The sequence below is a fragment of the Alnus glutinosa genome, chromosome 5, assembly GCF_958979055.1.
Source record: "Alnus glutinosa chromosome 5, dhAlnGlut1.1, whole genome shotgun sequence".
Taxonomy (NCBI): domain Eukaryota; kingdom Viridiplantae; phylum Streptophyta; class Magnoliopsida; order Fagales; family Betulaceae; genus Alnus; species Alnus glutinosa.
The window spans coordinates 13803407-13874583 of record NC_084890.1 but is presented as its reverse complement, the minus strand read 5'-3'; the positions used below and the strand labels follow the sequence as shown (position 1 = coordinate 13874583).

The following is a 71177-nucleotide window of genomic DNA, read 5'->3' as shown; positions in this document are numbered from 1 at the left end:
GAGTTAGTACATATTGATGTATGTTTTCCTATGATCAAATGTCTAGGCACGAGAAGGTTTTGAGTACTTAACCACTTTCACTGATTATTACTCTAAGCATGGTTTTTCTATACCTAATGCGCCAGAAGTCTGAAGCTATTGAAAAGTTCAAAGAGTTTCGGGCTGAATTCGAAGAGCAATTAGGCAAATACATAAAGATCATTTGATCTAATTGAGGCGGCGAATTCCTCTTCGGGGACTATAAGGATTACTTGTCAGAGGTTAAGATTGTTTCTTAATTGACCGCACCGAGGACTCCCTAGTAAAGTGGTGTCGCAAAAAAGAACGGATATGACTCTTTTAGAGATAGTAAGGACCATGTAAGTTATGCTTCTCTATCTACCTCCTTTTAGGGATATGCCCTATAGACTGCGGGATCCTTACCCAATTTGGTTCCTTCCAAATATGTTCTTGGTGTGCGCGTTATAGTGTGTATTTTATATGCTTAACTCATATTTTATTAGTATTATTTTAAATTTTTATTTAGTCAAATGAGATTTCAAAGAGTACAAAAATAATCAAAAGATTAATTTGGGCACTTAAAGATTAAGATGTAGAGAATTTAAGCTGATTATTACCCTTATTGGGCTATACCCAATTGCACAAGTATTCTCTCCTTAGTGGTCGTGTATTTGGGAGTAGTGGCTAGGATTTTTCAAGTCCAACTTTGACTTGGAAACCTAATACTACTTCTACTAGAAGACGTGAGCCTATTTAAAGCAAGATTGTGTAGGCATTAGAGTCCACAATTTTTGTTTCTTAATCAAAATTGGGGAGAAGGTTAGATGTTTAACAAACCCTAGCCTACACGTTTTTGAAAGAAGGGAGCAAGAGTATCAAGTCAACCTCCTTCCTTGAAGTAGTCGACTTTGAGGAATACTTCTCTTGTATATAATCTCTCTCTCTCTCTCTATATATATGATCTTAATTTTGAAAACTTCTCATGTTATTAAATTAATCATTTCCCTCGTCCTGTGTCGAACTAACTACCATGTTCAATCTGGGGGTGTCAAATGTCTCGCCCATTCAACCTAAAGGGTTGAGCACACCACCCCACTCAACTAGGGCTCAACTAATTAACCCCATATGCATTAGGATTTGTTGAGCGTAACACCCTGCTCAACCAAGCAATAGCTCCGATGATTAACCCCATGCGAATTGGGCTTGTGAGCATAACACCCCGTGCTTTTATATATATATGCATTAAAACATTTCAAATGCATGTAAAAACAGTTGCACAAATATTTTTAAGGCAACTTCTAGTAAAGTGATTTACTAACATGTTTCGCTTAAATCCTGGCTAACACGTTAAATCACGTATTTGTTTGTAACATATTATGCTCATTACTTATGATTCTTCTCCTTTGAAAACCTTAACACTCTCTTTCTAAAATTTAAACAACCTCTTTCTTTAAGAAAACTCTAATTTTTAGTTTATAGGTTGTCTCGTTCGAACGAGAATCACCCAGTTCAAATGAAAAATCCCCTCCCTCGAATTTTGCACATAAAAAAATTATTCTGATCCCTAATCTTATTCTCACTAGTCTCTTCCTCCATATCATATAATTATAATCCACCCAACATGCATTCTAAAAACTAAATCTACCATCAAAATTTAGTCATTTGAATCAAAACTCTAATTTTCTCTTTTTATTCATTTATCAATAACCCTAATGCAAATAGTCATCATAACTTCCAATGTGCTATCAAAACCAATATTTTATCAATATGTTTGGATGTGGCATGGCAACCATCTAAGTGGCGAGCTTCACCTTGGTTGTTTCTACGTGTGTCACGTGTCTCATTCAAAACAGATTCTTCTTAATCACTAAGAAAAAATTTCGAGTCTTTGACACACGTCTCGTTCAAGCGGGATACATTGCGTTCGAACGAAACTTTCTTATGCTTCATCTGACACATGTCAATCTTGCATCGTTCGAATGAGATGCACAAATCTTGGAAGTTTGAAGTCTTTAATTATTTTATCTTATGTTTATATCTTCCTTTAGCTTTTGTTCATCCTGGGTATTACATATATAACGTCTCTTTAACTTCGTTGGATAATTAAAGACACATGCAAATAATCAACATTGTTTGCCTCCAAACATTCAACATTATATACTGCGTCCTGTTGGCCTCCAAACATTCAACATTGTTGTTCGAAAAGCCTCCTTATTGATTTGTTTCTCCGCAATTATGCATTCCCCCACACTGTAAACTTCCCCCACATCTTAGTCAGTTCCTTCGACTTTCACTGCCTCCACCCTTCTCACCATAAAAACACCAGAGTCCACAGTCTACAGGTCAGGAGAAAGTCTTGCCCCATGGCAAAACAAACCTTCACCTCATAGTTGAATTCTTCATTACCAAACCATCCAAACAGCAGGAGGGGTTGTTTCTAATGGAAAAAGAGTCATGTTACACGCTCATCCTCAACCAATCTCCTGCCCACCCCATTTTCAAATCCACCATTGGATTGGTGGAACCTACATGACTATCTGCATTATGTAAAGAAATATGATTTTTTATTATTGAAACATCAGAAGCAATTCAATTTAATAGCTTACTGGCAAATGAAAAGTCAGTAACTGATGAGAATAAAGGAAGCAAAAAAAAAAAAAAAAAACTTGCAAATTGTAATTAAATTATCAACTCCGCATGAAAGATGGTTCATGAACATACACGTGCTGCTAAAATCAACATGGAATACAGATTCTGCCGGCCCAAAATAAGTCCACGAGAGTGACTCAATTTGAGTTCGTCAATGAAGCACAGTACTTGTCTGTCCCATCTGTAATTCATCTGCAAAGCAACACTATTTCCCAGAAGCTGAATTTTAAGATTAGAATCAGTAAAGTTACTTCAGAAGCCCTCTCCCTAGCAAATTTTGTGGTTCTATCTATGCCATTAAGCCTTTAATTCATGGGTACAGCAACTTGCAGAGCAAACTTACACATCAGATTAATTTTTATAGAAAGAATGAATTGAGTATTCAAACAGCTAAAGCTCATGTATCACATTCATACTCATATAAAAGGAATCACAAATTCCAGTCATATATCATACTCAAAAACATAGGTTGCACAGAAAGTTACGTTGACTAGTCTTGCAAATTTCCAATATACAAGTGCGACAAAATGTAGAAACCAATCTAGTGCTTCAGTCGATTATTCACATATTGAGTGGAAGAGCAATCCCTTGCCCAGTGCCCAGGCTTACCACATTTGTAACAAGTGCCTGATGAAGCAGAATCTCCCCCCAACTGAGCAGGAGAATTTAAGGATGGAGTGGGGCAATCCCTCCCCCAGTGCCCAGGCTTACCACATTTGTAACAAGTGCCTGATGAAGCAGAATCTCCCCCCAATTGAGCAGGAGAATTTGATGATGGGGTCGAGCAATCTTTTGCCCAATGCCCTTCCTTGCCACATTTAAAGCAAGATCTAGTTCTTACTCCATAGCTATCGCTGCTTGTGCCATTCATGTCATTAAAAACCTTGAAGGCACTGACTGCATGATCAGCGGCTACGTTATGCTCATTGCACCACCTAAAGAAACCACAAGTGCTTCCCTACACAAAAAGAAGCTATTAACCCAGTAAACAAATTTATTTGCACCATGCATGTCTCAGAAAATGTATTTAGTAGAAAGAAAAATTAACAAAAAGACATAACCATTAAAGCCAAATTTTTATAAGACACTGAAGAAAAGATTTTGGCTGATGTTATTCATACCACAAAAACTGGATTCATTCACAATGATATCATCTAGTAATAGCCATCATGGAATACAATTTGAAATAAAGTTACCCTTCGATACAAATTGGTTGAATAAAACATGCTTCTGGAGTAGCTATTTTCACCTAAAATTTTAGGCAAATCCTACCATTTTGCTGCCATCTAATTCTCTATTATTCAATGACAGTTTCACCAAATACAAGTACAATTGAGGCATATTAAGAATTTACAAAAGAATAAACACCATTATATCTTGACACTGTCACATAGTGAATGCGCTGCTATCCAACATAGTAAAAAAGACTATTTGTCAAATTCATCGAATCTTAATCTGAAATTAAATATGTGAAATGTGTTGGTCTTACAAATCACGTTGTCAATGTTGCCCCATTCAAACTTTTACCTTTCAGTTTTTGAGTGTAATTATTTCCATTCCTGCATGTGCTTATTTTGTCTTCTGAACTTTGTCCCTTGCCCACACCCGCTAAAAAAGAAAAGGAAAGGAAAGCAGAAAAGGAAAAATTGCAAGATCAAAAAGAAAAATGAAATGCACACTTTAATACCGAATTTTAAAAGATACCTTAAGGCTCTTAATTATAAGTTTTTGGCTCATAGAAACATCTTAAAGACACGTGAAACCCTACAAAAGCTACATATTTGCGTGCATATTACATAAAGACCAAAATCATTTCTCAACAGGTCTTTACAAGCAAGCCCAAGCTAAAATCCTGATGAACCATGATTTAAAATTTATATCTAATCCACTTGAAGGTATCATACCAATATCAGCTAGTGTTCTATATAATGTTGGTACATTAACTTTTAAAGTATATGACATAATGACATTAGCAATAACTCAACATAACAAAACGTCAGGCTAGAAAGCCTTTCGGGCTTTGATGCATTCCAAAGTTAAAATAAGGTAACATAAAAAATTGAAGTCGCTGAAACTCGGTAACTTCTCTAAAAACCTTTTTAAGTATTTTCATCTTATATTAGCTTTTCTACCTCCAATTTGGAAGACAGGTGCAAAAGTGATACAAATAAATGTAATTCAAGAAACTAAACATTAGTCTACGAGAACAAATGGTTCTGAAAGATGAAAATTTATATGCCAATAGTTCTAGCCATACAAGTATTAATAACTGTTTGCAACAGATGACTCCATGATGAAATTATTTACAGAAATTTTATTTTCCGTATTATGATTGACCAAATCATGATAGATACTGAATGAGTACAACTATAGAAGGGTAAATAGGTATAATGATTCTTTTGAAGCTCCATTTCATGTATCAAGAAAAGTAATGGGCAAAACATTGGAGATCTAATAGGAAATAAGGGACTTTGGAAGTAAGCAAGAACCAACTGAAGACCTAAAAATGATACGTAGCTTAAGATGATAACTGTGTCTTATGAAGACCAATGACTACAGTAAGGATGAAAATATCAAATTTGAGAATGAAAAAGAATGAAAAAGTAGAGCCTCAACTTTTACTGAATGGTTGGAAGGGTTTGTTGTAACAGAATTTGTGACTATGTTTGGATAAGTTTCCGAAAAGTGTTTTTTATTTTGTGTTTTTAATAGTGCTTTTAGCATTTAAAAACTAAAATATGTTACGTGTGGCCCATATCTGAAAACTTGTTTCGATTACAATGTTTGAAAAATGCTTTTGAAAGAAAATAAATAAGACGAAAAAAAATTTACTGAATCACTCCTTGAGTTTTGAGCATTCATCAAATCACTCCATGAGTTTTTAATTTTTATCTTTTAACTTATTGAGTTCCCATTATTAAATCAATCCTCCTATCCAATTTCATACAATTTCAATCAATTTTTGTTTACGGAGCCTGTAAAAATTATTGTACCCCTAGGAAGTTATTTATTTTGTTTTTCGAAAAGTGCTTTTGAAAATAAAAACTGAAAAGTATTTTCAGTGAGACCTATATTTGAAAACTGTTGGATTTTTTGTGGTTTTGTTGGTTTTGTGCTTGCAGCGGCTTTTAGTGGTTAGGCTTTCTTTTCTTTCTTAGTAACCTTTATTTCTTACCAGCCAGATCCTGCTTAACCATAGAAGCTTCCAATACCTAATAATGAGCTTTGTAACTTTCTACTTACTGAGCTTTGTAGCTCATATATATTGTTTATAATCTTCTTTCAGACTAGTTGTTCTGTAAACTGTGTTTTCTAACTGCCTCAAGTGGAGATGCTTGAGGATTTTTCTTTTTGCTAGAGCTCTTGTATTTAGTAATTAACATTTTACCAGACTTGGAATAATTTTTGTAATGAGATCCTAGCGTTGGTGGTCAGTAGAATCCAAGGAATTCGCTCTGTCGGTGGTTGGAGGCGCTACGGGTATCAGGATACGTGAGAAATGCAAAGGTTTGACAAGGTCCATTCTCCTCGACAAAGACGAGACTGCTTGGTTGATCAAGTCTTTTGGCGAGTTAGTTTCGGTCCAAGACTCCAGAGTTTTCTGGAATCAATCCGGTTGTGGCTTCCCTCGCATCCTTGCGCAGCAATGCTACAACAGGCACGGTTATTTTTTGACCGTTGAGGAATATGAGGGTAGAAGGAGCGGCACCATCAGGGTTTTGAAAGGAAGATTTGGTGAAGGATGGGAGAAATTCGGGTTGGCACTCCGATTAACTTTTAGGCTTCTCCAGGCTGATTCTACCAACTCCTTGAAGCAGTTGGGTGCTTCTGGAGTTCCTCTTGTGGAGTCCAATATCATGACGAGGAGTTATGCCGAGGTTTTGAGGTCCTCGCCGCCAAAGCCGGAAGAGTCACTTCCCCCCATTCAGGCGGGTCCTCTGGCTAAGGGACTCGATGATCAGTTGAAAGCAACAATTAAGTCGACTTCGACAAAGCAGTCCCTCCTGTGATGGCAGGTCCAGCGAAGGCTGTTCGGGCTTCGGCGTTTGTTCCGGTCGCAGGCCTAAGGAAAAGGGCGACTGGCTCTAGCCCCCTATTGTCGTCCCTTGATACACGCAAGCCTACGACATGCAAGCCTGCAACTTGCAAGTCACGTATTAGTGACAACCTCGATTTTTGCAGCTTTAGGAAGACGTTGGAGAGTCTTCTCGTAGATATTAGACATTGCCTATCGGTTCTAGACCAGTTGGGTTAGGGCCTGTTGGGTCATGGGCCCAAGCAACCCGTTTTCCGCCCCAAGCTCAAGAATCGGTCTACTCATCAGGGCTCCAGTTTCTTCCGGCCCAAAGCTAAGGGTCCTCCACCGGCCCAAGTCACTTCAGCGCTAGCCTTTGACCTTAAAGGTAAAGCCCCGTTGGTTCTCCCCAACCTCCGGCCCAAACTCGTTTTTAAGGCTAAGGTTGGTTTGGGCCCTGTTTCAAGCAACCCAGGGGCTTCTTCTTCCTCCCGGTATCGACTTCTCTGCCCCTTGCTGGTTGTGCGCCAAAGTCTCCCAGGCCCGTCACTTCTCTTTCAGGCTCAGACAGATCTTCCCTGGAGGTTCCTTCTCCTCCCACTGAACCAGACTCCGATCCGTCTCAAGCTAGCTATGTTCTCTCTCGGCCCAGAACGCCGGAGCTGGCGTTTCCCTGCTTATCACCGGTCTTCTCAGTGTTGCCGCCCCTTGCTTCTCCGGTGGTCTTCCCTTTGGAGCGCCTTCAGCACCTCTCCCCCCCCTTGGAGGCGCCGATGGCCGTGTCTATCAGGCTTCAGCCCAGGTCACCACCCTTGGTCAGGGATTCTCTCTCTCCTTTGATGGCTCTCCCTCCCCCCTTTGGGTCCCCTGGTTCTGCTTCTCCTGCACCTGACCCCGACCCTCTCTCTCTTGCCCCGATCCCTGTGGAGGCTGCACCCCCCTCTCTCTCAATGGCTGGTGGCTTAGAGTTGGATTTTCCCGCTGTGGTCAATCCCATCCCTATGGCTTGCTGCCCTCCTCCCAAGTCCAAGTGGAAGACTAGGAAGAGCTCTCCGGACTGGCTTATGTCGATGTTTGAGGATTCCTGGTACTCTGTGGGTCTCTCCTGCGATGACTCTATTCATAATCCTTTGCCCCTGTTTTCTGATATGCTGTCTAAGCATGAAGACCAAGGGAAGTGCTCCAGTCCGAAGGTGCGTAAAAAAGGTGTTAGAGAAGTTAATGGTCTCTTTTGCTCTGTCAACTATGATGCTCGCAGCGGCAGTGTCTCTCGTGGTAAGAATAAGAGGAGGGCTCTCAGTGGTTCCTCATGAATCCCAAATTGATCTCTTGGAACGTTAGAGGCTTAAATCAAAGAAGCAAGCGGTTGAAAATCAGGAACCTCAGGCAGTGGAAGGTTGACATAATTTGTTTGCAAGAAACCAAATTAGAACTTGTCTCTAACAGTATCGTGAAAAGCTTGTGGGGTTGTCTGTTTGCGGATTGGTGTTTTCTTCCTTCAAGCGGGGCTTCCGGTGGTTCATGTTGATGTGGGATAGGAGGGTTGTGGAAAAATTTGAGGTGCTGGTGGGGGATCACGTTGTGGCTTGTAGCTTTAGAAATTGTGCAGATAACTTCTCTTGGGCTTTTGCTGGGGTTTATGGCCCTAACCTTGATCCTCTCCGTAGGAATTTATGGGACGAATTGGCTGGTTTGCTTAGTTTGTGGGATCTCCCTTGGTGCATTGGTAGTGACTTCAATGTCATCCACTTCCCTTGTGAGCATTCAAGAGCCGCTCGCATTTCTCCCGCGATGGCGGATTTCTCCGACTTTATCTTAGAGCATGGCCTCATGGACCTTCCCCTTACAAGAGGATCATTCACATGGTCCAATCTCTCCTCTCGGTCTAGGATTGACATATTTCTAGTCTCTCAGGTTTGGGAAGCTAAATATCCTGGTCTCTTCCAGAAGAGGGTTCCCCGCTTGTGTTCTAACCACTTCACCATCCTCCTCGATTGTGGTGGTATTCACAGGGGGAAAAGACCTTTTAAGTTTGAGATTATGTGGCTTCAGGAAGATGGCTTCGTGGAGAGGGTGAGGCTTTGGTGGGAGTCTTACTCCTTCCAAGGCTCCCCTAGCTTTGTTCTTGCTCAAAAATTGAAGGCACTAAAGGTTGATCTCAAATCTTGGAACGAACAGGTGTTTGGAAACAAGGAATCCCTTAAATTGGCTCACTTTGAAGAATTGCGTGCGCTTGACAGAATTGAGGAAGAGAGAGGCTTAGATCCCGAAGAACTTTTGAGGAAAAACTCGATTGCTAGTGATCTAGAAAGAATTATTCTCCAAAAAGAAATCAGATGGAGGCAAAAATTATGGGTTCTTTGGCTAAAAGCGGGCAACAAATGCACTAAGTTCTTTCATCAGATCGCTAACTCGAACAGAAGATCCAACTCCATAGAATCCTTGTCTGTTAATGGCTCAGTCACTTCTGATCAACTGGCCATCAGAGACCACATTGTTCATTTCTACGAGTTTTTTTTTTTTTTTGAGCAATACAATTGGAGGCCCAAATTGGATGGCATTGCTTTCAACTCCTTATCCTTGGAGGAAGCCGCTTAGTTGGAGCTTCCTTTTGAGGAAAGGGAGGTCCTAGAGGTGGTGAAATCTATGAACTGAGACAAGACTCTTGGCCCTGATGGCTTTCCCTTGCCTTTTTTCCAAGACTACTGGGATGTGATCAAATCGGATATCATGGGGGTCTTCACAGATTTTCATGCTCATAACAAATTTGTGAAAAGCCTCAACGCCTCTTTCATTGCTTTAATCCCCTAGGGCAACTGATCTCGCAAACTTTCGGCCTATCAACTTGGTGAGTGGTATTTATAAGATCATTGCTAAAGTTCTCGCTAATAGAATGAGCCGTGTTTTGGAGAAGATTATTTTAGAGCCTCAAAATGCTTTTGTCAAAGGTAGACATATTTTGGACTCGGTCCTCATAGCCAGTGAATGCTTGGATAACCGTATCAAGTTTGGTATCCCAGGGGTTCTTTGCAAACTAGATATTATGAAGGCTTTTGACCACGTCAACTGGAAGTTCTTATTGTACATGCTAAAAAGATGCGGCTTTGGGGATAAATGGGTCTCTTGGATCTCTCATTGCATCTCATCGGCGCGCCACTCGGTTTTGGTTAATGGTTCTCCAGCTGGCTTCTTCAATAGTTCTAGAGGGCTGAAACAGGGTGATCCTCTTTCGCCCCTCCTATTCATTGTTGTCATGGAGGCTTTGAGCAAAATGCTCTCTGGTGCTGTTGATAGTGGTCGACTCTCATACTTTTCGGTGGGTTCTAGGCCTCCTGTGATCAACATCTCTCATTTGTTGTTTACAAATGACATATTGGTCTTCTGCGAGGCAAATCCTGACCATCTTCGTTTCCTGTGTGTACTACTAGTTTGCTTTGAAGCTGTCTTTGGTTTAAAGGTCAATTTGGCTAAATCTCTCTTGGTTCCTGTTGGCAATGTGGACAATGTTGCCGAGTTGGCTTCTATCTTGGGTTGCGGGACTTCCTTTCTGCCCTTGAAGTATCTTGGCATGCCCCTTGGGGCATGCCACAAGGCTACGTCTATCTGGTATGATATTGCGGTTAAGATGGAGCGTCGTGGCCAGTTGGCAAAAGTTGTATTTGTCCAAGGGTGCTAGGGTTACCCTCATCAAGAGTACACTCTCCAACCTCCCTACGTATTTCATGTCTATTTTTCCCATTCCTACTCATGTGGCTAACCGTATTGAGAAGCTTGAAAGAGACTTTATTTGGGGTGGGATAGGCGAAGAATTTAAATATCACTTGGTTAGATGGGACAAGGTTTGCTCTCTGATCTCTGAAAGAGGTTTGGGTTTCAGAAACTTGAAGACTTTCAATCGTGCTCTTCTAGGCAAATGGCTATGGCGTTATGGGTCTGAGTGAGATGCATGGTGGAGAGTCATGGTGAATTCTAAATATGGCAGCCTAAGGGGTGGTTGGTGCTCTCTTGAGTCGACAAGAGCCTTTGGGGTGGGGGTATGGAAAAACATCAGGAAAGGCTGGGATTTGTTCTCTCGTTACACTAGATTTGTCGTGGGGGATGGCTCCAAGATCAGTTTTTGGCATGATTTGTGGTGTCGTGACACAACCCTCAAAGTAGCCTTTCCAGCTTTATTTGACATTGCTTGCCTTAAGGACGCCGTTGTTGCGGATAATCTGGAGCGGTTGGGTGACTCATTCCAGTGGAATGTGAGCTTCATCAGGGAGGCTCACGATTGGGAGATGGATGTCTTTGCCTCTTTCTTCCAATTGCTACATTCAGTTAAAGTAAACAGAGACAATAAAGACAGTTTGTGGTGGGTCCCCTCCAAAAAAGGAGTTTTCAAAGTCAAGTCCTTCTTCTACTCCTTAACTAGCACTAGTGGCAGACGCTTTCCTTGAAAAAGTGTTTGGCATACTCAAGCTCCTCCTAGGGCTGCTTCCTTTGTGTGGACTACGGCCCTTGGTAAGATCCTCACTCAGGACACCCTTAGGAAACGGCATGTTATTGCGATCAACCATTGCTGCATGTGTAAGAAGACCAAGGAAACTATGGATCACAATTGGAAGATGGATGTCTTTGCCTCTTTCTTCCAATTGCTACATTCAGTTAAAGTAAACAAAGACAATAAAGATAGTTTGTGGTGGGTCCCCTCTAAAAAAGGAGTTTTCAAAGTCAAGTCCTTCTTCTACTCCTTAACTAGCACTAGTGGCAAACGCTTTCCTTGAAAAAGTGTTTGGCGTACTCAAGCTCCTCCTAGGGCTGCTTCTTTGTGTGGACTGCGGCTCTTGGTAAGATCCTCACTCAGGACACCCTTAGGAAACGGCATGTTATTGCGATCAACCATTGCTGCATGTGTAAGAATACTAAGGAAACTGTGGATCATCTCCTTATCCATTGCGACGTGGCTTTTGTTGTGTGGAATTCTCTCTTTAGCCGTTTCGGTGTGTCTTGGGTTATGCCTAGACGGGTTATTGACTTGCTTGCATGTTGGTGGTCATCTAGCAGACCAAGGAGTGCTGTTGTTTGGAAAATGACACCTATTTGTATCTTCTGGTGCCTTTGGTGGGAAAAAAACAATAGAAGTTTTGAAGACTTGGAAAGAACCTTGGAAGAGACTCTTTCTTTGTTCTATCATACTTTGTATTGTTGGACTCCGGCTTATGTCCATCCTTTGTTTATTTCTTTTTTTGACTTTCTCTCTCGCTTTTCTATTTCTAGTTACGTGTTTTCCTTGTATACTTCTAGTGTACCAAGGGGCACCTTACGCTTTTCTAATAAATTTGATCTCTTACCTATTAAAAAAAAAAAAAATATATATATATATATATATATATATTTGAAAACTTATTTGGATCAATATGTCTGAAAAGTTCTTTCAGCATTTAAACAACAAAAACACTTTAGAAAAAGTGTAAAGAAACATGGTCTACATTACCAGACTGATATAGTCATCTGCAAATCAAAATGGCACAGAGAGGGTTTCTAAGAGATGCATGAGCTCTCCCCCATAACTCTAGCATTGGAAATTCCTTAAGGCCACTTCAGTAAATTCTCCCAATATTTCTTCTTTATGTTTTTGTTTCTTTAATTGTCCCCTTGTACTTTGGAACTTTCCAAGTCCCTTCATGGAAGACACATGGAATGCATTTCATGTTTATGACCTTTGTGTATGACTTCACCAATTTAATCAGATTAGTTATTGAACTATTTGATATTTATGCTACCTCCTAGTCCATCCACTCGTCAACAGAACCACTTAATCCGTGCTACACCACTCCATCAGTATGTTAATTCTTTAATACCAGCTATAATTAGCCAACATCCTATTCGTTCTCTTCCTCTTGGCATGTGCATCTTAAAAAAGAAAATGTCATATATTTATACAACTAAGAGATTCTGGCAGTGATCTATCTCCATTAGAAATCAGGACAGTGATATGTACCACAAGACTGCTCCTAGTGTTGTCTAAACTCATGCTGGAGTCAACTCCATATGATCGAACATATTATTGGCACAACTAGAACAGAACTTAACATTATCTAATCACTGACATCCTTAAGAAAGCGAAGTGTTCCAATTATTTGGGTCAGCTACAAGACTGCTCTATGTTTAATCATTTGCGATGGCAACATTTTCATTACATCAACTGACATTTTACACCTTCTCATCCTTGCCATTTACCTCAAATCAAATTAAAAAAAGTCCATCTAATGATGCACAACATTGCAGCATAGAAGCACACAAAGGAGCAAATGGATCACATTCACATCAGTTTTTTTTTTTTTCATCAGTCCCCAGCAAAAGACATCTTTTGCATATGTTCTAGAATAACAAAAGTTTCAACATTGAAATTTACTAATCACAGAACTTGCCAGTATTTTTTCTTCAGCTTCATTTTTTTTTTTGTGCTTCCTGTCCTGTTTTAAACATGATGTCAACACATAAAGTGCTGACAACTCAGTGATGCTAAGGGTTTATCTGATTGCTTCCAATTGAGACAATGCAAAGGAAAATGGCAATGACATGCTGCAGATGCTGTATTATTGCATTCCCTGTTGGTATCTAGTTCTATGGCAAATCGTCATACCCAATGCCATTTTGATCCCAAAAGAACATCACCTCGTACTTCTGTTCATGATAAAGCCAATTTCTATTATAAGTTCATATGTGCATCACTCTATCCAACTACCAGAGTACATCTCCAGAAATGCACCACTATGTTTGAAAACCATATAATATCTCCATTAATGCATCACTCTATTTCAATATGATAAATGAGAATAGCGATGCCCCTGCTTCTATAATGCAGATCAACAGTCATCCTGAAGTTATTGACTATACATTTTGTTTCAAGGTCAAATGTTATATGATCACTAGTTAGATGTTCAAAGCCTTCATTTCCAACCATAAGCCAGGGTCCAAGGCTGTCAGCGCACAAACACTCAACACTAAACTTCTTGAAGCAGCAACTCATTGTTTGGGGACATGAATTCCTTATAAATAAAAAACCCACAAGTGCAGCAAACCATTTTCCTGCGGGTGTTTTATTCACAAGCAGGAGGCAAGGTTGAGACTTACAAACTTCCTTATGATAACATGGCCACCTTAGTAAATGCTGACACATTTTAACCACTCCTTGATGTTCAAATGGTTTGACATTATGCACAGATCAACGACAATCTATTATGAGTCTAAAAAATTATTGGTATCATCATCAAGCAATTGTTTTAAGAAGATTCAACTCAGGTGATGACTCAGGCCAGAGGAAAAAAGAAGCAAGCTAATTCTTACAAAGCGAAAAACAAACGACAACATTATAATAATAATAAAAAAAAAAAAAAAAAAAAAAAAAAAAAAAAAAAACGACTACAGGATTTGATAACCACCTCACATTTATCAAAACTCCAGTATGTATAATGTATTACCTGATTTGCAGGACAGCGATAGAATTGCTGGCCGATATTTTTCCCAGTTTTTGCTATTAGAATCAGGCAAGAACCAGCGCCACAGGGACAAGGAAGATCGGGAAACGAAGAATTAGACCCGCAATTTTCTTTCCCACCAACCATGCTATTGGTTCCAGAAGTATTGTCACACCACTCAAAGAAACCACAGCCCCCATTTTCCTATGAAAAAAAAAGAAAAAAAAAGATTTAAACCTTTCATTATTTGGAAAAACACACACACACACACTCAAAGCGCACACATGTATTTTTCCAATTGCAAGAAAAATTCACCAATACAAAATTTATATAGTCCAAATCGCTATCCACGAAAATACATAAACTAGACATACAACGCAAACAGAAAAGCCACAAGCTAGTGGAATCTGATATTAAACACCGTTAATGCTTTGAGCTTTGTTTGAGTTGCCCTTCCTGTGCTTTCTCGGCAGCCAAACAGAGCAACCATGGAAAATCGGTGTACAAACCTGTCTGAGAGGGCATTTGTAAAACTTTCTGCCCGGATTCTTTTGAGTATTTGCAGTGAGAACCAGACAAGGTCCCCTTCCGCAGGGGCATTTCTTCTCAGGCATCGACGGGTGGCTCCCGAAATTACCATTATGCCCTCCTTCTACTCCTACTCCTACTCCTATAGCATCGCAATCGCGTGCCCAGTGGCCAGATTTCCCGCATTTGAAGCACGAAGAAGAAGAGTAAACGCCGTCGTTTCTTGCAGGTGCGACCTTGACGCCGCGTCGAGAATTGTCTAGCGCAACGTTGCCTCTCAGAGCGGCGGTGTAGGCTTCCTCGGGGTCGATCTTTCGGCGCTTGGTGGAGGAGATAGAGAGCGCGTTAGCCTCAATAGCCGCCACCTGGGATAGGAAGTCCTCGTCTTCTTCCACTTGGACTTCGATCGTACACTCTCTTTTCCTCTCCATTTTCATCGCTAAAATCGCTCCTTCTGTTCGTTTGATATTTTATTTTGCCTCTTTCGCTTTTCATTCTATCTTCCCTCCAAAGCTTCTTTTCTTAACAAAATTTTTGGACATCGACATTGTTTTGATTGTAGAGGTAGGAGATTAACATAATTGGTTGTTTGGAGGGAGGCATCGACAATAAGGTGTTAATTTGAAAGGGGTTTATATACTTCAATAAAAAATTAAAAAAAAAAAAAAAAAAAAAAAAATTGAAAAAATCTTAACGTTATTCTCCCATACATCTTTTTAAAAAATTAGCAATTGAATCTATACGATCCACATCTATATAAGGGAAAACAAGAGAAGGACAAATAACAAATTTCAATTTTTTTTTTTGTTCACATTTGCAAACTTTTTTTTTTAAAAAAGAAAAAAAAAACGAATAATGCGATATACCATACTAATATATATATATATATATATATATATATATATATATATATATATATATTTGTGGCCATACAATATTATTATGGCATTGCCGAATGGAAGTAATATAAAGACTTAGAAAACAATCTTTTGAAATGGTCAAAAAGTTATTCTTTATAATTCACGCATGCATCTTTTTTCAGAGAAGCTCCGATCTTGATGGACATGCCTATTTATTGTTCGATCAGTTTTTCCTCACGGGACTATTGAGATTGAGGATCCAAAGAATGGTACTACTTTCAAGGTTAATGGACAAAGACTGGAACCATTCTTGGAGTTGTAGAGCCCGGAGGGTAAGACGACCATTTTGAAGGATCCAAGTTACTCGGAGTGATTTTATTCAGTTGTGGAGAGTCTGGCTGAAAACTGAAAACTTAGCGCTTGTGAGAGGCAAGCCTCATTATTTTCCTTATCATTTGATATATCTTGTTTGTTATGTTTTTGTTGTCATTTTCAGGGTAGTGTCTGTCGTCCAAGTTTGGGGGAGCGTTCTCCTACGTTGTGCCTGACTTGTATCACCCATTCGGTATTGTATTTTTGGTCACATTAGGGACAATGTGTCAATTCAGTTTTGGCGTGGGGTAGACATTTATGTCTGTTATTTTTGTTGTTATTTTTATTGTTTTTGTGTGTGTGTGTATATATATATATATATATATATATATATATATATATATATATAAATTATGTTGTTGATTAAGTATGATTACATATCATTGTGGTTTGCATCTCATTGGTTTGTTTAACATGCGAAAAATTGAATGTCGTTTAAAATTTGAAATCTTTTGACTTATCTGTTGGATTAGAGAGACTTCACGTGTTTGAATTGTTTATTACAAGCACATTAACAAAGGGCCTGTGAGGTATAAAATTTGATTTGAAAATGTATGTCTTGAGATTTGTAGGAAGTCGACTTGTTGATAAAACATTGGCATAATAAAAAAAAATTAAAATAATATCATTAATTTGAGTTCTCATTGAATAACCGAGCCTCTTGCCTCACTAAGCATTGAGTGTTCGCGTAAAAATATAAGAATTTCAAGTTGGTTGATTGTATAACTAGTTTCGCTTTGTAGTCTTTTTGACTTGAGTAATTAAGACCTTAAGAATGTTTCTACATCTAGTGCCCTAAAACCATCTAGTTTGGGAGTCATTGACCCGATACTCGTTACATAGGTCAATTAGAAAGCTTAAGAGAGTTAATCATTGCACAACCTACAATATATATATATATATATATAATTGCTTAACGTGAAAAATTTAGAAATGTAGATATATTTATAGTACACAAAAGTAAACCCTAACTATATATACGTATACATACTGTATATAGCACAAATCTAAGGCTATGGTATATAAATAGTATATGTAGAATATTATATATGTATATATGCAAATTAATTGGAAGTTATTTGACATATATTTTTTAAAGTATTTAAATAGTACACGAATGTAAACCCTAACCCTAAATGTATGTACCACATATAGCACTAGAATACGGTACATTAGAGTTCAATAAATAAAACACACTCAAAAAAGTATAAATGTTGGTATATATAAAGTAGTATTAATTTTCCAAAGTGCAAATAACATATATATGTTGGTATATGTTAGAACAGTTTTCAGTCCGGTGACGTGTAGATCTTTAATTCGCCGTGTTCTTCGTAATCTGCAAGGAAGAACAAACAATGCGTCAGAGGGGGGGTCTCCCGACGTCCCCTCTCCGATGCCTAAGTCAGTGGGCAATTTTGGAGAGTATCGAGAGTCGAGAGTTTAGTATATTTTTAGCGCATATTCAAAGTGTATTTTATACCTGGGGTAGCAGCTTATTTATAAGCACATAATTCTTAACCGCATTGTTCCACCTTCATGTCATGGGTGAGTGGGACCCTTAGTGGGATGAGATAGAGGTTAAGTAGGAGAGTGGGACACTTACTCCTCATGGGATAATGTATTTATCCCATGTGTTCCAAATATAACCTTCAAGATGTTATAGGACTCTGTTAGGCCCTAATGATTGAGCGGGTCAAGTTGGGCCAGCAATATCAACTGGGCCCTGGTTCGGGTATAGGCCCATTTGCCTAGGGGATGATAATTTCCCTAACAGATACCCCCCGATTCCCATTGGCTGATTTGTCCAACTGGTCAGGCAGTGGGAATCTTCTTTTGTACTTGCAGATGGGGCTATTTTTGTTCGTTGATAATGAGGATTCAATTTTGATGGTCAGACGCTTGTGGAGATCATGGTTGTCGAAGTGTCTAGTAAGCGCCATAGCTTTTACTCCCTTGTGCTTGTGACTTTTTGCATGTGGTAGTAATTTTGAATGCTCGAAACTGTTCGCAGTTGAAGCCTTTCACTTGCTGTTGAAAAATCGAAAGATTTCCTAGCTGCATCAATATGGCAATCTTTTTCATTGGACAATGTTCTATTTGAGACACACGGGCTATCTCGGCCTCGGGATATTTTTGTCTCGGAAAAATTTGTCTCAAAGACTTTTTCAAACTTGCAAAATTTTTCGTTTCAGAGACTTCTTTAGTCTCAGAAATTTTTGTCTCGGAGACTTTTTTAGTCTCGAAATTTTTTTTTGTCTCGGAGACATTTTCTTTTGGAAGGGTTGTCTCCCTGTTTGGTTTGTTGTGATGACTTTTGCCGAAACAGGATCCCTGAAATCTATTAGAACAGATGTATATATGTATCAAATAATAATTAGTTTGCATACCTGAGTTGATAAGCTGATTTCCAAGCAAATGTGGATGTTGGCGTTTGATGATGTTTAGAGCCTTGGCTGAGGCTTTGGATGCTCTGACTGGCGTCGAGGCTTTTTTGCGCTCAAATCGTGCCGAGTAATCTCGAGGCAGGATGAGGTTGTAGTGCTTGAATCCCCTCAACGTGATTCAAGCCTCGGCATTTGTCCGGTTTGAATCCCCTCAACGTGATTCAAATCTCGGAACTTGAACGACTTGAATCCCCTCAACGTGATTCAAGCCTCGGTATTGGTCCGGTTTGAATCCCCTCATCGTGATTCAAAACTCGGAGCTTGAACGACTTAAATCCCCTCAACGTGATTCAAGCCTCGGCATTGGTCCGGTTTGAATCCCCTCAACGTGATTCAAAACTCGGAGCTTGAACGACTTGAATCCCCTCAACGTGATTCAAGCCTCGGCATTGGTCCGGTTTGAATCCCCTCAACGTGATTCAAAACTCGGAGCTTGAACGACTTGAATCCCCTCAACGTGATTCAAGCCTCGGCATTGGTCCGGTTTGAATCCCCTCAACGTGATTCAAAACTCGGAGCTTGAACGACTTGAATCCCCTCAACGTGATTCAAGCCTCGGCATTGGTCCGGTTTGAATCCCCTCAACGTGATTCAAAACTCGGAGCTTGAACGACTTGAATCCCCTCAACGTGATTCAAGCCTCGGCATTTGTCCGGTTTGAATCCCCTCAACGTGATTCAAATCTCGGAACTTGAACGACTTGAATCCCCTCAACGTGATTCAAGCCTCGGTATTGGTCCGGTTTGAATCCCCTCAACGTGATTCAAAACTCGGAGCTTGAACGACTTGAATCCCCTCAACGTGATTCAAGCCTCGGCATTGGTCCGGTTTGAATCCCCTCAACGTGATTCAAAACTCGGAGCTTGAACGACTTGAATCCCCTCAACGTGATTCAAGCCTCGGCATTGGTCCGGTTTGAATCCCCTCAACGTGATTCAAAACTCGGAGCTTGAACGACTTGAATCCCCTCAACGTGATTCAAGCCTCGGCATTGGTCCGGTTTGAATCCCCTCAACGTGATTCAAATCTCGGAATTTCTGCGACTTGAATCCCCTCAACGTGATCCAAGTCTCAGAGTTTGTGATGGCTTTTTGCGTTTTAGTATGCAACACAGGGTCTTCTGGACGCCACCTGTCTTCCAAAGAATATTCTTTAGTTGGTTGTCATCAAAATTCTCTTGACAGGCCCTCTTGACGAGCTCTTGACTTTTGTAGCCAAGGAAGACCTACGTAGGAGAAGCTTGACAAAGCATGAGTATTTTTTCAGAATTTTCTGATCTCGCTAGATAGAGACCTCTGGTATGAAATATTAGCCTTGATTGTGTCTAAAAAGCACATTAGTATGCATATATGCAGCAGAATCTAGCAATTAACAATTTATTAATGCAAAGTATGCAAAATTGCACTGAGATTCAATCATGCGATTTGATATAGTCTTCTGTTTTAGTTTTCTCTATTTTTTCGAGTTGGTACCCCCCAACTTTTATACTTAGCTAATTGTTAGCTAAGTATGAAAGTTTAGGATATTTGTTTTGTACTATCGGAGGAAAAGTTTGTGAGTACCCCCCAATTTTTAGACTTGATGTGTAATCATTTTTATATGTTGTAGTGAGAAGTTCTTCTTAAACTTTACTGATCAATGCATGAGATATATTTGACTGTCTAAAAATTTATGAGTAGGCTAGCATAAATGAAAATGCAAAGAGTAAACTTATCTCATTTTTAGTTTTCTCTATTTTTTCGAGTTGGTACCCCCCAACTTTTATACTTAGCTAATTGTTAGCTAAGTATGAAAGTTTAGGATATTTGTTTTGTACTATCGGAGGAAAAGTTTGTGAGTACCCCCCAATTTTTAGACTTGATGTGTAATCATTTTTATATGTTGTAGTGAGAAGTTCTTCTTAAACTTTACTGATCAATGCATGAGATATATTTGACTGTCTAAAAATTTATGAGTAGGCTAGCATAAATGAAAATGCAAAGAGTAAACTTATCTCCATATTCGATGAAGTTGTGCATTGAGCCTCGATCGGATTGCTCCCTTGGCTTGGAATGTTTCCACAGCTCTGAATTTATCTTCGTCTCGGATTTTTATCCTCGAGAAAATTGGAGCCTCGGTCGGATTAAAGCCTTGGTCGAATTTTATCCTCGGTAAAATTGGATCTTCGGCTCGGATTTCACTTTCAGTGAAATTGGACCCTCGGTCGAATTAGAGCCTCGGTCGAATTTTATCCTCGGTAAGATTGGATCCTCGGCTCGGATTTCACTCTCGGTGAAAATTGGACCCTCGGTCGGATTTATCCTTAACTCGGATTTTTCCTTTGACTCAGATTTTTACCCTTGACTCGGATTTTTCCTTTGACTCGGATTTTACCCTTGGGTCGGATTGGATCCTTGGCTAGGATTTCACCCTCGGGAAAATTGGACCCTCGGTCGGATTGGTTTCTTCAGCTCGGAATTTCACCCTCGGTTCGGATTTTACTTTCGGGAAAATTGGACCCTCGATCAAATTTTATCCTCGGTAAGATTGGATCCTCGGCTCGGATTTTCACGGCTTCGGATTTCTTACCCTCAGCTCGGATTTTATTCTCGGGTCGGTTTTTTTTTTCAGCTCGGAATTTCACCCTCGGTCAGAATTTATCCTCGGCTCGGATTTTCACAGCTTCGGTTTTTACACCTTCTGCACGGATTTTCACGGCTTCGAATTTTTCACCCTCGGCTAGGATTTTTACCCTTGGTTGGGTTGTTTTCTGCAGAGGATATTAACAGAATACCTTTCCGGTATTTTGGTGAGCACATGCCTTGTAAATAATTATTCTTGTGCCAGAGAACCAGATATAGAGAATTGATGTGGATTTTTTTCTACTTCAATAATAATACCACTCGCAATAGAACGAATCGTTGTAGGATAATGTCTATATTGAGGGTGTCGATCCACAGGGAATGTATTGGTTGCATGCATCAAGCTTTAATAAAATCGGTCATAATTCATCCTTTAGAAAAATGTTGTTTTTGTGATTTTCAAGTTGTAAACTACTAACAGAAATTAAATTCTACAAAGTAAATTAAAGTTGTATGAAATGATATGGGAAACTAGGGAATTGATTTCACCACTATTCTTGTACCAATGGCCATCACATTAACATGGGACATTCTTTCTAGGCATGATATTACCCGTGTGCGGTTGTCAAGCGCCCAACAAGGTGACAAGAAAATACCATCGTTAAAAATAAGCATACCCCATCCTAAGATTAGTACGGATCATCTACCTAAACTAGGGTGTAGCGTCATCCGTCTATCCTAGGCATGAGGTATCAAATTTATTAACTTAGTTACATGCAAACAATGATTAAGTGTAGCCCATCTTAAGATTAGTACAAATCATCTACCTAAGCTAGGGTGTAGCATCATTTGTCTATCCTAGGCATGAACTATCAAAACCTCTTGTTGCATGTTCAAAATAATACCATTGCATAACCATTACACTTATCATTTTTTGGATGACAAATATAATTTGAGCACAATCAAAATGATAAGCTTTCTAGATAAACATTTCATCATGATTGCATTTAACTTTAAAACCAATTACGAAAATGTAATTCTCATAGTTATACAATCATCAATGCCCAAAATAAATATCCCAAAATAAAACACAATTAAGCCATTGATACTTGGATAGGGTTTATCAAAACCCTAGGAAGAGCTTAGCTATGCATGGAGAGCCTTTGAGAATTTGTTGTTGAAAACCCTTCCATCCCCTTGCTGTCCACCGAAAGTTTCTGCCCAAAAATTCTGCTGGAACTCCCCTCCTTCCTTCTTCTTCTTCTTCTTCCCTCTATACTTATAGAAAATCCAATCAAAGCAGGAAAAGACAAACTCCAAATTCGCACAGATTTGCGAACTTTTATTGCGGGGCAATTTGGGCATAGTAAAAGTCCGAAATAGAAAAAACCTATTTCAGACTTATTTGTTTAATTTTTCATGAGCTTTCCAACGCCACCAAAATCAACGCAATCTGATTTTCGAGTCAAAAGTTATGATGAAAGTAACATGCATAACTCAAGGATTTTTCCACTTTGTTGAAATATTGGTTTTGGACTTTTCCACTTTGTTGAATTTTCTTCAATCTTTGTTGTCAATAAGTGTAGAGTTGCTGCCCATTATGGAGATATGTGCTCCAGCTTTGTTCTTCACGTGCAGCTTGGGGAGACAAGGGATAGGACAAAATAAAATAAAATAAGAGAGATGGACAAACTTCCGGATTTTCGGGATGATCCAACGACTAAAATTAAAACAGCCATATCTTTCTCCACGCATCTCTAAACTAGCTGAAATTTGTTGCGTTGGAAATCTGACATCTTGAATTTCAATTTAGACCTAAGAAACTCTCAAAACGGATACCGTTTGGTCCTGTTATGATAGGTCTAAATCTAGTAGTCTGCTGCATCCGAATTTCCTTGTATTTTGCTTAAATTATATCATTTCTCTCTTATTGTCCTACAAAATATAAAAACACTAAAACTAACCAAAACATTAGAAAGTAACAAAGCTAAAGGTTTAACTAATGTAAATTAAGGGGTCCAAAAATACAATATTTGTGACACATCAAATACCCCCAAACTTACATTTTGCTAGTCCCTTAGCAAAACAAAATAAAAAATAAAATCAACACAAGAAACATAAATCCTCTTTCGTGGGAGAGACGATTGCATTTAGCATATGCAATAAGCCTTTTAAACCCCTAGGCATCCCTAGTGGACGAGTGAAGTCTCGTGAGGGTTTAACAGAAGTGACACCCGCAAACACTTTGCCAAGAATACAGTGTCGTAGAAATCATGGTTTTTATTCATGGGCAAATTTAAAATCACAAACTCCATCTTCGAAATTCTAGAGTAAGCTTGAATTAAATCACTCATAAATGAACAGTTGAAATACCACACATTCCCTTGGTGAAAAGTGAACTAACACGTGACTATGAGGTTTCAATGCAATTCCTATATACATGATTCAATGCTCAAAATCCATTGGAATCCCCATTGGATGACAACCGAGGCAATAGAAAATTAACTCACTAAATATATATATATATATATATATATATATATTTTTCTTCTTTTTTCTTTTTTTCTTCTTTTTGTTTTTTTTTTTTTTTTTTTTTTTTTTTTTGTTTTTTTTTTTTTTATTCATTCGTGCGGACTGTGCAATGTTCAGCTTCCTTAAGCTTTCTAATTGACTCATGTAACGAGCTTTAGACCAATGACTCCCAAACCAGATGGCTTTAGGGCATTAGGTGTAAAACACCCTTAAAGATTTACTAACTCGAGTCAAAAAGGCTACGAAGCTAAACTAGCCCTTAGCTCTCAATTAACAATTCCAAACTTCTTGTTTTTTGACGCGAACACTCACTGCTTAATGAGGCAAGAGGCCCGGTTACTCAACAAAAGGCTTAGAATATATTCTTTTTTTTTCTTTTTTTTTTTTGTAAATAAATAAATAAGATAAGCTATATACATATGCCAAGGTGTTCACCCAACACGTCAACCGATTGAAATCTAAGACATCAAACACATACATATTCGGTTTCACATTTCATGCCTCACAAGTATATGCTAGTGTGCTCTGTGCTAAGTGCAAGGTAAAACATGTGATATCATCACCATTCAAAAACAAGTAACCAATTCAGCTATCCTAGTCAATGATCATGTGTTCATAACTTTAAACTCACCAATGAATGCAAATCACAGTTAAAATGTCACACATTCTCAGATTTTTTTTTTTTTTTTGATTTTTTTTTTGATTTTTTTTTTTTTTTTAAACAAAGCGTATAAACAAAAGGACATTCCTTACCCCCAAACTTGAATGGCACATTGTCCCCAATGTGTGAATAGAGATACATTACTGGGAGAGAAGGAAAAGATGGGGCGAATTGAACTCCCCCAAACTTAGATGTAGGCGCATCTGTCCTGAAAAACAAAACACTGCTCCAACCGTATAATGGACTAGGCATCATGAAATGCACGGATGGAGTGTTAGTAAATAAAAACAACTAAAGAAAAAAATGAATTGAATATAAACAAATACCAACAACTATATACAAACAACAACAAAAAATTGTAAAGCAAAACAAAGGGTAAAATTTATCACAATTCTAGAAAAACTTAATAATGCATCCGTTAAACATTCCCCGGCAACGGCGCCAAAAATTGATGTGGGTTTTTTTTTTTTTCAATAATAATACCACTCGCAATAGAACGAATCGTTGTAGGATAATGTCTATATTGAGGGTGTCGGTCCACAGGGAATGTATTGGTTGCATGCATCAAGCTTTAATAAAATCGGTCATAATTCATCCTTTAGAAAAATGTTGTTTTTGTGATTTTCAAGTTGTAAACTACTAACAGAAATTAAATTCTACAAAGTAAATTAAAGTTGTATGAAATGATATGGGAAACTAGGGAATTGATTTCACCACTATCCTTGTACCAATGGCCATCACATTAACATGGGACATTCTTTCTAGGCATGATATTACCCGTGTGCGGTTGTCAAGCGCCCAACAAGGTGACAAGAAAATACCATCGTTAAAAATAAGCATACCCCATCCTAAGATTAGTACGGATCATCTACCTAAACTAGGGTGTAGCATCATCCGTCTATCCTAGGCATGAGGTATCAAATTTATTAACTTAGTTACATGCAAACAATGATTAAGTGTAGCCCATCTTAAGATTAGTACAAATCATCTACCTAAGCTAGGGTGTAGCATCATTTGTCTATCCTAGGCATGAACTATCAAAACCTCTTGTTGCATGTTCAAAATAATACCATTGCATAACCATTACACTTATCATTTTTTGGATGACAAATATAATTTGAGCACAATCAAAATGATAAGCTTTCTAGATAAACATTTCATCATGATTGCATTTAACTTTAAAACCAATTACGAAAATGTAATTCTCATAGTTATACAATCATCAATGCCCAAAATAAATATCCCAAAATAAAACACAATTAAGCCATTGATACTTGGATAGGGTTTATCAAAACTCTAGGAAGAGCTTAGCTATGCATGGAGAGCCTTTGAGAATTTGTTGTTGAAAACCCTTCCATCCCCTTGCTGTCCACCGAAAGTTTCTGCCCAAAAATTCTGCTGGAACTCCCCTCCTTCCTTCTTCTTCTTCTTCTTCCCTCTATACTTATAGAAAATCCAATCAAAGCAGGAAAAGAAAAACTCCAAATTCGCACAGATTTGCGAACTTTTATTGCGGGGCAATTTGGGCATAGTAAAAGTCCGAAATAGAAAAAACCTATTTCAGACTTATTTGTTGAATTTTTCATGAGCTTTCCAACGCCACCAAAATCAACGCAATCTGATTTTCGAGTCAAAAGTTATGATGAAAGTAACATGCATAACTCAAGGATTTTTCCACTTTGTTGAAATATTGGTTTTGGACTTTTCCACTTTGTTGAATTTTCTTCAATCTTTGTTGTCAATAAGTGTAGAGTTGCTGCCCATTATGGAGATATGTGCTCCAGCTTTGTTCTTCACGTGCAGCTTGGGGAGACAAGGGATAGGACAAAATAAAATAAAATAAGAGAGATGGACAAACTTCCGGATTTTCGGGATGATCCAACGACTAAAATTAAAACAGCCATATCTTTCTCCACGCATCTCTAAACTAGCTGAAATTTGTTGCGTTGGAAATCTGACATCTTGAATTTCAATTTAGACCTAAGAAACTCTCAAAACGGATACCGTTTGGTCCTGTTATGATAGGTCTAAATCTAGTAGTCTGCTGCATCCGAATTTCCTTGTATTTTGCTTAAATTATATCATTTCTCTCTTATTGTCCTACAAAATATAAAAACACTAAAACTAACCAAAACATTAGAAAGTAACAAAGCTAAAGGTTTAACTAATGTAAATTAAGGGGTCCAAAAATACAATATTTGTGACACATCAAGAATGGAAGTATATTTTTAATTCAATGAAAAGTATTAAGAGTCGGCAAATATTAGAGGAACACAATTTTAACTAAAACTCGAGGTATAGTTGAAAGTCTTCTTGTACAGAGTAGCATGTCTAAGGATTATCCTTTAGACTGAGATTGTTAGAAATCTAAAAATAGTCCCGGAGACCTTTTTTTTTTTTTTTTTTTTAGCTGTTGGCACTTCAGCGAACAAGATAAGAAAATCAAACACGTAGAGTGTCTGTTTTCTACCCATGCTTTCTCTTAAAGCTAGTGCCAGGATAAGTATATTCTAAATGTTGAGCTAAAAAATGAACATGATAAACTTATCTTGCACTTGGTTCCGTCCGATTCTTCGTGGAAGACGTGAGGCGGTTCATCGATGGCGACGACACCACACAAATCATCCACTGGTCTAGCTTCTTCACTTCTTGATCTTTAAAATCAAAAGAAAGATCAGTCTATGGTCCGGATGAGGATTGGACCTTGGAGCTCCCGGTTGAGTTCGGACCCGACGGTTGCACCTAGGTTGTTGACGTCTTGACTCGGTTCTTCTTCTCAGAGTGTTTCCGTGTTTGCATCGAAATCAAAGTATCAAATCAAGTTGCCACCTTCACTCCGACAAGCCCATTGCCGTGCCAGCGAGGATGCTCATACTTAGCACGTGGTTGGTTTTCTCCAATCCAATCGCTGGAGTCATGCTCATAATTGATTTCCAAGTGAAAGCTTCTATGGTTTGATGTGAGAGTCTTTGCTGCCCGCAGGGAGAGTTCCTTGGTTTCTCATGCATGATGACAATGACAGTAACTATGACTAGTCAAAAATGAACTTATATGCATAGATTTGAAGTCATATATCCATTGTGGGCCATTAATGCCTTAAAGAGCCTTCTTATTTTTGTTTTTTCTACATCTGTGTTTTTTTTGTCAACATTAAAAGATTTCTCACGTAAAAGCTAAGTAGATAACACCCATAAATTAAGACTTCATTGGCTTTCTTTGTGTTTTTGATATGTGACCTGCCTATTCAGTATCACCTTACTTCTCTTTAGAAAACAAGAACAGAAAAAAGCTTTTAACACCATGCCTATTTTTTGTTTTTTGTCTTAAAAGGAAATAGAAAAACACTTATCTGTGATTCTGGCAAAGGTGCAAGGTCATCAAGCCTCAAGCTCCAGTTTCACCCTTTTGATTGTGTAAACTCCGACCCTCTGGAGAAGAAACTTCTTTTGCCAAATCACGTGGGCTCCACCAGTAAGCTCGGCTATACGTGTCTTGGCTTATTTGTTTGCCTGCACTTACCTTTGATGTGGCATTTATCGTATTATTGGGAGTTTCGGCTTGGCAGCCGAGAGAAGTCAGGGTGCGATCTTGTGCTGCCACGAATACCTGAGCTTCGAAAAATTGAGTGGAAGGATCTCGCCGACCCACGTCAAAACACCATTCGAAAACATGTCTCGCCATGTCTAATGGACGTGATCGCTGGATGATGACCCTTGGCGAAAACCGAGGTGGTATAGCTGCTTCACATTGAAACAGTCGGGTCAATCTCGCTTCAGACGAGCTTTGAGAAGCCTACGAGCTCAAACCTCGTTTTATCCGAACCCCATTTATGTGGGTCTCTCGGCCTTTTCCCACGGCTTGCAAAGCTCGTAGATGGAACCACATAATGTGTGTGATAGCAGGCTGTTGATGATTATAGATCTGGAATTGTAGTCCGAAGCTACAAAAGCAAAGGATGGGAAGACTAGGATCTTCTCTTTGGATCAAAATCTGGATAGTTTGCTGTTTAGTGCCTGAAAGAAGTGTCTGTGTTCTGGCACCTATTTCCCGAGCCCAATCAGCAATTTTACGGCATGGTAAGGCGCGAACTCGACAAGTGGGTCTTCGGAAAGCTGCAGAGGTCGGCACCTTTGGAAACACTGCATGGGGGTCTATCTTGGGGGCAGAGGCCGGCACCTTTCCCTTTTTCTGAGGTTCCTCGGATCTTGACCAGCTTCATCTAAGCCTCGTGTCCTTGTCAGCAGCAGCCTAATCATCATGCACTGAGGTCCTGCTCTTGTTTCCTTTCGGAAAATATAAAAACAATGTTAATAGCAGAAGAAATCTTTCCAATCCTAGTGGTGCTGTCGCTGTTAGTCCTTCGATGAACGCTTGAGATTCATCCAAGCACAAGGTTCCTGTATTGACATTATACAAGAAGACAAGTATATATATACACATACAGAATCATGTACATGTGTCCATTGACGACAATTGGTGTAAAACCACCGTAATTTTCCAGTCGTTTTTCAGCGTCTCTGCAGAGAAGTGTTAACAAAGCACCTTGTCGGTACTATAAATGAGTACATGCAGTAATGTGCCCTTTTTTTTTGTTGCTTCTGTTTTGAAGCATTTGGTAGCCCTGTGACCCTGGTGTTGAGAGATGTGACCGAATAAGGGCCAGATAACGGCTCTTCTCGGCAGGTGGGTTCCGCCTTTGGTGGCGCCCGTGGAAGACGATTCAGAAGCGTTTTTTTTTTTTTTTTTTTTTTTTTTTTTTTTTTTTTTTTCAGAGAGTGTTCTTTACATGTCTCGAAATCGTTCGGCTCTAGGATCCAGGTTCGCAGCACCGGCCTTTAGTCCTCTGGAGTTTAGGTCTGTGCTTGAAACTGAGATCAGATGAGAGCCGGCTGTGATTTTGTTGGGTTGGAAAGTCAGATCCCCAAGACTCATGGCTCGAGTAACCCTCGGCACTTTGAGTGTGTCGCGAGAGTTAAGGGGCTCAGGAGGTGGAACCCGCATCTAGTGGCGCCCGCAGAAGACAACTCAAAAGCGGTGACTATGCTGAAACAGCGGGACCTGGTTTGATCTGCAATAGTAACGTGGCTCATCGTTGGGCTTCACTCTGCTACAACTTGTCATTTGCCCAATAAAGAGATGTTCTAGATTCATGGTTGGTCGACAGTATATCTGTTTGGTTGTAACTCTGGCCTCAGTAAATGCCCTTTAGACTAGTCTTTCGGATGGGGGTGCCACAGTATTTCTAGATCTGCATATTTTTAAGCCTCTGTGGCTCGGAAATCCCAACCTTGTGAATTGATCATTTTTGACGACATTGGGATAGAGAAGTCCTTAGCAATCAAACACCTAGCCTCTCTTTTGGATTTCTCCCACAGCTCGATTATATATGCTGTCGAAGATCCATTTTGTGTCGGCGTGGAAAGATCATTAACATCCTCTCCATTAATATCCTGGCCTGAGTCAAAAGCATTGAACATGAAGAAGCACAAATACGACTCTTTTTTTTATACTTCTGACAAGCTGGGGCTTAAAAGCAAGAGAGTTGGTGGGTTTTGTACGAATTCATTGTACGCCATTCTCAGAGAATGGCTTAGATAACTACAGATATAAGGCCAATTAAAATGCTATAATCTTCTAAACAGATCACAAGGTCAAATTATCATATAGAGACCGTAGGGTGTTCATAAATTACTTTTATCAATACCTTTTAATTATAGGTATCACACGTAAAAGTAAGATATCATTCAAATTTATCCATTGTTAAAGAGATAATTTTGTATGAATAATGGTGCTCCCAGAAAAGCTCCATTTTGACACATGCATAGAAAAATTACACAAAATTCAATAAAGCAATATTTGTGTTTCTCACAACTTTCACATTGAGACTTGGCCGCCTCTCAACCTCTTGCTTAAAGACAAAACTTGTAAACAGTAATGGATGATTCAAGCATGACTCTCTCAATAAGCAAATTAGACATTAATTGTAGACTCCTACAAGTCGTGCTAAACAACAGCAGCTCCAATATTCATGTAGCAATTACTCAGAGAAGATATCTCATAATATGAGAATGTAGAAAACTTATCTCATATTTAATGGAGCTTAGCACTGATTTAGTGCTAGTTGAGCGCAAATGTGTCAGTTGAACGCGATCCATGAAGCGTGAGTTTAGATTTGCAAATTTGTTCCAAATGGATGATGCGGATCTGCTGTGCGTAAATTTATGTAGATCTATTATGTTTTAACTCAGATTTGCTGCATGTAAGCCCAGATCTGTGTGAATTTGCTTCTTCTGTTGATGAAAGATGTGATTTGATTGCAAGTCACCGTTCTGAATTTATTTTTCACAAGAAACGATTCATCGCTTCCCACAGACGGCGCCAAACTGTTAGAACAGTTTTCAGTCCGGTGACGTGTAGATCTTTAATTCGCCGTGTTCTTCGTAATCTGCAAGGAAGAACAAACAATGCGTCAGAGGGGGGGTCTCCCGACGTCCCCTCTCCGATGCCTAAGTCAGTGGGCAATTTTGGAGAGTATCGAGAGTCGAGAGTTTAGTATATTTTTAGCGCATATTCAAAGTGTATTTTATACCTGGGGTAGCAGCTTATTTATAAGCACATAATTCTTAACCGCATTGTTCCACCTTCATGTCATGGGTGAGTGGGACCCTTAGTGGGATGAGATAGAGGTTAAGTGGGAGAGTGGGAGAGTGGGACACTTACTCCTCATGGGATAATGTATTTATCCCATGTGTTCCAAATATAACCTTCAAGATGTTATAGGACTCTGTTAGGCCCTAATGATTGAGCGGGTCAAGTTGGGCCAGCAATATCAACTGGGCCTTGGTTCGGGTATAGGCCCATTTGCCTAGGGGATGATAATTTCCCTAACAGTATATATATAGCACTAAACTAGGGTTAGGGTTCAATAAATAAAATATACCATTAACACATGTATTAAGATAAACTAGCTCGTAACCCGTGCTATGCGCGGGTTTCTTCCTTATAATTCAGTTTCGTAAAATAATAATAAAATAATAATAATAAAAAATAAATAAAAAAAATAAAAAAATAAAAAGGGAAGAAGAGAAGCATAGAAAATATAGATAAAAAATGAAAACTGAAAAACACTAATATAATATAATAGGGACAAAAATTTCTTATAAATTGGTTTATAGGAAATTTTCTACAACTCACATTTAAAAAAGACATGTATCCTTTAAACATGTGAGAAACACATGTTTTTTTATTAATGCTATTAAAAAAGCATTTACGAAGTACATGCTATTTAAATAACATATGCTTCTCACATTTCAAATAACACATGTCAATCTTATATGTGGATTATAAGAAATTTCCTAGAAACCGGTTTGTAGGAAATTTCTGTCCATATAATAGTGTTATCTTTTTTGTATTACACAAAGTAATAAAAAAAAACTACTCAATAAACATAATACGCTAAAAAATCATCATACCCCGTACAAAAAACAACCATAGGAAACTCTCTCTCACCATCATTTTCTTGAATTTAGTGTAAAATTTACAAAAGATAAAATAAGTAATTTGAATGAAAAATAATATATTAATTACATAAAAAAAATAAAGAAAAAAAGAAGAAGAAAGGAAATGAAATAAGAGAACCATAGAAAATATAGACAAAAAATGAAAAATAAAAAATACTTATAGAATAAATTAGAGTTTTCTTTTCCATATACTTTTCCGGTTCATATGAAATCTTGAAAATCAATATTGTCTATCAATTAAGCACGTTAACAATGTGCATTATACAGGGAAAAAAAATCAGTGAACAATGTAAATTAAAAAATCGTCATACCTCGTACTCAAAACAATAATTAATGTAAACTCTCTCTTTCCATGGTTTCCTTGAATTCAATGTAAAATTTAGAAAAGGAAAAAGAAAAAAGCAATTTGAACAAAAAAAATAATATAAATTAGGAAATAGGGACAAAAAAAAATGTAAAGAAAGAACAAAATCATAGAAAATAAAGTAAAAAAAAAAAAATGATAACCACTAATATAATAGAAAATAACTATTTTTTTATATACTTTTTCCAGTTCCAAAGAAATTTGTAGGTATAGGAAGAAACTACGGTCAGATAAATATTTTTTAATTCGACCATCATTCTTATATATAGCGTAAAAGAAACTACTTTTTCAACAAAAATAAAAAATAATATAAATTATCAGTGCAAAAATAAGGATATAAAATCAAATCAGAAAAACAGAAGCACATAAAATAAATACAAACATATTATTTACAATTCTATTGAACACAACCCCGACAAACTTGAAAGACAAACTAAAAAAAAAAGGCTATAGCAGTATTACAAACAAAAAGGTTCCAACAATAGCAAAAACTTCGCTCTCTTTGCTTTGAGCACCACTCTCCTGTAATGTAAACAACATTGCAGTTTTGCATAGCCACAAACCATTACTTCTCCATATATTTATTTGAGAAAGCGAGAGATATTGAAGTGACTTTTGACATTTCCCAAAGAAAAAAAAACTGGCATTTGACTCTTTGAGGTTTAGTTTATAACGGACATTTAGTGGGAGGGGAAGCAGTGTTAGAGTAAAAGATTTTACTTAAAGGAAGAGAGAGGTAGAAATTAGTGAGAATTTAATGACAACAAAATTAAATGTTTCTATTCATTTTCTATTCAATGGAAGAGATTTGATTAGGAATACGTTTCTATTCATTTTTTATTCAATATAAGATAATTAATTAGTCATATTAAATGCACCATTTATTTTACTTGAAATACACAGACCGGTTTAGTTTTACTTAAATTTCCAGTTTTTTACTTAAATGGCCGGTTCAAAATTTAAAAGTATGGATTCATGCCACGTGTCTTAATTCTAGGCCAATTCTAAGTTAGAACTCGGCTTTTATATATATATGAAATGACAAGAACTTATACGAGATTTGACTAAATGTGGAGAGTTGAAATAAACTATATAGTATTAATTTGTTATAGTATAAAATACCAAAATGTATATATAGTACGTATACAAGTTAATGTAAACCCTAACCCTACCTATGCTATATATAGCTTCAATCTAGGGTTATTTTTTAATAAATAGTATATGTATAATATTATGTATATAGTATTGCATGGAAGTTAATTGGCATATATTCTTAAAGGAATATATATTATACGGATGTAAACCCTAACCCTAAGTATATATACTATGTATAGCACTAAACTATGGTTAGAGTTCAATAAAAAAAATATACGAAAAAAAGCATATATGTTGAATTAAAGTAGTATTAATTTGTTAAAGTATGAGGTTTAAATATATATCTATATATAACACAACTCTAGGGTTAGGGTATATAAATTGTATATATACATTATGTACATAGTATCACTACAAAAAAAACGACTTTTTGAGCCATTTTTGTTGGAGTTGTTTTAACAAAATAAATATAATTTGAGCCATTTTTAACTAAACCGGTTCAAATTAGAGTCGTTTTTAAAAAAGTGGCTCTAATTAGAGCTTTTAACCAAAACGGCTCTAATTAGAGTTGCTTTTTTAAAACAGCTCAAAATTATTTATAGCCGTTTTTGTTAAAATGGCTTCAATTTGAGCTTCTTTTCTAAAACGGCTCTAATTAAAACTGCTCTAATTTGAGCTGTTTTACCAAAAATTGTTCGAAATGGAGCCATCTTGATCAAAACGATTGATCACATATGATCGTACCACGATCGATCACATAAATTGTACCATGATCTATCACACTTAGATAGTACCACCATCTATCACATAGATCATACCACGATCAATCACACATGATCGTACCACAATCGATCACATAGATCGTACTACGATCGATCACATAGATTATGCCACGACCTATGATCACATTGATCGTACCACGATCGATCACATTGATCGTACCACGACTGATCACATTGATCGTGCCAGGACTGATCACATAGATCGTACCACGACCTATCACATTGATCGTACCACAACCGATCATATAGATCGTACCACGACCTATCACAATGATCGTACCACGACTGATCATATAGATCATACCACGACCTATCACGTAGATCGTACCACGACCTATCACATTGATCGTACCATGGCCGATCACATAGATCATACTATGACTTATCACATTGATCATACCACAATCGATCACATTGATCGTACCACGTTCCATCACATAGACTGTACAATGATCGATCACATAAATCGTACCACGATCAATTACTTAGATCGTACAACGATCGATCACATAGATCGTACCATGATCCATCATGTGTCAAATGTTCCCCCTAAAACTACCAAAAAATGTCAATGTTCCCTCTAATGACAAAAATACATTTCATAAAATTATTAAAATAAAAAAAATAAGATAAAAAAAATTATAGAAATAAATAAATAAATAAATAAAAACTGGTTTTAATTTTTTTTTTCGTTTGTTTCTATAATTTTTTTTTTAAACAAAAATTTGTTTTTTCCTTTTTTCTTTAATTTTTTTAATTTTTTTTTTTAAAATATATTTGTTTTTTTAGTTTTTTTTTTTATTTTTTTTTGTAGATTATTTTCGTTGGAGCCCTTTTGGGCGAAAACAACTCCAAGTCGTTTTGGGGGGGGGGGGGGCAATATTCGTGTCCTGCGAGCCCTTCATCTTTTTGTTCAAAATTTTTTTGTTTCTTTTTCTCTAATAAAATGTACCCACTTGCCACTGCCCCACACAACTCCTTTTTCTCCTTTCTATTTCTTTTTCTTTCTTCTTTCTTGTATCTCCTCTTCTCACCTGAACCCAAAGAGATGAAAAGAGAGAGTTTGAGAGAGGGTGAGACTGAGAGATAGAGATTGAGAGAGAAGAGTCTAAGAGAGGGTGAGACAGAGAAGGAGAGACCGAGAGTGAGGGAGTTCGAGAGAGAGAGCTGGGAGCCAGGAGAAACGTCGATCGGAGTAGAGAGGAGATCCGGTGAACCCGTGACCCAAAGACCCGATCTTCCATGGATTGACAACCGGTGGAGCTAGAAGCTGATTTCTGGCGATTAGAAGCAATTTTTGGCAACTGGGCAAGGGGTCGAGTCGGAACCCATGATTTTCGGTTAGTTTCTACACAATGAATAACCCCTAGAACTGAAGAGCAAATTATTTCTAGAATTTGTTGGGAAGTGAGATCTAGAGTGATGGCCAAGTTCCCAACTAGAATGGACGTTCATCGCTTTTAATTTGTTGGCAGTGGCTGTTACTCTGTTTTGATTTTTCTTGAGTTGTGGAGGTGTGTGCTTCTTGCTTCTTTGGTTGTATTGTGTTGTGTGTTGTGGTGTTTGCTCTGCTGTTGAGTTGGGTGTGTCTTGGTTTGCTGTTTGGATGCAGGCATCCAGGTTTTGTTTCTTGTTGAACTTCGAATCCAGTTTTGACTGGAGTGTAGTTTTCTGTGTTTGGTTATAAAGCTTTTAGTTCATAAAAAAAAAAAAAAATGACTTCCATGATTTCCAGCGATTTCCGGAACCCTTGATTTCCGGTTAGTTTCTGCACAATTACTTCCATGATTTAATTTGTGTATTCTTATCCTTTTCTGGGTGAGTTTGAGTCGTTGTCTGTGGTAAAAGACAATGAACTGCTTAATACAATTTCGTCTGCTGGTACTGGCTTGAGAAAACAGCAAATTGCAAGACCCATATTTTATAAATTGGTATATCAGTATATGTTAAGCATTCATGTTGGCCTATTGGCTATATAATCGATGCAATGGGTTCTTTATAAGTTCAAATTAGGTTGAATTATATGTTGATATGAGATGATTTTAATCGTAAAACAATCCTTCCTAGATTTGAGTAATCAACTGCTGCGTCTAGGAATTGTTGCAAACCAGAATTTAGAACTTTATATAAGGTATTACCAATATATATATATATATATATTTATTTATTTATTTAGAGCCGTTTTCGGGTTTAGGGACCCTAAAACGGCTCTAAAAAAAATTATGGTTTTTTTATTTTTATTTTTATTTTTTAAAAAAGTTTAGAGCCGTTTTAGGGTCCTTAAAATGGCTGCAATTAGTTAGAGCCGTTTTGGTCCAAATTGACTCCAACTGATTTGAGCCGTTTTTTCTAAAACAGCTCAAACTGGGACTTTAACACTTGATATGTGTAGCCATTTTGAAAACGGCACCAAAAAAAGGTCTCAAACCATTTTGAGCCGTTTTAAGGCCTTAAAACGACTTCAAAAAAGGGGCTCAAAACATCTATTTTTTTTTTTGTAGTGTATTAACCCCCAAGTTGACATATATATTTTTTGAAGCATATATATTTTAAATTTGTACGTAGTACACAAATCTAAACCTTAACTATATGTATATATACTATATATAGCACTAAACTAGTGTTAGGGTTCAATATATAAAATATATCATTAACACATGTATTAAGATAATCAAGGACTTATACGAGATTTGACTAAATGTAGAAAGTTGAAATAAATTATATAGTATTAATTTGTTATAGTATAAAATACCAAAATGTGTATATAGTACGTACACTGGTTAATGTAAACCTTAACCCTACTTATGCTATATATAGCTTCACTCTAGGGTTATTTTTTAATAAATAGTATATGTACAATATTATGTATATAATATTGCATGGAAGTTAATTGGCATATATTCTTAAAGGAATATATATTATACGGATGTAAACCCTAACCTTAAGTATATATACTATATATAGCACTAAACTAGGGTGAGAGTTTAAGAAATAAAATATACGAAAAAAAAAATATATGTGTTAAATTAAAGTAGTATTAATTTGTTAAAGTATAAGGTTTAAATAAATATATATCTATATATAGCACAACTCTAGGGTTAGGGTATATAAATTGTATATATACGTTATGTACATAGGATTAACCCCCAAGTTGACATCTATATTTTTTGAAGCATATATTTTAAATGTGTACGTAGTACACAAATCTAAACCCTAACTATACGTATATATACTATATATAACACTAAACTAAGGTTAGGGTTCAATATATAAAATATACCAATAACACATGTATATACTATATAATGACTTATACGAGATTTGTGTACTATGTGGAGAGTTGAATGGAGTTCAACTTGCCCTCCTTCACGTACATGACCCTCCAGGATAGTCTGACATACCATCAATTGCTGAGGTGGTCAGTTCAGGCAGTGGGCATTGAAATATAAGTATAGGGCATCTGTTCGGACACAGTCTCCAAGGTTTGAAATGCTAGATTTGTTATTTAAGCGTGTGTCTGAAACTGGAGATGAAGGCCCTTATTAATTAGGGAGCTTTTGATTAACTTCTATAAGAGTTCAAGCCGGATTAGGAAACAGCGGCCCTGGTCGAATCATTATATTTAGAGATGGCGTCAGCGAGTCACAATTTAACCAAGTTTTGAACATTGAATCGAATCTATATAATGATAGAGGCATGCAAATTTCTATCTTTGTAGGGTATGCTGGAATGCTCGGGACCACAAGGCCAACACATTACCATGTTCTATTTGACGAGGTTGGCTTTTTGCAGATGATCCTCATGAACTTGTGCATTCATTTTCTTATGCGTACCAGGCAAGCACAATTGCAGTTTATGTATATAGTATTAATATATTGCAAATTGTTATATTTTTTAAAGTATATGTTTTATATGTGTAGTACACAACCCCAACCCTACATATATATACTATATATAGCATTAAACTAGGGTTAATGCTATATATACATTATTTATATATATACTAAAAAATATGTATATAGAATTAATTAAAACAAGTATATATTCTTAATATATATACTATATATATCTATATTGTATATATTACACAAATATAAACTCTAGACTAGCCATACGTATATATGCATGCTAAATAAATACTAAACTAGAGTTAATTAGAGTTCAAATCATAGAATATACCAAAATATGTACGTAGTATTAATTAAAAGTTGTATTTATTTTTTAAAACATTTATTTTTTCAAATGTCAATAAAATAAAATAAAAATTACAACAATTAGCCACGTGTACATATGACACGTGACCATTTAGCGACGTGGGATTAGCCCACATTGTAAAGACCAAGAAAATAAATAGCGAGTTTAGCATTTAATAAATTATATTTATTGAATTGATGGGATTAATAATAAATCCTAAGTAGATAAATTTATATGATTGGTGTTGGGGATAAATCCCACTCAACCCCATCCAAAGAGAAGATTCAAAAGTCAAATAGGTCCAAACAGATAAGAATAATGATAAGATAAGAATAATGATCATATCAGAGGTCTAAGAAGATATCAGATCAGAAGTCTAAGAAGATGTCAGATCAGAAGTCTAAGAAGATATCAGATTGGAAGTCTAAGAAGATATCCAATTAGAAGTCTAGTAAAGGATTGAAGTCCAATTAGAACTCGGACAGCAGTTCTAGATCAACAAGGAGCAGGAGTCCTAATCCAGGTTTGACTCCACCTCTATGCCTATAAATAGGCCCATACCCCAGGTATAAACTAAGACTCAATTTTATGCACAAAGCATTATTTCCTCACAGAAGCTAACTTAGGCATCGGAGCGGGACCCCCGGAAGGGTCCCTAGGTTTTGTTGTTTTGCAGAGTTATTGAGAAGAGTGAAGAACATCAAAGGAACGTGCAGATTCACACCATACCGGAAACTGTACCAACAGTTTGGCGCCGTCTGTGGGAAACGATTATTCGTTCCTCATAAAAGAAAAAAAAAGATCCATCATGGTGATGAACACACGTTCCGGAAGCCAGACCAATCGACAGCCCGTGGCCCCACAGGAACCGGCTATTCAGAATAATTTGCAGCCTCCACCGAACCCTCCCCCGGGGGGTGGAGATCAAGATCGCATAGCAGCGTTGGAAGCCCAGATTGACGACTTAAATGCAGAATTGTTACGCATGAGGCAGAGACAGCCCAATCCCGAGATGAACAGGGATGAGCGTGAGGAAGAAGATCACAATAGCAACATTAATCCTCGGAGGGAGGATGACCGCCAAGGAGATCTGAGCAGAATTATTGCCGAGCTGGAGAGAAGGTGCACGTACATGGAGATGGAAAGAAAGGACAAAGGCAGATCCGTAATGGTGGACAAGCTCCTAATGGGTACAGACTCACCCTTCACCAGACGGGTGGCAGACTATCAGCTTTCCGATAAGTTTAAGGTACCCCAAATTCTAAGTTATGCAGGAGACAGAGATCCCTTGGATCACCTAGAGAATTTCAAAGCTCATCTAGACCTTCACGGGACACCCGATGAAGTAGCATGTCGGGCCTTCCCTCTTACTCTTTCGGGGAATGCCCGAGATTGGTTCACGAAGCTGCCCCCGAATTCCGTTGATCAGTTCAAGGAATTGTCCAAGATATTCCTAACGGAGTTCTTGGCTTTCCGGACAAGGAAGAAGCCTTCGGGATATTTGCTATCATTGCACCAGCAGGGCAATGAGAGTCTTAAGGAGTTTATGGCTCGGTTCAACCGAGAGAAGGCTACGGTCGAAGATCCGACCGAGGATATGATTTTTGCTGCCATTTATCAGGGAATTTCACCCGAGGAGCCTTTGATGAAGAAGTTGATCCGGAAGCAACCGAGTACCTTGCAGGGCCTCATGGATAAGGTAGAAGAATTCATCAATCAGGAAGAGACGCTGAAATCTATGGCCAGTTCTAGACTACCCCAAGAGACAGCCCCAGAAAAGAAAAGGAAAGAACTCAAGAAAGCTGATTGGGAAGAGCAGAGGCAGGTAAAGAAGTTCAAAGATTACAACTTTACACCTCTCAATGCCGAGATATCAGAAGTCCTCATGGAGATCAAGAGAGATCCGGCGTTTCGGGAACCGCAAAAGATACCAGGTAATCCTCCTTATAGGAATGCAGGGAAGTATTGTGATTTCCATAAACAAGCAGGTCATTACACTGAGGGGTGCGTAACCCTAAGGTTGTTAATAGAAGAATTCATAAAGAATGGCAAGTTGGTTCGGTTCTTGGGAGAGCGACGGAACCATCAAGGAAATAACAGGCCTCGGAATCATCAGGACTATCAGCCCCGAGATCAACAGCCACGGGATTACTATCCCCGAGACCGTCCTCAGCTAGACGAAAGGCATCAAGAGAATGCTCCCCGAGATGACATAGAAAGAAGAGAGGACCGAAGAAGCAGAAGCCCACAGCATAGAGAGCCGAGGCAACAGCAGTATCTGCCCGTGATCCCATAAAAAGGACTCTCGGGAATTTCAGGCTTGCTTTTATTTTTTAGTATTTATATTTGCAAAGAACTAGACTTTTATTTTTAATTCAGACTAGACAGAAAATTCCCCAGATTTTGGGAATAAGTATTTTCAGAATAAATGAATAAAGCTGACTTAAGCATCGGAGTGTTCCCGGTCTAGGGACCAGGAACCCGTTGATGTTGTTTCTTTTGCAGGCAAAAACTCTCGGATCAGTCCTAGCCGAGAGTCTCGGATCAGTCCTAGCCGAGATCAAGAAGAAAGGGGGGTCGTCTCGGATCAGTCCTAGCCGAGAGTCTCGGATCAGTCCTAGCCGAGATCAAGAAGAAAGGGGGGTCGTCTCGGATCAGTCCTAGCCGAGAGTCTCGGATCAGTCCTAGCCGAGATCAAGAAGAAAGGGGGGTCATCTCGGATCAGTCCTAGCTGAGACCAAAACTTCTCGGATCAGTCCTAGCCGAGAAGGAGCCTCTCGGATCAGTCCTAGCCGAGAGCAAGAACAACTTCTCGGATCAGTCCTAGCCGAGAAGGAGCCTCTCGGATCAGTCCTAGCCGAGAGCAAGAACAACTTCTCGGATCAGTCCTAGCCGAGAAGGGGCCTCTCGGATCAGTCCTAGCCGAGAGCAAGAAAAACTTCTCAGATCAGTCCTAGCCGAGAAGGAGCCTCTCGGATCAGTCCTAGCCGAGAGCAAGAAAAAACTTCTCGGATCAGTCCTAGCCGAGAAGGAGCCTCTCGGATCAGTCCTAGCCGAGAGCAAGAACAACTTCTCGGATCAGTCCTAGCCGAGAAGGAGCCTCTCGGATCAGTTCTAGCCGAGAGCAAGAAAAACTTCTCGGATCAGTCCTAGCCGAGAAGGAGCCTCTCGGATCAGTCCTAGCCGAGAAGGAGAGTCTCGGATCAGTCCTAGCCGAGAGCAAGAAAAAACTTCTCGGATCAGTCCTAGCCGAGAAGGAGAGTCTCGGATCAGTCCTAGCCGAGACCAAGAAGAAAACTCTCGGATCAGTCCTAGCCGAGAGTCTCGGATCAGTCCTAGCTGAGAGAAAGGAGCATCTCGGATCAGTCCTAGCCGAGAGCAAGAAGAAACTTCTCGGGGGGTCGGATTTAACCCTCGGGTTTTGCAGGTTTTTCAAGATACAGGGAGAAAACTCTAAGGAGAAACAAGAAGGTAATTGGGGGGTAAGATTTAACCCTCAGGTTTTGCAGGTTAGCAGGTTTTCAGAAGGAGACAAAGATCGGGTTTCCTTAGACATGGAATTCCCATTATTCAAGCAAGCTTCGGATAAGGGAATTGGGGGGTAACTGTTGGGGATAAATCCCACTCAACCCGATCCAAAGAGAAGATTCAAAAGTCAAATAGGTCCAAACAGATAAGAATAATGATAAGATAAGAATAATGATCATATCAGAGGTCTAAGAAGATATCAGATCAGAAGTCTAAGAAGATGTCAGATCAGAAGTCTAAGAAGATATCAGATTGGAAGTCTAAAAAGATATCCAATTAGAAGTCTAGTAAAGGATTGAAGTCCAATTAGAACTCGGACAGCAGTTCTAGATCAACAAGGAGCAGGAGTCCTAATCCAGGTTTGACTCCACCTCTATGCCTATAAATAGGCCCATACCCCAGGTATAAACTAAGACTCAATTTTATGCACAAAGCATTATTTCCTCACAGAAGCTAACTTAGGCATCGGAGCGGGACCCCTGGAAGGGTCCCTAGGTTTTGTTGTTTTGCAGAGTTATTGAGAAGCGTGAAGAACATCAAAGGAACGTGCAGATTCACACCATAACGGAAACTGTACCAACAATTGGAATAAAATAGGTTTAAGACAAAGTAATATAACTTGAATAATAAAATGTAATATTCTATTGCCATGTGTTAGCACATGATTTATTGGAAGAAGATAACATTATCTTCTTTTGGAACCCCACACACACTACACGTGTCTACTTTTCCTTTCTTTTTCCTCTTTCTTTCCCCTGCTTTCTCTTGGACCCGCACGCCCATCTCTTTTCCTTCTTCTTTCTTCTCTTCTTTCTTCTTTTCCTATTACCCTTCGACCTTCTCTGTTCTACTTGAACGCAGAGAGAGAGAGAGACAAGAGAGTGAGATCGAGAGATGGAGAGGGAGATCAGAGAGAGAGAGTTGGGAGTAGAGAGATGAAACTGAGAGAGAGCCGAGAGATGAGACCGAGATCGGGAGAGTTGAGGGAGATGGAGCCCGATCCTCCATGGATCGACGCCGGTGATGCGAGTTCCGGCCGACTCTACCGATGGGTCGACTATGGTGGTGCCTAGGACTCGATTTCCGGTGGAACCCAAGAGCTTGGACCTGCAACCCGCGACCCGAACCCAAGAACCCGTGAGACCCGATCTTTCGGTGGTGTTGTCCGGCGAGTCCTCCGACGAACCAGAGCCGATTTCCGGCCTTGCTTCGGTATGGTTTCTCTTCCCCTTGTCTTTGATTTTGGTTGAATTTCCACTTGGTTTGTTGTTGACCGAATGGGTTGTTGGTTTGATGTAGTTTGATCCTTGATATTTAGGTTTTGATTTGGGTTGATTTTCAATGGTTAATGTTTAAGATTTTTGGTTGCAAATCCGAATGGGGGTTTATTTGAGATTGTAGAGCTGATTTGGGATTTGATTTTTGTTGTGGCTTTGGTATGGGTTTCCCCTGTTTGGAGATGGATTATGGGTCTTTGGTGTTTGATTTAATTCCTTTGTTTTGGAAATTGAATGGTAGAATATATGTATGTGATTTGATGATGTTTTCTTAAGGTTTGTTGATGGAATTTGGTTGTGAATGGGAGCTGGTTTTGGGATTTCTTGTTGTGACCATGTGTGTTGAAATTGTGAAGTTGTGGGGTTGTTTGATCGGCCTAATATGGAGAAAGATTGGAATTCTGATTTAGGGCTATTTTAATTGATATGATTCTTGAGCTGATTTAGAGTGATTATGATAGTGTGGAATTATTGGATGATGTTAAGTGTTGGGTTTGGTTAATTTATTGTTGTGGACGTGTTTATGGAGGGTGATTTTAATGGGTGTATTTTGGTGCAGTTAGAAATTGGGGGTTGGATTTGTTGGTATATAATTAGATGATTTCAGGTGGTTTTCATGGTGGTTGATGCTTGAAGGTTTATTAGAGATAGTTTATGTATGATTATTTGATAATATTTTCTTGAGGTTGATGATAGAATCTTGGTTGCAAATGAGGGGCTGTTTTGGAGTTTATGGCTATGGGCCTTGATCGAGTTGAGGGGTGATTTTGATGGGTGTTTTGCTTGGCTATGACTGGTTGAAACTATGGATTGGGGTTCTTGATGTTATCCAAATTTGTTATATATGGATTAGGTGGCTGATTTAAGAATTGAGTTGATAAGATATTCATTGTTTTCTATGGAACATTGTTGGATTCTCATAAGGTGAAATCTAGGTTTAATACTTTAGTGATGGAAGCGTGGCAATTTATGTAATAGAATTATGTTATATTATGTAATAAGATTTTAGTTCCCATGTAGGTTGTCGAGAGTGGATTTTCATTGGAGATTGATGAATAGATATTAGGCTTTAGTGAAAATTGGATTAAGAGGTATATGGAATGTTGAGAGTAAATGGTGGTTGAATGATTATAATTGTTATGATTTTGATAGCTTTTGATGGCTATGCCTAATTGGTTATTAATGGGGATAGTTTACTTTACTTGGTGGTTGCTTGGTTAGGTTTTTTTTTGTAGAGGGGAACTGAAGAGTGTGAATCTAATGTATTTAGATCCTTTGTGCAAATAACAAATATGGTCGAGATGGAAAATACGTTGTAAGGCTTAATAGAATAAAATGAAAAGGAAATAGTCAAAGAAAAGAATAAAAGAGATAAAGTGAAATATATAAATAGGTATCTATAAAAGAAATACAAGAATCAATAAGTAAGTCAAGTAAACATAGATAACAATTTAGACATCGAAATGGATGTAATAAAATTGATATGAGTTGTGAACTAATAACAAATTGATTCCAGGTATAATGCTTAGCTTGATAAGCATCCTGTACATATATGTGTATATGTATGTGTGTATGGACCAAATACACTTAATTTGCTTAAATGGATAGACCAACTATAAGACTTAATTGTTAATAATGATAAGTAGGTAACTAAGTAACTAATCCACCTATTCATGTACACTAAGCAATTTAGTGTATCATTGGATAGGGTTTAAGCATCGTATACATTCATGTATATGTATATATATATGTAGGTGAGTAAGAAGCTATAAAAGCATTAACAATGATAGTGTGATTTAATAATAATAATAATAATAATAATAAGTAGTCAAATAAGATAGTAAATGTGTCATAGAGATGATAAGTGGAATAAAATAAGAACCTAGTCTAAATGATAACCTAATAATAGTTTAGGATCCCTAACTAGCCCTAGATGTGGATTACGCGACGTGTGAGCACGTGAGTAGTATATGTGTCATAGAGTATAGAGTTCAATAGCATAATCTAATGTTACTAATGTTTGCAGGATAGTGTCCGAATTGGAGACTTCAATGGGTTCTCCAATGTAGAGTCTGAGTCGTGGGTCCAATGCAGCCAAGGTGAATATTCTACTCACTGAGAAAATATATTTTTATGTATTTTATAGAAATGCAAATGATATATGATTTTCTTACTGAACCAACGATATGTTAACATGTATGATTTGGATGTTTTAAGTAGTTTCAATTATGTTGAAATATCAATGAAGTTATGAAATGATGCATGAATGAAAGGTTTTGAATTAATTGAAGTATTTGAAAGTGTGTTGTAGTTGGGATTTAATTATGCAAAGAAGAATGATGAAATTTCATGTTGATTGGTTCATGGTATTTGAAGAAAGCATGATTTGCAAAGAATAGGAGTATAGAGTTTGAATTGTAAAGCATAAAGCATGAACACATAATAATGGAAGAGAGCGTAAGGCTCATAATAACGAAGAGAGCGTAAGGCTCATAATAATGGAAGAGAGCGTAAGGCTCATAATAATGGAAGAGAGCGTAAGGCTCATAATAACGAAGAGAGCGTAAGGCTCATAATAATGGAAGAGAGTGTAAAGCTCATAATAACGAAGAGAGCGTAAGGCTCATAATAATCGAAGAGAGCGTAAGGCTCATAATAATGAAGAGAGCGTAAGGCTCATAATAACGAAGAGAGCGTAAGGCTCACAATGAATAAGAAGACTATCATGAGCATGCATAGCATTGTTTAAATTGTGTGATGTTTTCATGATAAGTATATTGTAGTTTTGCTAGACGTGTTAGTATGCATAAGAGTCTTGATAGAAAAAGAACTTATGTATATTGGTATCGTATGGTTGCATGATTTAAATGCCATTGTTTTCTATAATGAATCTCCTACGAATAATATTAGCTGCCTAGTATGTTAAAATGCTTTCTATTTGTCAGTGTATGCTATATCAGCTATGGGGATTTTCAAAACAGAAGTTTATAAAATTGGTAGCTGTTATAGTGTACGCATGACTAAAAAAGAAAAGTTGGTTCTTTGCGAAAACTTAGTGAATAGTATACCTCTGAGGTCTTAGTGTAATTATTTATGCTAAGGCGGTGGGCTCATAATTCCACCTATACGGATGTGGCAAACCCCCACAACCGTATAGATGATGTTTCTTTGGCTGCAGGTATTCCAGTCGTAGTATATGGTGTTGTAGAAGTATACTGAGGATATTATGACTGAAGCTCAACGCGACGGTTGTAATGTGTTAGACCGCGGGATGTCTATTCCTTTAGGTATTTTGATTATCGCTTGTGACGCTTGTGCCACATGATCTTTGTTAAGCCATTTATGTTATGTATTTAATTCGAGGAAAAATTTAATCATATAGTTATTTAATGGCTCTTTGTTGTAATTATTTGTGATAGGTGTATAAGATGTGACTTCCGCTATTAGGTTATGTTTTCCGCTGCATAGTTGATAGATGTTATACTTTGATTTGCCAAGTACATATTATGGGGTATGTACATATGTCGGCTTTGCGACATATCGTCGTGCCAATGTGAAGATCAGTTTATATTTTAAGGGATTAATGATTATGTGGATGTTTTGTATAAAAAAAAAAAAAAAAAAAAACGGGTCGTCACACACATGGCTATGCGGCCACGTGGTTCTTGGGCATGTGGCCAGTCGGCCACGTGGTCTAATAAACGTGGCTGATCGTGGCCAAGTGGAATATGGGCAAGTGGCAATATGGCTGCGTGGGATTAGAGCACGTGGCCATGTGGCCACATGCGTTAATCCATGTGGCGACATGGCCACGTGCCCTAATCCCACGCAGCCATGTTGCCGTGTGCACTAATCCCACGTCGTCATTTGGATACGTCGCTGATACATTCTACGGCGTGGTCATCTTGACAACGTGACTACAATAACGACTACTATAGTCACGTGGTGATTTGCACATATTTTTGTAGTGAGGGGAGATGCGAGTGACAAGAGAGCCACGATTACAACGAAATGGACTCCTTTGATCGACATATCTAATTAATTAAGCTCGATTTCTAATATTTTGCTTTAGCGATGGGCGAGACATATTATATATATGCATGGGAAACATGTCTATTAATTTATAGACAATTAACCACCATATGGTCCATATATGGAACTGGTCAATGCTTCTGTTATGTACACCAAGGCTTGAGTGGTTATGGATTTGAGAAATGTTAGAACATCTCCTGGTGTTCTTCTGCAATGGCATAGATGTAATTTTTTAATCAAAAAAATTACATGTATGCCATTCCAGGAGAACACTAGAAGAACACAATAGCTGGTTCAAAGAGAAGTTATGGCCTTCAACTTAACCCCATGCAATAGTGTTTTCTAATTCCTATATCTTTTGTTTTACAAAAGCGCGGAGGGAGAGAGAGAGAGAGAGATGCTCAACAAATCTAAACATTATTTTATACTCCAAGTACTCCACCTAGGGAGAGTTACATAAGCAACCTTTTATTTTAATATTGTTTTGATGGAATGAGGAAAACGGTTCATAACATTTTCATAAGTTTCTCTAATTCTTATATTCAAACTTTTTCTGAAGATCTTCAATAATTTTCTTGTCAAGTTGGAAGGCCTTGGCGAGAACATCAGGATTGATGGGAGGATCAGATCTAAAAACAGCGTCTGCTATTGTGATGACACCTGGATTTTGGCTACTCAAAGCAGCAAAGGCTACAGCATTGGTGTGTCCCACGTTGAACTGGAAGTGAATGAGACCAATTGGGAACACAAAGACATCTCCCTTGTTTAAAACCTTGGTGAAAAGACGGTTCTCAGTGTTGGATGTGACAAATCCGACTAACAGAGAACCTTCAAAGACTACCAGAATCTCAGTGCCACGAGGGTGAGTGTGGGGAGGATTTTCGCCATATGGTGCAAAGTCAATGCGAGCCAAAGATATGCCTAGAGTGTTGAGGCCTGGTATTTGTTGCACATTCACAGCAGTAACATTCGACTCAACTCGATTGTCTGTATTTCCAGGATTTTGGAGCCCTCGAAAGAAGAAATCTTCGGCCTTGGCTTGTTCCAAATCCTTGCAGAATTTTCCATTAACAAACACTGCAGGAAATAAATATTTGTTAGCATTAAAAGGGAAAAAAAATATATGATACACTCGTAATAATAGTTTGCAAGATCTCATACAAGAGTAAGAAAGCAATAACGATAGTCTTGCTTCTAAGCAGAATGTTGATAAATAAAAAAGTAAATACCAGCAGACTTGGGGTCATCAACTGCTACACAAATGTCCTGAAGAGGGCTGGGATCGTAGGCAGAGACAAGGGAGGATACCAGAGACAAGAGAGCAACAATTGCAACAAAATGGACTCCTTTCATCGACATATCTAAGCTTTGGTGATGGGTGAAAAATATTGTATGGGAAACAAGTCTATTTATAGATAACAGCTATTGAACTGGTCAATGGTTGTGCTACTACAAGTCTTGAGTGGTTATGGATTTACTATGAGAAGTACGAACTTCTTCTTCATTCTTCAACAACTAATGCAGACTTTTAACCACGTTTTGGTTTCTTCTTCTCGTGCTTTCTTCTTAATTGATAGATTACTTCTTCTCATGCTTAACTCAATAAATAATTGACAAGTTCTAGATCATATTTTAATTGCGCCTGTCATGCCACTTCAACGCCCGTAACATGCATATTTGTAAAAGGTGATCTCGTCAATTAACAACCGAAGCACTCAAATCTAGAATATTGCTGAAGATGTCAACGGACACGGCCGGTCTTAACTTGTTTATGAGAACTTAATCCGGCCATCAATAAATAAACAAAAAAGACAAGTAGAATAAAAGAAGAGAACACCGTACATACAGAACATATATAAATTTATTGTATTAATAAGTAATCGGTCTCCCAATTGAAAGAGGAAAATGTATTTTAATGCTTCAGATAATTTCAAAATAATTAATAGACGACGTATATACTTCTTTATATATAACAAAGCATGTGATTCTAAACTTGTATTTCTTTTCAGAAAATTTGTATTTCTTGAGTTAATCTTAGAAACGCCGTCTAAGTTTTCTTGTTATTATATATATATATATATATATATATATATATATATATATATATATATATATATATATATATGTAATTCTTTTATAATAAGGAGAAACTCCGTACGGACAACTAACCACACGAGGCATTGAAATTTTTTGAGCATTTGTTCTTTCCTTGGACTTTGATGAATATGGACGCCGTGTGTTCATACATACAAAGTAGGTACGTAGCTCCGTCAAAAATATTAAAATAAAAATTAATAATATAAATATTCATAAGAATTTTATTTTGAGAAATGTTACGTACATACCACATGCAGTATTATCTCACTTTTGCTGATGTGACATGCATTGTCAATTCACGATTGATTTTTCTGTTCTTTTACCAAGGGTGATTGATCTAAAGGGTAGGTACGTAATGTCATCTCATGCAGCATAGTAAAATAGTAGTGTATTATACAAAAGATCGTAATGCTAGAAACTACATTTTTAAATCACAATTATCTTGTAATACTGGTCTCAACCAATTCTTAAATCAGTCATTGTTAAAAAAATTAAAAAAAAAAAAAAACATTCAAGAGTTAGTTGAGACTAAGACGTTAGTATGGGAGGATGATTATAAAAGAAAAAAAAAAGTTTCTATAAATATTACAACTCTGCATGGGTAGATCGTTTTGTCACTATCTCTAATAATATTCCAATATTATCATCACTAGATTCACTACAAACATCATAATTCATATATAATTCACTACATGCAACCATTCAACACCCTTGGATGTTGGCCAAAGGTTTGAAAGCAAAGAAGATTTCAAGAACCCTCGATCAGCCTTCTCTCTGGAGTCTGGGCTATTCAATTCAGTGTGTACGTACGTAGATGAATATTCACAGTGAACTACTCGTACGTAAATCCACCATTAATCTCGTTGATATTTCATATGGAACAGAAACATGATGTTTTTGTATGGAGGTCAAGTATAATTTTGACAAATACTTTCAAGGCACTTCAGGCATTGATGATTGTTGCCATTTGTGTTTTCCTTTGGTTTGATGTACACTGATGATTATATAAAGCATTATTGACTAGGAAACTTAATTAACAAATCAAAATATAACAAAAAACCTCTAGTTAAAATCAAATTTGACAGATCGTCATTCTATTTTTTATCATAAAATTTTAGCCTAATTATAACTCTTGAACTTTCGCATAATTAATGTACTATCACACATAATTATATTATAGTTTTTTGTTAATTTTATCCTCAAACTTTTCAAACGATCAAATACCTTCTATAAAACTGGAGGCTAAATTTTTAAGGGAATTAAGCGAATCACGTGAATGTCACATGGCATGGTCACTAAGTACGTACCTTGTAATAAATAAGAAATAAATTGATGTACTTAAAAATACGAAAGATCAATAGGAAAATAATTACTGTGTTGAAACTCCCCCGTTAGTTTCATTGCCCCAAAATATGAACACTTACAATTTATGAGTTAATGATAGGTATTTTAATTAGGGATGAACATGCGGATGAATATTAACCACCCGCATTTGCTATCCGCAACTATCCGTGTATGCATATGTGGATGTGGTTAGCAAAAATACTACCAGCATATGTGGATGCTGATAGCAGTTTTAATTAGGTGATGCTAACCACATCCGCATACCCTTTATATATATGTATAGAGAGAGAGAGAGAGAGAGAGAGAGATTTTAGAAAATTCAACAAAACGATATTGTTTTGGTGTTTAATATCAAAATGATGTCCTTTTAGATTAAGTATAGATTATTTTACATTAGTTTGGTTAGATATATTGCTTAATTTCTCGTATAATATAAAACTTGGGCAAAAAGGTTAAAGTAATGTGAAATCAATATATTTTCAAAAGATTATGGCTTAAAAAAACTTAAAACAAGCCAAAAAACTAAAAATATGCATGCCTCAATTGTTTTCAAAATATAGAGACTCAAACAAGGCCTAATAGACTAAAATAAACCCATTACCAAATATGCGGATAGCAGTTAATAATCGCATTTAATAACCACGCGGATGCAATTAGTAAAAAGAATTGCACTGATACAGATCGATATGTAAAAGTTATATCCGCATTTTGGGGATGCGGTTGTATATATTTCAAATAATTAACCGCTTCTGCATGTACACCCTTAATTTTAATAACCAAAATAAACATTTATATTCTAATTTTTCTGAAATACCCTTTTAGATATATGAAGAAGTCTGAATTCAAATTAAAAAGATGAGTTTAAAATTTTAGAGTAATATTATGAGAAATTAAACCAATTACGTCCTATATAGCTAGACAAAGTTGTGGTTAAACATCCCACATAGACATAGACAAGTTAGAATCATTCATCTTTTTTTTTTTTTTTTTTTTTTCTTTTTTTTTTTAATGCTTTTGACAAATATATATAGCTGGTTCAAATAGAAGTTATGGCCTTCAACTTAACCCCATGCAATAGTGTTTCCTAATTCCTATATCTTTTGTTTTACAAAAGCGCGAAGGGAGAGAGAGAGAGAGATGCTCAACAAATCTAAATATTATTTTATACTCCAAGTACTCCACCTAGGGAGAGTTACATAAGCAACCTTTTATTTTAATATTGTTTTGATGGAATGAGGAAAACGGTTCATAACATTTTCATAAGTTTCTCTAATTCTTATATTCAAACTTTTTCTGAAGATCTTCAATAATTTTCTTGTCAAGTTGGAAGGCTTTGGCGAGAACATCAGGATTGATGGGAGGATCAGATCCAAAAACAGCGTCTGCTATTGTGATGACACCTGGATTTTGGCTACTCAAAGCAGCAAAGGCTACAGCATTGGTGTGTCCCACGTTGAACTGGAAGTGAATGAGACCAATTGGGAACACAAAGACATCTCCCTTGTTTAAAACCTTGGTGAAAAGACGGTTCTCAGTGTTGGATGTGACAAATCCGACTAACAGAGAACCTTCAAAGACTACCAGAATCTCAGTGCCACGAGGGTGAGTGTGGGGAGGATTTTCGCCATATGGTGCAAAGTCAATGCGAGCCAAAGATATGCCTAGAGTGTTGAGGCCTGGTATTTGTTGCACATTCACAGCAGTAACATTCGACCCAACTCGATTGTCTGTATTTCCAGGATTTTGGAGCCCTCGAAAGAAGAAATCTTCGGCCTTGGCTTGTTCCAAATCCTTGCAGAATTTTCCATTAACAAACACTGCAGGAAATAAATATTTGTTAGCATTAAAAGGGAAAAAAAATATATGATACACTCGTAATAATAGTTTGCAAGATCTCATACAAGAGTAAGAAAGCAATAACGATAGTCTTGCTTCTAAGCAGAATGTTGATAAATAAAAAAGTAAATACCAGCAGACTTGGGGTCATCAACTGCTACACAAATGTCCTGAAGAGGGCTGGGATCGTAGGCAGAGACAAGGGAGGATACCAGAGACAAGAGAGCAACAATTGCAACAAAATGGACTCCTTTCATCGACATATCTAAGCTTTGGTGATGGGTGAAAAATATTGTATGGGAAACAAGTCTATTTATAGATAACAGCTATTGAACTGGTCAATGGTTGTGCTACTACAAGTCTTGAGTGGTTATGGATTTACTATGAGAAGTACGAACTTCTTCTTCATTCTTCAACAACTAATGCAGACTTTTAACCACGTTTTGGTTTCTTCTTCTCGTGCTTTCTTCTTAATTGATAGATTACTTCTTCTCATGCTTAACTCAATAAATAATTGACAAGTTCTAGATCATATTTTAATTGCGCCTGTCATGCCACTTCAACGCCCGTAACATGCATATTTGTAAAAGGTGATCTCGTCAATTAACAACCGAAGCACTCAAATCTAGAATATTGCTGAAGATGTCAACGGACACGGCCGGTCTTAACTTGTTTATGAGAACTTAATCCGGCCATCAATAAATAAACAAAAAAGACAAGTAGAATAAAAGAAGAGAACACCGTACATACAGAACATATATAAATTTATTGTATTAATAAGTAATCGGTCTCCCAATTGAAAAAGGAAAATGTATTTTAATGCTTCAGATAATTTCAAAATAATTAATAGACGACGTATATACTTCTTTATATATAACAAAGCATGTGATTCTAAACTTGTATTTCTTTTCAGAAAATTTGTATTTCTTGAGTTAATCTTAGAAACGCCGTCTAAGTTTTCTTGTTATTATATATATATATATATATGTAATTCTTTTATAATAAGGAGAAACTCCGTACGGACAACTAACCACACGAGGCATTGAAATTTTTTGAGCATTTGTTCTTTCCTTGGACTTTGATGAATATGGACGCCGTGTGGTCATACATACAAAGTAGGTACGTAGCTCCGTCAAAAATATTAAAATAAAAATTAATAATATAAATATTCATAAGAATTTTATTTTGAGAAATGTTACGTACATACCACATGCAGTATTATCTCACTTTTGCTGATGTGACATGCATTGTCAATTCACGATTGATTTTTCTGTTCTTTTACCAAGGGTGATTGATCTAAAGGGTAGGTACGTAATGTCATCTCATGCAGCATAGTAAAATAGTAGTGTATTATACAAAAGATCGTAATGCTAGAAACTACATTTTTAAATCACAATTATCTTGTAATACTGGTCTCAACCAATTCTTAAATCAGTCATTGTTAAAAAAATTAAAAAAAAAAAAAAAACATTCAAGAGTTAGTTGAGACTAAGACGTTAGTATGGGAGGATGATTATAAAAGAAAAAAAAAAGTTTCTATAAATATTACAACTCTGCATGGGTAGATCGTTTTGTCACTATCTCTAATAATATTCCAATATTATCATCACTAGATTCACTACAAACATCATAATTCATATATAATTCACTACATGCAACCATTCAACACCCTTGGATGTTGGCCAAAGGTTTGAAAGCAAAGAAGATTTCAAGAACCCTCGATCAGCCTTCTCTCTGGAGTCTGGGCTATTCAATTCAATGTGTACGTACGTAGATGAATATTCACAGTGAACTACTCGTACGTAAATCCACCATTAATCTCGTTGATATTTCATATGGAACAGAAACATGATGTTTTTGTATGGAGGTCAAGTATAATTTTGACAAATACTTTCAAGGCACTTTAGGCATTGATGATTGTTGCCATTTGTGTTTTCCTTTGGTTTGATGTACACTGATGATTATATAAAGCATTATTGACTAGGAAACTTAATTAACAAATCAAAATATAACAAAAAACCTCTAGTTAAAATCAAATTTGACAGATCGTCATTCTATTTTTTATCATAAAATTTTAGCCTAATTATAACTCTTGAACTTTCGCATAATTAATGTACTATCACACATAATTATATTATAGTTTTTTGTTAATTTTATCCTCAAACTTTTCAAACGATCAAATACCTTCTATAAAACTGGAGGCTAAATTTTTAAGGGAATTAAGCGAATCACGTGAATGTCACATGGCATGGTCACTAAGTACGTACCTTGTAATAAATAAGAAATAAATTGATGTACTTAAAAATACGAAAGATCAATAGGAAAATAATTACTGTGTTGAAACTCCCCCGTTAGTTTCATTGCCCCAAAATATGAACACTTACAATTTATGAGTTAATGATAGGTATTTTAATTAGGGATGAACATGCGGATGAATATTAACCACCCGCATTTGCTATCCGCAACTATCCGTGTATGCATATGTGGATGTGGTTAGCAAAAATACTACCAGCATATGTGGATGCTGATAGCAGTTTTAATTAGGTGATGCTAACCACATCCGCATACCCTTTATATATATGTATAGAGAGAGAGAGAGAGAGAGAGAGAGATTTTAGAAAATTCAACAAAACGATATTGTTTTGGTGTTTAATATCAAAATGATGTCCTTTTAGATTAAGTATAGATTATTTTACATTAGTTTGGTTAGATATATTGCTTAATTTCTCGTATAATATAAAACTTGGGCAAAAAGGTTAAAGTAATGTGAAATCAATATATTTTCAAAAGATTATGGCTTAAAAAAACTTAAAACAAGCCAAAAAACTAAAAATATGCATGCCTCAATTGTTTTCAAAATATAGAGACTCAAACAAGGCCTAATAGACTAAAATAAACCCATTACCAAATATGCGGATAGCAGTTAATAATCGCATTTAATAACCACGCGGATGCAATTAGTAAAAAGAATTGCACTGATACAGATCGATATGTAAAAGTTATATCCGCATTTTGGGGATGCGGTTGTATATATTTCAAATAATTAACCGCTTCTGCATGTACACCCTTAATTTTAATAACCAAAATAAACATTTATATTCTAATTTTTCTGAAATACCCTTTTAGATATATGAAGAAGTCTGAATTCAAATTAAAAAGATGAGTTTAAAATTTTAGAGTAATATTATGAGAAATTAAACCAATTACGTCCTATATAGCTAGACAAAGTTGTGGTTAAACATCCCACATAGACATAGACAAGTTAGAATCATTCATCTTTTTTTTTTTTTTTTTTTTTTGTTTTTTTTTTTAATGCTTTTGACAAATATATATAGCTGGTTCAAATAGAAGTTATGGCCTTCAACTTAACCCCATGCAATAGTGTTTCCTAATTCCTATATCTTTTGTTTTACAAAAGCGCGAAGGGAGAGAGAGAGAGAGATGCTCAACAAATCTAAATATTATTTTATACTCCAAGTACTCCACCTAGGGAGAGTTACATAAGCAACCTTTTATTTTAATATTGTTTTGATGGAATGAGGAAAACGGTTCATAACATTTTCATAAGTTTCTCTAATTCTTATATTCAAACTTTTTCTGAAGATCTTCAATAATTTTCTTGTCAAGTTGGAAGGCTTTGGCGAGAACATCAGGATTGATGGGAGGATCAGATCCAAAAACAGCGTCTGCTATTGTGATGACACCTGGATTTTGGCTACTCAAAGCAGCAAAGGCTACAGCATTGGTGTGTCCCATGTTGAACTGGAAGTGAATGAGACCAATTGGGAACACAAAGACATCTCCCTTGTTTAAAACCTTGGTGAAAAGACGGTTCTCAGTGTTGGATGTGACAAATCCGACTAACAGAGAACCTTCAAAGACTACCAGAATCTCAGTGCCACGAGGGTGAGTGTGGGGAGGATTTTCGCCATATGGTGCAAAGTCAATGCGAGCCAAAGATATGCCTAGAGTGTTGAGGCCTGGTATTTGTTGCACATTCACAGCAGTAACATTCGACCCAACTCGATTGTCTGTATTTCCAGGATTTTGGAGCCCTCGAAAGAAGAAATCTTCGGCCTTGGCTTGTTCCAAATCCTTGCAGAATTTTCCATTAACAAACACTGCAGGAAATAAATATTTGTTAGCATTAAAAGGGAAAAAAAATATATGATACACTCGTAATAATAGTTTGCAAGATCTCATACAAGAGTAAGAAAGCAATAACGATAGTCTTGCTTCTAAGCAGAATGTTGATAAATAAAAAAGTAAATACCAGCAGACTTGGGGTCATCAACTGCTACACAAATGTCCTGAAGAGGGCTGGGATCGTAGGCAGAGACAAGGGAGGATACCAGAGACAAGAGAGCAACAATTGCAACAAAATGGACTCCTTTCATCGACATATCTAAGCTTTGGTGATGGGTGAAAAATATTGTATGGGAAACAAGTCTATTTATAGATAACAGCTATTGAACTGGTCAATGGTTGTGCTACTACAAGTCTTGAGTGGTTATGGATTTACTATGAGAAGTACGAACTTCTTCTTCATTCTTCAACAACTAATGCAGACTTTTAACCACGTTTTGGTTTCTTCTTCTCGTGCTTTCTTCTTAATTGATAGATTACTTCTTCTCATGCTTAACTCAATAAATAATTGACAAGTTCTAGATCATATTTTAATTGCGCCTGTCATGCCACTTCAACGCCCGTAACATGCATATTTGTAAAAGGTGATCTCGTCAATTAACAACCGAAGCACTCAAATCTAGAATATTGCTGAAGATGTCAACGGACACGGCCGGTCTTAACTTGTTTATGAGAACTTAATCCGGCCATCAATAAATAAACAAAAAAGACAAGTAGAATAAAAGAAGAGAACACCGTACATACAGAACATATATAAATTTATTGTATTAATAAGTAATCGGTCTCCCAATTGAAAGAGGAAAATGTATTTTAATGCTTCAGATAATTTCAAAATAATTAATAGACGACGTATATACTTCTTTATATATAACAAAGCATGTGATTCTAAACTTGTATTTCTTTTCAGAAAATTTGTATTTCTTGAGTTAATCTTAGAAACGCCGTCTAAGTTTTCTTGTTATTATATATATATATATATATATATATATATATATATATATATATATATATATATATATATATATATATATGTAATTCTTTTATAATAAGGAGAAACTCCGTACGGACAACTAACCACACGAGGCATTGAAATTTTTTGAGCATTTGTTCTTTCCTTGGACTTTGATGAATATGGACGCCGTGTGTTCATACATACAAAGTAGGTACGTAGCTCCGTCAAAAATATTAAAATAAAAATTAATAATATAAATATTCATAAGAATTGTTGTAAAATTAATGAAAATAACAAGACAAGATAAAGGGATTGTAAATATGAAACTAGTTCTTCAGGAACTATGTATGATTCTTCTCTATAATTGTGTGTTTTACAAAGTATCCAATACTCCCTTTTATAGACATAGAATCATAGTGGGAGGTTAAGGAATAGGAAAGGATAGGACATGAATTAAAAGGCTACATCAATGTATTACATGAATGTTATGGAATTCTAAAAGATGACATGAATGTGTAGAATTCCAATAGATGAAACTAAATGGTCATCCACCAAATGCATGAATGCATTCATAACACTCCCCCTTGGAAGACCATACACTAAGAATATGCCTCGTTAAAACCTTGCCAAGGAAAACCCAGTGGGAAAAAACCTGTGGCGAAGGAAAAAAGAGTACACTATTCTTGTGTGTCATCGTATGCTTTAGGATTGCCTCATTAAAACATTGCAAAGGAAAACCCAGTGGGAAAAACCTTAGCGAAGGAAAAAGAGTACAATCAGCATAATCATTTTACTCCCCCTCATAAGGATGATGAGCTTCAATTGTTTATGATGAAAGATCCTTGAGTCGGCGCATTCCAATGTTATTCACCAACTTCTTAAATGTTGCAGTTGGTAATGTTTTGGTAAATAAATCTGCTAAATTGTCACTTGATCGTATCTGCTTCACATCAATATCACCACTCTTCTGGAGCTCATGTGTATAAAAGAATTTTGGTGAAATATGTTTTGTTCTATCACCTTTAATGTATCCTCCTCTGATCTGTGTGATACAAGCAGCATTATCTTCTTATAATATTGTCGGGCTATCTTTGATTGTGGATAAACCACACTTTTCTCGAATGTGTTGAATTACTGATCTTAGCCATATGCATTCCCGACTTGTTTCATGAATTGCTATAATTTCTGAGTGATTTGAAGAAGTAGCAACAAGTGTTTGCTTGACAGATCTCCATGAAATAGCAGTACTTCCACATGTAAATAGATATCCTGTTTGAGATCTACCTTTATGCGGATCAGAAAGAAAACCCGCATCTGCATATCCAACTAACTGTGAATTTGAACCTTTTGGATAAAATAATCCCATGTCAGTTGTTCCACGAAGATAGCGTAGAACATGTTTAACCCCATTCCAATGCCTTCGAGTTGGTGCAGAACTGTATCTTGCTAGTAAATTAACTGAAAATGCTATATCAGGTCGTGTGCAATTTGCAAGATACATGAGTGCGCCAATTGCACTAAGATATGGTACTTCAGGACCAAGAATTTCTTCGTCATCTTCTCGAGGGCGAAAAGGGTCTTTTTTCACATCAAGCGAACGAACAACCATTGGAGTGCTCAAAGGATGAGCTTTCTCCATGTAAAAGTGCTTCAGGACTTTTTCTGTGTATGTTGATTGATGAACAAAAATTCCATTTTGAAAATGTTCAATCTGTAAGCCAAGACAAAATTTTGTCTTCCCAAGATCTTTCATCTCAAACTCATTTTTTAGATAAGTGGCAGTTTTTGTGAGCTCTTCTGGAGTCCCGACAAGATTTAAATCATCTACATAAACTGCAATGATAGCAAATCCAGATTCTGATTTCTTAATGAAAACGCATGGACAAATTGGATTATTCTCAAATCCTTCTTTCAATAGATATTCACTAAGACGATTGTACCACATGCGTCCGGATTGCTTTAACCCGTATAAAGATCTTTGTAGCTTGATAGAATAAATACTTCGGGATTTTGAATTACATGCTTCAGGCATTTTGTATCCTTCAGGGATTTTCATGTATATATCATTATCAAGTGATCCATATAAATATGCTGTAACCACATCCATTAAACGCATATCCAAACTTTCTGTAACTACCAAGCTAATCAAAAATCTAAATGTAATTACATCCACTACAGGGGAATATGTTTCTTCATAATCAATACCTGGTTTCTGCAGGAAACCTTGTGCAACAAGTCTTGCTTTATATCTCACAATTTCATTTTTCTCATTACGTTTTCGTACAAATACCCACTTGTATCCAACAGGCGACACACCTTCTGGTGTTTGGACTACAGGTCCAAATACTTCATGTTTTGCTAGTGAGTTCAATTCTGCCTGAATTGCTTCCTTCCACATTGGCCAATCATTTCTACGTCGACATTCTTCGACGGATTGTGGTTCAATATCATCATTACTTCTGGTAATGTCAAATGCAACTTTAAATGAAAATATGTTGTCGACAACAATTTTATTTCTATCAAATATTTCTCCTGTACTTATATAATTTATTGAGATCTCATTATTTTCAGGTACCTGTTCCTCTTCAGGGGGTAACTCTTCAGGAGATTCCTCTTCAAGAGGTTCCTCTTCAGGGGATTTCTTTTCAGGAGAATTTTGTACAGAAAGTTTGGATGGATCAATTTCCGTTGCCTGTTTTGTGGGTAAGGCCTCTTCAGGAGCGCCGATTTCATTTCCTTGTGCTTTTCTCTTCCGGGGAATCTTATCCTTTGCACCAATAGGTCTTCCACGCTTCAGGCGTGCCTTAGACTCATTTGCTGCTGTATTAGTTAATTGTCCTACAGGGACTTCTATCTTTGCTGAAGTATTAGCAGCTGGAATGTGAGACTTAATTATTTTCTTGTTGTCAGTAAATGCATCCGGCAATTGATTTGCAATACTCTGTAAATGAATGATCCTCTGAACTTCTAGTTCACATTGATTTGTACGAGGATCAAAATGTGATAACGTCGAATTTTTCCAAGTGATTTCTTGTCGTGCTTCTGGCAACGACTTTTCTTTCCCTAATGATGGGAATATATTTTCATCAAAATGACAGTCTTCAAAACGTGCTTTAAAAATATCACCAGTTAAAGGCTCAAGGTATCTAATAATAGATGGAGAGTCAAAACCAATATAAATCCCAAGTCTACGTTGAGGTCCCATTTTAGTGCGCTGAGGTGGAGCAATTGGAACATATACAGCACAACCAAAAATGCGAAAATGAAAAATATTTGGTGGTTGACCAAATGCAAGTTGTAAAGGAGAATATTTTTGGTAAGATGTTGGTCTGATCCGAACTAATGATGCAGCATGTAATATTGCATGTCCCCAAGCAGAAATAGGTAGTTTTGATTTCATAAGCAAAGGTCGAGCAATTAACTGAAGTCGTTTAATAAACGATTCAGCTAAACCATTTTGAGTGTGTGTATGAGCAACAGGATGCTCAACATTAATACCGATTGCCATGCAATAATCATAAAATGCTTGAGATGTAAATTCACCCGCATTATCCATCCGAATAGATTGAATTGGATAATCAGGGAATTGTGCCCGTAATCTAATTATTTGGGCAAGAAGTCTAGCAAATGCAATATTACGAGTAGAAAGTAGGCAAACATGTGACCATCTAGTTGATGCATCTATTAAAACCATAAAATATCTAAATGGCCCACATGGAGGGTGAATTGGCCCACATATATCCCCTTGAATTCTTTGTAAAAATGATGGAGATTCAAGAATTACCTTAGAAGGGGATGGTTTTATTACAAGTTTACCTTGAGAACATGCAGCACAAGGATAATCACTTTGTAAAAGAATCTTCTGGTTCTTTAAGGGATGCCCATGAGAGTTCTCAATTATTCAACGCATCATAATTGTTCCCGGATGTCCAAGACGATCATGCCAAAGCATAAACATTTTTGGATTAGAGCACTTCTGGTGCATCACAACATGTGATTCAATTGTTCTTATTGTTGTATAATACAACCCGGAAGAGAAAGCAGGCAGTTTTTTCAATATGAGCTTCTGGCCCGAAATTATTGAAGTAATATAAAGATATTCGTCACTGCCTTCATTAGTGGTTTCAACATGATAACCATTTAAACGAATATCTTTAAAACTGATTAAATTTCTTCTAGATTTAGAAGAATACAAAGCATCATCAATACAAAATTTTGTTCCTTTTGGCAATATAATATTTGCTCTTCCAGAGCCTTCAATTAGATTTGATGAACCTGATATTGTATTGACACTAGCTTTGTTTAATATTAAGTATTGAAAATATTTCTTATCTCTAAGAATTGTGTGCGTTGTACAACTGTCTGCTAGACACAAATCTTCACCAATCATTTTGGAATTAATCATTCCATCAGTATGGCCCATACCTCCATACATAATAAAATAAATATTAAATTTCATTAATCAAAATAAAATAACAAAATAAAATTAAAATTGACAACATAATGAAAACATATATATATATATATATATATTACTACAAGATTACTGTGATTAACAAAATTCATTTTAATCCACTTTTCTTTCTCTTTTATGGATGCTTGATATAGGTCGATCAGATGTTTAGGCGTACGGCAGGTACGCGACAAATGTCTTTTCATATTACACCTGTAACATTTATTGATCTTAATAGTTCTTTGTAGGTTTATTCTGTAAACCTTTTTTTTTATATTCTTTCGCCTCAGTGTGGTTCCACTTCTGGTGGAAATGAAAATTTCTTTTGTAAGAATTATGAGTACGTTCCCATTGACCTCTATAATATATATATATTCTACCACGTCCACGTCCACGATAATGGTTTCCTTTATTATCACAAAATGAGGTTCCATTTGCTTCAGAAAATGGTGTAGAACTCGTTGGACGAGATTGGTGATTTTTCATTAATAGCTCGTTGTTTTGCTCAGCCACTAGAAGACAAGATATTAGTTCAGAATATCTTGTAAAATTACACTCTCGATATTGCTGCTGCAGGAGCACATTCGAGGCATGAAATATGGTATATATCATCATAAGTGCACAGTTTTAACTGTGAGCTGATTTTAAAGAGTACAACTTCAGGTGCATCCAACAATAATGAGCTTTTTGGGAGGATAACTGTCTTCTGGTACTTGTATCTCTCCCTCAAATTATTCCACAAGGTCAATGAATCTTTTATTATAAGGTACTCATTTTTATTTAATTCATCATGTAGATGATGGCGAAGAAAAATTATTGCTTTAGCGCGATCCTGCAGGGATGCTTGATTTTCATTCATTGCTTTATCACGATCCTGCTGGGATGTTTGATTTTCATTCTTAATAGTATTTCCAAAATTCATAACATCAATATTCATAGCATTATAAAATGATAACATTTTAGTTCATATTAATCGCACATGGATCATAAGATTCATATGTTTTAATATGATTCTTAAAACAATAAAAATTTCTAAGCATATGTTAGAATGTTAATTAACAAAATAGATAATAAGATTACTAAATCTTAAAGAGGCTTACAATGATTGAAGAATATCCCACGGATAGCTTTTGGTGTTGAAGATCAAAAGAACACAACAACTGGCTAGAGCTTCGTGCTGATAACGTGTTGTAAAATTAATGAAAATAACAAGACAAGATAAAGAGATTGTAAATACGAAACTAGTTCTTCAGGAACTATGTATGATTCTTCTCTATAATTGTGTGTTTTACAAAGTATTCAATACTCCCTTTTATAGACATAGAATCATAGTGGGAGGTTAAGGAATAGGAAAGGATAGGACATGAATTAAAAGGCTATATCAATGTATTACATAAATGTTATGGAATTCTAAAAGATGACATGAATGTGTAGAATTCCAATAGATGAAACTAAATGGTCATCCACCAAATGCATGAATGCATTCATAACATTTTATTTTGAGAAATGTTACGTACATACCACATGCAGTATTATCTCACTTTTGCTGATGTGACATGCATTGTCAATTCACGATTGTTTTTTTCTGTTCTTTTACCAAGGGTGATTGATCTAAAGGGTAGGTACGTAATGTCATCTCATGCAGCATAGTAAAATAGTAGTGTATTATACAAAAGATCGTAATGCTAGAAACCACATTTTTAAATCACAATTATCTTGTAATACTGGTCTCAACAAATTCTTAAATCAGTCATTGTTAAAAAAATTAAAAAAAAAAAAAAAACATTCAAGAGTTAGTTGAGACTAAGACGTTAGCATGGGAGGATGATTATAAAAGAAAAAAAAAGTTTCTATAAATATTACTACTTTGCATGGGTAGATCGTTTTGTCACTATCTCTAATAATATTCCAATATTATCATCACTAGATTCACTACAATCATCATAATTCATATATAATTCACTACATGCAACCATTCAACACCCTTGGATGTTGGCCAAAGGTTTGAAAGCAAAGAAGATTTCAAGAACCCTCGATCAGCCTTCTCTCTGGACTCTGGGCTATTCAATTCAGTGTGTACGTACGTAGATGAATATTCACAGTGAACTACTCGTACATAAATCCACCATTAATCTCGTTGATATTTCATATGGAACAGAAACATGATGTTTTTGTATGGAGGTCAAGTATAATTTTGACAAATACTTTCAAGGCACTTCAGGCACTGATGATTGTTGCCATTTGTCTTTTCCTTTGGTTTGATGTACACTGATGATTATATAAAGCATTATTGACTAGGAAACTTAATTAACAAATCAAAATATAACAAAAAACCTCTAGTTAAAATCAAATTTGACAGATCGTCATTCTATTTTTTATCATAAAATTTTAGCCTAATTATAACTCTTGAACTCTCGCATAATTAATGTACTATCACACCTAATTATATTATAGTTTTTTGTTAATTTTATCCTCAAACTTTTCAAACGATCAAATACCTTCTATAAAACTGAAGGCTAAATTTTTAAGGGAATTAAGCAAATCACGTGAATGTCACATGGCATGGTCACTAAGTACGTACCTTGTAATAAATAAGAAATAAATTGATGTACTTAAAAATACGAAAGATCAATAGGAAAATAATTACTGTGTTGAAACTCCCCCGTTAGTTTCATTGCCCCAAAATATGAACACTTACAATTTATGAGTTAATGATAGGTATTTTAATTAGGGATGAACATGCAGATGAATATTAACCGCCCGCATTCGCTATCCGCAACTATCCGTATATGCATGTGTGGATGTGGTTAGCAAAAATCCTACCAGCATATGTAATGTTCAAGATATTTTGTAATAACTAAAACGCAAAATTTGGGTAAATAATTAATTTAAGTTAAATTAGCGTCTTTAAAATGTAAGAGAATATTTTTAGGTTCAAAGAAAAGAAATTACAAAGATAAAATAATAATAATAATAATAAATAAATAACAAAAATAAATAAATAAATAAAATAAAATAAAATAAAAAAGACAAACAAGGCCGCACGGCCTTTTGCTCAAAAGGCCATTCGGCCATTTGAGCAAATGGCCGTTGGCCATTTAAGTTATGAAGGACCTGATGGTCCTTCATTTAATAATAATAAAAAAAAAATTGTAAGTGTGAGGCGCATGTGCGCCTCACCTAAACATAAAGGAAAGAGGCAGTGACTCCCTCTTTCCTGTATGACCCAAGAGAAAAGCAAGAAAAACAGAGGAGGGATTTCCTTAAGATTTTTCACACAAAAACTTTGATTCACGAAGATCCAACGGTCCAATCTTCGATCCGTCTTAGGATACGAGATCCTTGCACTCGGATCTACGTTCCTACCGTTCACTTTGAGGTAAAACACTAAACTCATGGTTTTGTGATTTTTGGGTAAAATCTTATAAATGAGTTTAATCCTCTATGTTCTTTTGGTGTTTGGGCTTGTTGGGACTTGCTTGAGGCTACCCAAACCTTGAGTTTTGGGTTTGGTAATCTTGTGGTGAGTTTTCCTCAAACCCTAACTCTTAGTTATTTGATTTTAGTTGTGTTTTGGGGTATTAAACCTTAGTAAATGCTATGGGTTAATGATGTTGTGATTATGGTAGTGTTTTATAATTATGGGTTAGGTTTGGGAAGTCTTAATTTGATGGGTTAAATTAATTTGGGGTTTTGAAGTGTTTAAAACATAGATTGAGAATTAATGGATTAATTGCATTGGAAGTGTTAAATAATTTCAAATCATCTATGACTTTTACAAAAAAAAAAAAAAGAAAGAAGGCATTTATGGGATTAGGTCCTAAAAATAATAATTTATATAAATTGAAAATTTTAATCGCAAATTGAGGAATATTTTCATGTATAGGTTTAGGTAATTAGTAGGAAATTCATGTTGTAGCCTTTGAGTTATTCAAAGTGCTAATTGTTATAGTTGTTGGTTAAAAGCTAAATGGTGCATTGTGTTATAATTATAGCGGCACTTTGAGGGTCAAACCTAGGATTGTTGGAATCAAGATTACGAGTAATCCAAGGTGAGTATTCTACTCACTGAGAAGTATTATTTTCATAAATGATGAATTGCAAAATATATATTGTTTTACAAATCTGAACCAACTGTATGTTGATTATGAATTGTTTTGGATGATTTGAGTACTTTGGAGTATATTGAAATATTGATGATGTTTTGAACAATGAATATGATTGGTGAGTTTAGAGTGAGTATAAAGATTTAAGTTATGCAAATTGTTAAAGAAATGACATGTTGAATTGTTTATGTTTTATAAAGAAAGCATGTGTTAAAAGCATGATTATGAAATTAAATGTATAGTATTTAAGCATGAGCATTGAGCATGAAACATGAACGCATAAACAAACTATTAGGGGGATCTATGTCCCATAGGCATGAACTAGAAGGGGTACATACGCCCCAGGGGGATCTACGCCCCAAACGCATGAACTAGAAGGGGGACATACGCCCCAGGGGGATCTACGCCCCAAACGCATGAACTAGTGGGGGATATACGCCCCTTACGTATGAACTAGTGGGGGGGACATACGCCCCATACGAACACACGCATGAACTATGGGGGGGACCGACGCCCCAGGGGGATTTACGCCCCATATGAACGTACACATGAACTAGTATTGGGAGATTTATGCCCCTTAGGAACATACACATGAACTAGTATTGGGGGGACCAATGCCCAATAGGAATACAACAGAAACTTACATGAGCATGTATAGCATTGTTTTCATGAGTGTGATGTTTTTATACTATGAGTAGTTTTGCTAGACGTATTAGTATGCATAAGAGTCTCAATGGAAAAGAACTTATGTATATTTCTATCGGATGGTTGCATGACTTAAATGCTATTATTTTCTAAGTCTCATTGAAACAAAAGTATTACAGTAGGTGAGGATGTATGTAGATGTTTCCAACAATGGAACTTTTACGTATATGCTCAGCTGCGTAGTATGTTTTAAATGTTTTCTATTAGTCGGTGTTTGCTGTATCAGCTATGGGAGTTTTGAAACAAAAGTTTATAAATTGATAGCTGTTATAGTGTACGCGAGACTAAAATAAGAAAAGTTGGTTCTTTGCAAAAACTCAGTGAATAGTATACCTCTGAGGTCTTAGTGTATTTATTTATGCTAAGATGGTGGGCTCATAATTCCACCTATACGGATGTGGCAAGCCCCCACAACCGTATAGATGATGCTACTTTGGCTGCAGGTACTCTAGAGTTAGATGACGATCCAATAGCGTCATACCTGGGATATTACGACTGAGACTCACTGCGACAGTTGTAATGGGTTGGACTATGGTGTCCTCCCTTTTTGGTATATTTTGTATATGGCTTGTGACGTGAGTGTCACGTATTCTTTTGTATAAGCCATTCTTTTGTTATATGATGTAATGATGTTAAGCCTTAAACAGATAGACATGTGTATGACTCTTTTGTTAAATCAACAGGTTACGTTTTAGTTGTATTATTCCGCTGAAAATATGATGGTGTTATTATGTTTTCTGCTGTTAGGTATAACTCTGATTATCAGGTATATGTTATGGGGCATGTGTCATATGTTGGCTGAGCGACAAATAGTCGTGCCACTGTGACGACTTGTCTATTGTTTGTAAAAAAAAAAAAAAAAAAAAAAAAAAAAAAACGGGTTGTCACAGCATATGTGGATGCTGATAGCAGTTTTAATTAGGTGATGCTAACCACATCCGCATACCCTTTATATATATGTATAGAGAGAGAGAGAGAGAGAGAGACAGAGACAGAGAGATTTTAGAAAATTCAACAAAACGATAATGTTTTGGTGTTTAATATCAAAATGACGTCCTTTTAGATTAAGTATAGATTATTTTACATTAGTTTGGCTGGATATATTGCTTAATTTCTCGTATAATATAAAACTTGGGCAAAAAGGTAAAAGTAATGTGAAATCAATATATTTTCAAAAGATTATGGCTTAAAAAAACTTAAAACAAGCCAAAAAACTAAAAATATGCATGCCTCAAATGTTTTCAAAATATAGAGACTCAAACAAGGCCTAATAGACAAAAATAAACCCATTACCAAATATGCGGATAGCAGTTAATAATCGCATTTAATAATCACGCGGATGCAATTAGTAAAAAGAATTGCACTGATACAGATCGATATGTAAAAGTTATATCCGCATTTTGGGGATGCGGTTGTAGATATTTCAAATAATTAACCGCTTCTGCATGTACACCCTTAATTTTAATAACCAAAATAAACATTTATATTCCAATTTTTCTGAAATACCCTTTTAGATATATGAAGAAGTCTGAATTCAAATTAAAAAGATGAGTTTAAAATTTTAGAGTAATATTATGAGAAATTAAACCAATTACGTCCTATATAGCTAGACAAAGTTGTGGTTAAACATCCCACATAGACATAGACAAGTTAGAATCATTCATCTTTTTTTCTTTTTCTTTTTTTTTTTTTTTTTTAATGCTTTTGACAAATATATATAGCTGGTTCAAAGAGAAGTTATGGCCTTCAACTTAACCCCATGCAATAGTGTTTCCTAATTCCTATATCTTTTGTTTTACAAAAGCGCGAGGGAGAGAGAGAGAGAGAGAGAGAGAGAGATATGCTCAAGTTGCTCAACAAATCTAAATATTATTTTATACTCCAATTACTCCACCTAGGGAGAGTTACATAAGCAACCTTTTATTTTAATATTGTTTGATGGAATGAGGAAAACGGTTCATAACATTTTCATAAGTTTCTCTAATTCTTATATTCAAACTTTTTCTGAAGATCTTCAATAATTTTCTTGTCAAGTTGGAAGGCCTTGGCGAGAACATCAGGATTGATGGGAGGATCAGATCCAAAAACAGCGTCTGCTATTGTGATGACACCTGGATTTTGGCTACTCAAAGCAGCAAAGGCTACAGCATTGGCGTGTCCCACGTTGAACTGGAAGTGAATGAGACCAATTGGGAACACAAAGACATCTCCCTTGTTTAAAACCTTGGTGAAAAGACGGTTCTCAGTGTTGGATGTGACAAATCCGACTAACAGAGAACCTTCAAAGACTACCAGAATCTCAGTGCCACGAGGGTGAGTGTGGGGAGGATTTTCGCCATATGGTGCAAAGTCAATGCGAGCCAAAGATATGCCTAGAGTGTTGAGGCCTGGTATTTGTTGCACATTCACAGCAGTAACATTCGACCCAACTCGATTGTCTGTATTTCCAGGATTTTGGAGCCCTCGAAAGAAGAAATCTTCGGCCTTGGCTTGCTCCAAATCCTTGCAGAATTTTCCATTAACGAACACTGCAGGAAATAAATATTTGTTAGCATTAAAAGGGAAAAAAAATATATGATACACTCATAATAATAGTTTGCAAGATCTCATACAAGAGTAAGAAAGCAATAACGATAGTCTTGCTTCTAAGCAGAATGTTGATAAATAAAAAAGTAAATACCAGCAGACTTGGGGTCATCAACTGCTACACAAATGTCCTGAAGAGGGCTGGGATCGTAGGCAGAGACAAGGGAGGATACCAGAGACAAGAGAGCAACAATTGCAACAAAATGGACTCCTTTCATCGACATATCTAAGCTTTGGTGATGGGTAAAAAATATTGTATGGGAAATAAGTCTATTTATAGATAACAGCTATTGAACTGGTCAATGGTTGTGCTACTACAAGTCTTGAGTGTTTATGGATTTACTAGGAGAAGTACGAACTTCTTCTTCATTCTTCAACAACTAATGCAGACTTTTAACCACGTTTTGGTTTCTTCTTCTCGTGCTTTCTTCTTAATTGATAGATTACTTCTTCTCATGCTTAACTCAATAAATAATTGACAAGTTCTAGATCATATTATAATTGCGCCTGTCATGCCACTTCAACGCCCGTAACATGCATATTTGTAAAGAAAAATGTTAGATTTACAACACCAATACAACAACTGTACAACAATCCCTCACATGAGGATGGGTCCCACATACTGGGGCCCACCCTCATGTGAGGGGTTGTTGTACAATTGTTGTATTGGTGTTGTACAAGAATCAAATCCCATTTGTAAAAGGTGATCTCGTCAATTAACAACCGAAGCACTCAAATCTAGAATATTGCTGAAGATGTCAACGGACACGGCCGGTCTTAACTTGTTTATGAGAACTTAATCCGGCCATCAATAAATAAACAAAAAAGACAAGTAGAATAAAAGAAGAGAACACCGTACATACAGAACATATATAAATTTATTGTATTAATAAGTAATCGGTCTCCCAATTGAAAAAGGAAAATGTATTTTAATGCTTCAGATAATTTCAAAATAATTAATAGACGACATATATACTTCTTTATATATAACAAAGCATGTGATTCTAAACTTGTATTTCTTTTCAGAAAATTTGTATTTCTTGAGTTAATCTTAGAAACGCCATCTAAGTTTTCTTGTTATTATATATATATATATATATAATTCTTTTATAATAAGGAGAAACTCCGTACGGACAACTAACCACACGAGGCATTGAAATTTTTTGAGCATTTGTTCTTTCCTTGGACTTTGATGAATATGGATGCCGTGTGTTCATACATACAAAGTAGGTACGTAGCTCCGTCAAAAATATTAAAACAAAAATTAATAATATAAATATTCATAAGAATTTTATTTTGAGAAATGTTATGTACATACCACATGCAGTATTATCTCACTTTTGCTGATGTGACATGCATTGTCAATTCACGATTGATTTTTTCTGTTCTTTTACCAAGGGTGATTGATCTAAAGGGTAGGTAAGTAATGTCATCTCATGCAGCATAGTAAAATAGTAGTGTATTATACAAAAGATCGTAATGCTAGAAACCACATTTTTAAATCACAATTATCTTGTAATACTGGTCTCAACCAATTCTTAAATCAGTCATTGTTAAAAAAATTAAAAAAAAAAAAAAAAAAAAAAAAAAAAAAAAAAAACATTCAAGAGTTAGTTGAGACTAAGACGTTAGCATGGGAGGATGATTATAAAAGAAAAAAAAAAGTTTCTATAAATATTACTACTCTGCATGGGTAGATCGTTTTGTCACTATCTCTAATAATATTCCAATATTATCATCACTAGATACACTACAATCATCATAATTCATATATAATTCACTACATGCAACCATTCAACACCCTTGGATGTTGGCCAAAGGTTTGAAAGCAAAGAAGATTTCAAGAACCCTCGATCAGCCTTCTCTCTGGAGTCTGGGCTATTCAATTCAGTGTGTACGTATGTAGATGAATATTCACAGTGAACTACTCGTACGTAAATCCACCATTAATCTCGTTGATATTTCATATGGAACAGAAACATGATGTTTTTGTATGGAGGTCAAGTATAATTTTGACAAATACTTTCAAGGCACTGATGATTGTTGCCATTTGTCTTTTCCTTTGGTTTGATGTA

The 71177-nt window shown here is 36.6% G+C and overlaps 6 protein-coding genes and 2 long non-coding RNA genes across 8 annotated transcripts; 3 read left to right on the top strand and 5 right to left on the bottom strand.

Moving 5' to 3' along the window:
• Positions 1-3030: 3030 nt before the first annotated feature.
• On the bottom strand, positions 3031-15248 carry LOC133868703 (uncharacterized). Its single transcript, XM_062305682.1, has 3 exons — positions 14637-15248; positions 14131-14331; positions 3031-3607 (listed from the first exon to the last, which is right to left on the bottom strand). Exons 1-3 carry the CDS (start codon positions 15090-15092, stop codon positions 3191-3193), a joined length of 1074 nt encoding a protein of 357 aa, XP_062161666.1. The 5' UTR covers positions 15093-15248; the 3' UTR covers positions 3031-3190.
• Positions 15249-42345: 27097 nt separating this feature from the next.
• LOC133867802 (uncharacterized) lies at positions 42346-46296 on the top strand. Its single transcript, XM_062304565.1, has 3 exons — positions 42346-42780; positions 44872-44944; positions 46003-46296. Exons 1-3 carry the CDS (start codon positions 42592-42594, stop codon positions 46062-46064), a joined length of 324 nt encoding a protein of 107 aa, XP_062160549.1. The 5' UTR covers positions 42346-42591; the 3' UTR covers positions 46065-46296.
• A 979-nt stretch (positions 46297-47275) lies between these two features.
• On the bottom strand, positions 47276-48281 carry LOC133868580 (germin-like protein subfamily 1 member 17). Its single transcript, XM_062305512.1, has 2 exons — positions 48107-48281; positions 47276-47954 (listed from the first exon to the last, which is right to left on the bottom strand). The coding sequence occupies exons 1-2, from the start codon at positions 48234-48236 to the stop codon at positions 47407-47409; spliced, it is 678 nt and encodes a 225-aa protein (XP_062161496.1). The 5' UTR covers positions 48237-48281; the 3' UTR covers positions 47276-47406.
• A 3175-nt stretch (positions 48282-51456) lies between these two features.
• On the bottom strand, positions 51457-52458 carry LOC133867576 (germin-like protein subfamily 1 member 17). Its single transcript, XM_062304321.1, has 2 exons — positions 52288-52458; positions 51457-52135 (listed from the first exon to the last, which is right to left on the bottom strand). The coding sequence occupies exons 1-2, from the start codon at positions 52415-52417 to the stop codon at positions 51588-51590; spliced, it is 678 nt and encodes a 225-aa protein (XP_062160305.1). The 5' UTR covers positions 52418-52458; the 3' UTR covers positions 51457-51587.
• A 3138-nt stretch (positions 52459-55596) lies between these two features.
• LOC133868497 (germin-like protein subfamily 1 member 17) lies at positions 55597-56603 on the bottom strand. Its single transcript, XM_062305403.1, has 2 exons — positions 56428-56603; positions 55597-56275 (listed from the first exon to the last, which is right to left on the bottom strand). The coding sequence occupies exons 1-2, from the start codon at positions 56555-56557 to the stop codon at positions 55728-55730; spliced, it is 678 nt and encodes a 225-aa protein (XP_062161387.1). The 5' UTR covers positions 56558-56603; the 3' UTR covers positions 55597-55727.
• A 2934-nt stretch (positions 56604-59537) lies between these two features.
• On the top strand, positions 59538-60275 carry LOC133867985 (uncharacterized). The gene is made up of 2 exons (XR_009900259.1): positions 59538-59714; positions 59824-60275. It is a non-coding gene; the product is annotated as an uncharacterized LOC133867985 (long non-coding RNA).
• A 4662-nt stretch (positions 60276-64937) lies between these two features.
• LOC133867599 (uncharacterized) lies at positions 64938-67234 on the top strand. The gene is made up of 3 exons (XR_009900116.1): positions 64938-65084; positions 65701-65757; positions 66922-67234. It is a non-coding gene; the product is annotated as an uncharacterized LOC133867599 (long non-coding RNA).
• A 1131-nt stretch (positions 67235-68365) lies between these two features.
• On the bottom strand, positions 68366-69365 carry LOC133868458 (germin-like protein subfamily 1 member 17). Its single transcript, XM_062305358.1, has 2 exons — positions 69197-69365; positions 68366-69044 (listed from the first exon to the last, which is right to left on the bottom strand). Exons 1-2 carry the CDS (start codon positions 69324-69326, stop codon positions 68497-68499), a joined length of 678 nt encoding a protein of 225 aa, XP_062161342.1. The 5' UTR covers positions 69327-69365; the 3' UTR covers positions 68366-68496.
• Between the last annotated feature and the right edge of the window lie 1812 nt (positions 69366-71177).

What these genes read in the sequence shown, in the direction of transcription:
- LOC133868497 (XM_062305403.1), bottom strand. Translation starts at nt 56,557, where the DNA reads ATGTCGATGAAAGGAGTCCATTTTGTTGCAATTGTTGCTCTCTTGTCT. An exon ending in TGATGACCCCAAGTCTGCTG is followed by an intron (nt 56,276 to 56,427) that starts GTATTTACTTTT and finishes TATTTCCTGCAG; the next exon opens with TGTTTGTTAATGGAAAATTC.
- LOC133868458 (XM_062305358.1), bottom strand. Translation starts at nt 69,326, where the DNA reads ATGTCGATGAAAGGAGTCCATTTTGTTGCAATTGTTGCTCTCTTGTCT. An exon ending in TGATGACCCCAAGTCTGCTG is followed by an intron (nt 69,045 to 69,196) that starts GTATTTACTTTT and finishes TATTTCCTGCAG; the next exon opens with TGTTCGTTAATGGAAAATTC.
- LOC133867576 (XM_062304321.1), bottom strand. Translation starts at nt 52,417, where the DNA reads ATGTCGATGAAAGGAGTCCATTTTGTTGCAATTGTTGCTCTCTTGTCT. An exon ending in TGATGACCCCAAGTCTGCTG is followed by an intron (nt 52,136 to 52,287) that starts GTATTTACTTTT and finishes TATTTCCTGCAG; the next exon opens with TGTTTGTTAATGGAAAATTC.
- LOC133867802 (XM_062304565.1), top strand. Translation starts at nt 42,592, where the DNA reads ATGCGAGTTCCGGCCGACTCTACCGATGGGTCGACTATGGTGGTGCCT. An exon ending in CGATTTCCGGCCTTGCTTCG is followed by an intron (nt 42,781 to 44,871) that starts GTATGGTTTCTC and finishes TAATGTTTGCAG; the next exon opens with GATAGTGTCCGAATTGGAGA. An exon ending in GTGGGTCCAATGCAGCCAAG is followed by an intron (nt 44,945 to 46,002) that starts GTGAATATTCTA and finishes ACAACCGTATAG; the next exon opens with ATGATGTTTCTTTGGCTGCA.
- LOC133868580 (XM_062305512.1), bottom strand. Translation starts at nt 48,236, where the DNA reads ATGTCGATGAAAGGAGTCCATTTTGTTGCAATTGTTGCTCTCTTGTCT. An exon ending in TGATGACCCCAAGTCTGCTG is followed by an intron (nt 47,955 to 48,106) that starts GTATTTACTTTT and finishes TATTTCCTGCAG; the next exon opens with TGTTTGTTAATGGAAAATTC.
- LOC133868703 (XM_062305682.1), bottom strand. Translation starts at nt 15,092, where the DNA reads ATGAAAATGGAGAGGAAAAGAGAGTGTACGATCGAAGTCCAAGTGGAA. An exon ending in ACAAATGCCCTCTCAGACAG is followed by an intron (nt 14,332 to 14,636) that starts GTTTGTACACCG and finishes TTTTTTTCATAG; the next exon opens with GAAAATGGGGGCTGTGGTTT. An exon ending in ATCGCTGTCCTGCAAATCAG is followed by an intron (nt 3,608 to 14,130) that starts GTAATACATTAT and finishes CTTTTTGTGTAG; the next exon opens with GGAAGCACTTGTGGTTTCTT.